Source organism: Glandiceps talaboti, chromosome 3 (genome assembly GCF_964340395.1).
Source record: "Glandiceps talaboti chromosome 3, keGlaTala1.1, whole genome shotgun sequence".
Classification (NCBI taxonomy): Eukaryota; Metazoa; Hemichordata; class Enteropneusta; family Spengelidae; genus Glandiceps; species Glandiceps talaboti.
The window spans coordinates 15027882-15092957 of NC_135551.1; the positions used below are offsets into that span (position 1 = coordinate 15027882).

General features: G+C 36.7%; 3 protein-coding genes and 1 pseudogene across 3 annotated transcripts; 2 read left to right on the forward strand and 2 right to left on the reverse strand.

The window, feature by feature from the left end:
* Positions 1–1834: 1834 nt before the first annotated feature.
* LOC144433099 (steroid 17-alpha-hydroxylase/17,20 lyase-like) lies at positions 1835–6980 on the forward strand. Its single transcript, XM_078121408.1, has 6 exons — positions 1835–2018; positions 3032–3307; positions 3939–4121; positions 4268–4528; positions 5908–5975; positions 6369–6980. Exons 1-6 carry the CDS (start codon positions 1835–1837, stop codon positions 6978–6980), a joined length of 1584 nt encoding a protein of 527 aa, XP_077977534.1.
* A 6716-nt stretch (positions 6981–13696) lies between these two features.
* LOC144433100 (cytochrome P450 2U1 pseudogene) lies at positions 13697–16950 on the forward strand (annotated as a pseudogene).
* A 10203-nt stretch (positions 16951–27153) lies between these two features.
* On the reverse strand, positions 27154–38289 carry LOC144433101 (steroid 17-alpha-hydroxylase/17,20 lyase-like). Its single transcript, XM_078121409.1, has 5 exons — positions 38106–38289; positions 34303–34581; positions 32900–33082; positions 29272–29529; positions 27154–28120 (listed from the first exon to the last, which is right to left on the reverse strand). The coding sequence occupies exons 1-5, from the start codon at positions 38287–38289 to the stop codon at positions 27522–27524; spliced, it is 1503 nt and encodes a 500-aa protein (XP_077977535.1). The 3' UTR covers positions 27154–27521.
* A 5250-nt stretch (positions 38290–43539) lies between these two features.
* Positions 43540–50194, reverse strand: LOC144433102 (cytochrome P450 2U1-like). Its single transcript, XM_078121410.1, has 4 exons — positions 50125–50194; positions 48469–48651; positions 45739–45996; positions 43540–44138 (listed from the first exon to the last, which is right to left on the reverse strand). The coding sequence occupies exons 1-4, from the start codon at positions 50192–50194 to the stop codon at positions 43540–43542; spliced, it is 1110 nt and encodes a 369-aa protein (XP_077977536.1).
* Positions 50195–65076: the final 14882 nt, after the last annotated feature.

Consider the following 65076-nt stretch of genomic DNA (forward strand, 5'->3'; position numbering starts at 1 on the left):
GTTAAGTAGTGCTATATGCATGGCATAGTGTTTGTCCGTCCGTCCGTCTGTGTGTGTGTGTGTGTGTGTGTGTGTAAACAACTTAAAGTCAAAAACCAATGGACTGATTGCCACTATATTTGGTGGGTGTATTACCTTGGGTGTCTAGATGGGAAATTGTGCAAAAATGATCTTCCACCGGTGTGTGATGTGGGTCAAAAAATGTGATTTTTGTTCCAAAAACTTAAACTCAAAAACTACTGGGCAGATCGATCTAAAATTTGGTGGGAACATGTTTAGATTGAGATTTGTACACAACATGATGATCCCATCAGTGATATGCAAATTAGGGATAATAACAGTGTGTTTTTGGTAAAAAATCTTTAACTCCAAAACTACTGAGTAGATTGGGCTGAAACGTAATCGGGGTACTTTTAAAAAAAATGTACAGTTGTGCTACAATGACCACCTAAAGTTCTGTGACATATCAGTGACTTTACTATACATGCAATATCAATGCCACTGTACCGATGTTATGGGTCCATTTTTATGTGACATGCGAAACTCATTTAAACCTTGCATTTACTTCAGCTTCGAAAACTTTCGAAGCTCAACCTCAAAGGCTATGAACAACCTAACCGGATCTGCTAGGGGAGACCCCTAGGACTCCCTCATCCACAAAGGTCACTCATGCATTCAACCAACAATCAGAGATGCACCAACCTTTTTAATGTCACAATGGTATTAAACTTTTCTTAAGAATGTTCACCCTATGCTAAATTTAGATGATATTGTCTTTTTAAAAATGTGAAATATTTGCCAAAATAGTAAAAACATTGCCTTAAAACGCCAAATCTCCCTTACAAATGATACTACCAGTAGATGTGCTGACCTTATACTATAATGATTAAGAACCCATTTCAACTATATGTAAGTATGTAAGTTATAAGTAATAGTTTTTGCCTGAAATTGCCTGAATATCCTAAACATGGGTTTCAAGAGTAAAAAAAACCCCAGAACTTCTAGGGGGAGACCCCCTAGCCCCCCACAAGAGGTAGACTTTATTTATCCCAGTCTTAAGCTCTTCCCCCTATACCTCTTACTGTCAAGATACTATTAAACTTTATTTCAACCCTATGTAGTTGCTTTTTACATGTTGGTGCTGTCTTGTGCCGCTTGGAAATTATTGCCTGAAAGTGTGAATAGTCTCAAAATTGCCTATTAAGAGTTCAAAAGCTCCAGGGCTTCTAGGGGACACCCCTTCGGCCCCCATGAGAGGTGTATATATTCCCTTCTCAACTCCATTATGCATATACATTTACCCTGTGTTGTCAATAATTATATGATAGTGCTATCCCAAGTATTTGTGAGACAGTCAAGCAGTCCACTCTGAGTCACACTAAAAAAATACATGTCATGTGATATGATATGGGAGGGGGTTAAAAACCCCCCCCCCCCCCAACACCGCCTGAAGAAACTGACTGGTCCTAACATTTGTTTCTGTGATCGCGCAAGTTCACTTACGGCGAAATAAATTATTCTTATTTGGCGGCTGTGCCTGTGGGCTAAGTACTAGTCTGTATTCAGACGCAGATTATATTTTGTCGTATTCCTCAAAATCCTTCTGAAATATGTTTTATTTAACTACTAATCTAGTTGTATGCAAGTACATAACCTATAACATACAATAGTATAAAGCATGTGTACAGAACGCTCGCTACTCACTCACTAAGGATTCGAACACCTAAAATATAATCTATCTTCTGTAAGTTATCGCCTCCAAAACGCCCTCTAGCCTCTCGCCATGATAACGAAACGCCTGTGAAACATAATATGAAACACTGACAAAGTAGCCATGTTGACCGAGGCCGTGTTAGCAGTTATCGCAATCATTTTCATCTTGATTGCCAGGATGTCAAACAGACCTAAATTACCTAAAACCTACCCTAAAGGTCCACCTGGTTGGCCAGTGATCGGTAACTTACTACAACTTGGATCACAACCACACTTGAAGCTGACTGAATGGAGTCGCCAGTACGGTAAGAGTAGCATTATTACTAAACTAACAAAGAACTTGTCTAAACGAATTTAAACATATTGAAAAGATCACCACATTCCTGTACAGTTTCCTCAAATGTGAAATATGTAACATTGTCTTTATTTCATAATCAATTTATGTGCAGTATTTAGATATATGTCAATATGAAGTTATAAATCTACAGCTCTCGTAAATTTAAATCTAGGGCACCTTTACTTACTCATATGCAAATACGTTATGCATTCATTACATGTTGTTTACCTGGGTCAGGGACGGGTGTTTCTAAGCATTGGCAGCCTGCAGGATATACAGACCAATTGAACGGAAAATAAAGCAACAGCGGACAAAAACAATATGCAGATTTCTTTAATTTTTATGCCATGTGACCCTGGTTGATTAAAGAAGTTATGCAACTTGAGTACTAATAATCTGTATAAGCTAAGCTTTTCCCCTGATCTTTCCATATACTCAATATATATTGTAATCAAACATTTGAAAAGTTTCTAGCAATATCGACCGCAAACGTGTGAAATATGATAGTCATTGGGTTAAATTAGTTTTATTTATACAAAATAATATGCTAATATGCAATTCATGACCATTATGTTTTGTAAAGAATTATGTAAATTAAACTGATTCATATGCAAACCGATGAAGGAAACATAATATATTAGGTGGTGTTATCGATGTTAACACCTAATCAAATGTCGGAGGTAAAACTCTAACGTCTGCATGCTGTATGATCAGTATATCACCTTGCGGACCATACTCTACTCAATAAAGTCGTGTGATTCCATTCTGAATAGTGGTAACTTACTGTAAGATCATTGGGGTGTATGAAAAACAAATTGCTGATGTGAAGACAGGTAAACGGATTGTATTGCTTACAATACCATATAAATGTCAACGTAAAATAATTTGTTGTTGGAAGGGAGGCGCTTGATTTTTATATAAGATGGAGAGAGTTAGTGAAAACAATACATAACCAATGCAAGTTATCATTTGTTGTTTCAGGCTCTGTGTACAGTTTGAACCTGTGCAAAACTCGTGTTGTGGTTTTGAATTCTTACAAGGCGTTGTCTGAAGCAATGGTTGACAGAAAGGCGGACTTTGCAGGTCGTCCCCGTGATTTCATATCCATGGAGATTACGACAGGGTATAAAGCGTTCTCCACCATGGATTACGATGAATTTTGTAAAGTGGTGAGGAAGAGTGCACATACTGCTTTACGTGTAAACGGAACAGAGAGATGGAGTGAGGTCATCACAATGCAGGTAGACAAGCTGATAGGTATGACTATATGCTTATCCTAATTTTGTAGTAATATGAAGTCATTTCTTATTCATTTGTAACGTATTTTTATGATTGTTAATTCGGCCTAAACAGTTTTCACAAGATTGTAATTATGCAATAACAACAATTCTGTGTGTGTGTGTGTGTGTGTGTGTGTGTGTCTGTCTGTCTGTCTGTCTGTCTGTCTGTCTGTCTGTCTGTCTGTCAGTCTCTCACTCTCTCCTGTATTCTGAGAATCGTTTTAATCCAATTTCATATAACTACAAATGAGAATGCATTTACAAAATGTTAGGACTAGAACCACTAACTTTGTGCAATTGCTGCCTCTATAGCTAAATAACGTAATAACAGATTACCAATCAATGTGGCATCGATGGGTAGTTGGTATCGTCCTCCAACTATGTTCAAGCTGGTTTCGTTTGAACGAATATTTGCTTGTACTCAAACGCCCCCCTCCTCAAACCATCCTCCTCTTTGTCCAAAATCTTAACCCCTTTCCAGTCGATACTATATTGTTTCTATCGTGATACATGTCCAAACACAGGGGAATTCACACTGCTAGGATGTCGATGTTGCACCAGTCTTGTGGTATTCTTTATTCAGTTCTGTTTTTCTATTTTGTTCCTAGATAAGCTCTCTGAAAGAGGAAGCTCACCTTGTGATCCCCATTTACCATTGAGTTTGGTTGCCTTCAATACCGTATCTGAAATCACTCAAAAGCGGTCCTATGAAGAAGACGACCAAGAATTTGTTGACTTTATTCAGTCGAATGAGGACCTTCTCAGAAATCTTGTTGGATGCTCTCCCGTTGGTAAGATATGTACATTCTTTCCTGTATTGGCTGCAATACATATTATTCCCATGAATGGAAAAATAAAGAAAAAGACTAATGTGCTAAAGGTGTGTCGTGTGTCTATCAATTCTTTCTAATAAATGATGATGATGTATTTTTTTCAGACTATGCCAGATGGTTAAAGCCCTTCTTCAAATCACAACTTGATAGGTTACAGAAAGCAGCAGCCTACCGAGTCGAGTATATGGAAGGCAGAATAAGGGCACGTAAAGAAAAGTTTAACAGTACGAACCCCCCACGTGATGCGATTGATATGATGTTAATAGCTAAGGAAACCTTCCAAAATAATCCCACATCTGGGATTTCAGCAGAGCTCTTTGATGATAAGGTTGTTGTACAAAGTGTGATGGACTTTTTTTCTGCAGGTAGGTTGATATTATTGGAAAATACATAAGAAAATATGTCAAAGTAAAATGTGATCCTCTCCTAATTTAAAAATAAAATCCGAAAATTTGGCCCTCCACAGGACAGATTTGTAAAAAATGCCCTCCCCATTCCTCCGACCCCCTTTTAATTACTGAAGGCTCCCCAATGTAAGTGCTATCTAAGTATTTGAATTATTTACCTTGTTTCTCGTCTATTCTAAACAAATTTAGTGTACACATAATGAGGCCTTCCGTGAGGACTGTTGTTCGTATATATTCTTTGCTAATGTACCACAATTATATGAAATTTGAAGAATGCATTGTCAAGAATTTATAGGGTATAGTCAGTATGTGTACCAAGTCATATGAACTTTGAAGCATATGTGCAGGTATTCCCTCATTATCAAAAACCATTGATATTTAAATAAATCATTACAGTTAAAGCTACTTCAATATGGGCTCTAAGTGTTGTTTTAGGAGTATACCAAATAAAGTGAAATTGGAAGCTTGAATACATATGATATAGCTTAATTACCGAAATCAGTCAATATGTAAATGATTCAATAAAGCGAGAAGCTACATCATAACAATGTTAATAATGTTATACAGTGCTTTCCCACTATGGGCTCAAAGTGCTTTACTATTATTACTCCTGGCATGGATCCTTGTCAGTACAAGAGCCATTTATACTTCCTCAAATAATCCCTGGTGAGCATACAATCCATTGCAACTTTTGTAAGCGCATGGGATTAAAGCATTCACATTTAAACCTCTATCCTACTTTGTCCCCAATTATTCAAGTGGGTGGACTTAGGCACAGTTGTAGTTCAAATCTTGCCTAATGACTTCAGCCACTCAGAAACAAATGGAAGCGATGGGGTCCGAACCTGCAACCTGCAATTTCCAAGCCGGCAACTCTAACCATTCGTCCATAATGACGGCACTCTTTAATCACCATAGGATACATGCGCCTAGTTATCATCGATGTGTATACCAAATTACTTTGAATTTGAAGCCTGTGTTCTTAAGATTAAGCGTAATTACAAGCACATTTGTTCTGAAAATGATACATTGATATTCGATCATTGAATGTTTTTGAGATATCATGTTGACAGTCGAGCTGAGAGACAGACTGAAAGATAGACATACATGCAGATAAAAGCATAATATAACCTTTTATCAACGAACTTCAAGGTAGAACTGCTTGTTTCTCGCATTCCACTGGCAATGCACACATAAAATCATCGTGTATCGTGTGTGTGTGTTAAGTAGCATTTGACAGTGGTAATCGACACTTGGGAATGTGGAAGCAAACATTCAATATTTCAATATCAGAATGACACAGATGTAACAACCAATGTAAAATCATTTGATTAAAGGTATTAAGTACGATGCAAATAATGCATTCGCTACTGCTCGAGCTCTATCATTATTTTGGGACATATGCGTAAGTTCTACCTGCAAGGCATCTTCTCACTGACACACCAATCTATCATATCCATAGATTCTCAAATCTCTATCTTAATTACATGCGAGCTGAGCATTACATTAGTCTTAATTACACACATACGCATGCTAACAAATGACTTGCGAACAAAAACAGTGTCTGGGCATAGCTAACATAACTTACAAAACGTGTTTTCCCCAAGTGAATCCAGGCATTATGCCAAGTTGAAAATAAAAGCGTTACATTTTGATCATATCTCGAGAAATTGTGTTTGTTAACAAACAAAAATATTTATTCCATACAATCATGTACCAAACAACTTTTGAACTTTAACATTTGATTCTTTCTTCATTTAATTTGTTTTGTTACGTAATTTTCCTTCTAATATTTCAGTTATTTTTCACAGGGTCTGAAACTATCGTATCATCCATGAAGTGGTTCTTGGTGGAAATGATGTTAAATCCTGAAATACAGAGGAAAATCCACCAAGAAATCGATGACGTCGTTGGTGTTGATCGTCGTCCAGTGTATGCTGATCACGACAATTTACCTTATCTAAAGGCTGCTATGTACGAATCTTTGCGTTTACACTCAATAGCGCCTCTAAGTGTACTCCATCGTACACTGTGCACCACATCTGTCATTGGATGTCAAATTCCTGATGACACACTCATCATTCCAAATCATTGGGCCATAGATCACGATCCAGATACTTTCGAGGATCCTTATGTTTTCAGACCAGGGCGATTTATTGATGGTAACACGGGTAGATGTGTCTCTTTTAATGAGATGAATTTTACACCATTTGGTATGGGTAGACGAGTATGCCTTGGAGAAATGTTGGCAAAAATTGAGTATTTCTTGATTGCTGCTAATTTACTGCATCAATTTGAGGTCACAGAGTCTGTGGTCCATGGTAAACCTTCAATAGAAGGTGTGCTTGGTTTAACATATAATCCAAAACCTTTCAAAATGACAGTAGAACGACGAAACAGACAGAAGTAGTGTACAGGAATTGAATTGTACCGAGTACTGACCTACATGGTGGTAATTGTTGTTATTCAATCAATTATGTGAAGCCAGTCAGTTTAGCGTTGTTTCCCTAGATACTTAGTAACTAGTTTCTAACCGAGTAATTTAACTAACATTAAAAGCGCTGCTTTCATATTTTTGAATATTTACCGATCATTCTAATGAAAGCAGTGCATTTTATCCAACAGTCTCTTTAATACCATTGTTAGAAATTTAAGGATTTTGTCAAACTGTATTGTATGAGTGGAAACTATAAAATTCGAAACAAAACATTGCTTTTGCTGTTTGTATTGCATAAATTTCTAATTCTTAGAGTTGAAATATCAGCTATTCTTGTTCGGTTTAGTTTTCTTTCAGCTGTGACTTATCTATCATTCGGTATATATGCTCCATAACATTTCAGATGATTTCATTATGATTTATGGAAATACAACTTAATGTACAGACATAATTGTATACACTGGCTGCTGCCAGTCGAGTGGATTTACCTTGGCGTTCGTTGATCTAGATATATTATCCGGTGTAGACATGAATCACTTGATAATTTATAGAGGAACATCAAGTTTTATAGCACATGTACATTTTTGTATTAAAATTTATTAAAACCAGTGGAGTGGATTGAACTTGGCTTAGCACCAGTTTTAAGTATTATTTTTACACGCCTGGAAAAAGCACGAAGTTTGGCATGAATGTTCCTAAGGACCTACTTATTGATTTTAGAGGGGGAGCACGCTTGAATATTTGCATACATTTGCATAAATCAGTAAAATTAGAAATAGCCACCAACACCCTAGAGGAATCCCATGTTTCTGGGAAATAAGGCACCAAATTTGACATTCACATTATTTTGGACCCTACTTTTTTTGTCTCGGACTCTTGTTGAATATTTCCATACATTTGCATATATAAGTGATTTTCAAAATGACAATCAACAATTGTATGACAGAGAAATAACTTACCTAAAGACACAAACTTTGGAATGAGTGTTCCATTCCTGACCTAATCACATATTTAACCCCAAGAGCCCGTTTGAAAACATGTAGACATTTGCATTCTAATTAATGACCAAGAAAAGAACTCTAGATATTTACATAAATCTGCATACATCAGAAAATTCAAAACGTTTTGTTTTGCTACACTTAAAAAAACAATGGTTCTGGTAAATAACGCACTTTCGTAGCTGCATCATAGGGCTCTTGTCATAATATAACTACAATGCCCATTACTGAAAATGGTATTTTCCCCTAATATTACAAGAATGATGTGATGGAAGAAGAATTCAGAATTCAGAGCTCGTTTGAAAAGCTCTGGAAGAATGTCACTCTCTTCGAAAGCAAGTGATTGTAAGAAAAACACCGTATAACTTTACGATGTTATAAGTAAATTCTCACCTGAATGTATCGAAAAAGTCTAGTGTTGATGCCAAGATGCCCTCTGACTTCATTAATGTATGCATGTGTTCTTTCTTCAGAAACTAACGATGACAGAAATCTCTGCTGTAGTGTCTGTGAAATATGAAGAACTTCCAAAATTACTTTTTTCTTGCCATTCTGGTAATATAAGCTCAGACAACAATTTTCAACATAGGAATCATAGTTGTATTATGAAAACCTCTATTTACTTCACTACTTCGGAATACAAAATGTCAAAGTACCCTATTTCCTAGGAATATGATATGTTTACAGTGTGACAGCATCTAGTTGACGTTTTGTTATTTAGGCAAATTTATACAAATATTTTAGGATTTTAAAATGTATTATCATTAAATAGCTCTTTATTAACACTCACGCCAGATGTCTTTTTTCTTTGAATTTTAAAATTTGCAGAAATATGATTTTTTAAGAATGATGGCAACCATTTTTAATTTGACTGGTATATGTAAATTTATTCAAATTTTCAGCAGAGTTTCTATATTAAAATCAATTAGGTTCGGAGGAACAAGTATGCCAAATTTGGCACCTTTATGTAAATTATTTTCCTGAATTATAGGTGTTTTCAATAGTAATAATGGCCATTGTGAATTGTTTTTTATAAATATATGCAAATATTCTAAAAAATCTTCCAGGATAAAATCAATAAATTGACTTTAAGCATGATTAACGTCAAAATTGGTGCCTTTTAGTAAGTTTTTTGTTGTTGAAATATATGATTTTCCTTGGTCGATGACGACTTCTTTGAATTCTACTGATTTATGCAAATACATGCAGATATTGAAATGGGCTCCCATTCTAAAATCAATATTTCAGGGTTTATGTTGAATGCAATATTATTGCAACATAGTCATAAGGGATCGGTCAGTTTCTTCGGCCGGGGGGAGGGGGGTTTTGGGAGGTGGGTTACCCTGTTTTTAGCACAACTGAACTGATAAGGTTCAGTAGTGCTATATGCATGGCATAGTGTCTGTCTGTCCGTCTGTGTGTGTGTGTGTGTGTGTGTGTGTGTGTGTCTGTCTGTCTGTCTGTCTGTCTGTCTGTCTGTCTATGTGTGTGTGTAAACAACTTAAAGTCAAAAACCACTGGACTGATTGCCACTATATTTGGTGGGTGTATTGCCGTGGGTGTCTAGTTGGGAAATTGTGCAAATCAAAATGATCTTACCACCGGTGTGTGACGTGGGTCAAAAATGTGATTTTTGTTCAAAAAACTTCAACTCAAAAACTACTGGGCAGATTGGTCTAAAATTTGGTGGGAACATGTTTAGATTGGGATTTGTACACGACATGATGATCCCATCAGTGATATGCAAATTAGGGCTAATAATGTCTTTTTGGTAAAAAATCTTTAACTCCAAAACTACTGAGTAGATTGGGCTGAAATGTATTGGGGGTGCTTTTAAAAAACTGTACAGTTGTGCTACAATGACTACCTGTTCTGTGACATGTCAGTGACTTTACTATACATGCAATATTAATGCCACTGTACCGATGTTATGGGTCCATTTTTATGTGACATGCGAAATCATTTAAAACCTGCATTTACTTTAGCTTCGAAAACTTTCGAAGCTCAACCTCAAAGGCTATGAACAACCTAACCGGATCTGCTAGGGGAGACCCCGAGGACTCCCTCATCCACTGAGGTCACTCATGCATTCAACCAACAATCAGATGCACCAACCTTTTTAATGTCATAATGGTATTAAACTTTTCTTAACAATTTTCACCCTATGCAAAATTGAGATGATATTGTCTTTTAAAGATGTGAAATGTTTGTCAAGATAGTAAAAACATTGCCTCAAAACGCCAAATCTCCCTTACAAATGATACTACCAGTAGATGTGCTGACCTTATACTATAATGATTAAGAACTTATTTCAACTCTATGTAAGTATGCAAGTTATAAATAATAGTTACTGATACTTGATGGTGCTGTCTTGTAAAGCTTGGAAGTTATTGCCTGAAATTGTCTAAATATTCTAAAAATGGGCTTCAAGAGTAAAAAAACCCCAGAACTTCTAGGGTGAGACCCCCTAGGCCCCCCCCCACACACACAAGAGGTGGACTTAATTTATCCCAGTCTTAAGCTCTTCCCCCTATACCTCTTACTGTCAAGATACTAATAAATTTTATTTCAACCCTATGTAGTTGCTTTTTTCATGTTAGTGCTGTCTTGCAAGCTTGGAAATTATTGCCTGAAAGTGTCTGAATAGTCTCAAAATTGCCTATTAAGAGTAAAAAAGCTCCAGGGCTTCTAGGAGAGACCCTTAGGACCCCCATGAGAGGTGTGCACATTCCATTCTCAACTCCATTTTGCATATACATTTACTCTGTGTTGTCAATAATTATATGATAGAGCTATCCCAAGTATTTGTGAGACAGTCAAGCAGTCCACTCTGAGTCACGCTAAAAAATACATCTCATCATATGATATGATATTGGGGGGGGGGGGGATAATCCTGTTTTAGCATAAAGTGTTGGGGATGGTCAGCCTGTTTTTTGTTTTACAGCTAGGGGAAGGGGCGGGGTCATTAACTTTTTGTCGGCCTGATGGCAAACTCCACCGGTCCCCCCCCCTCATTCCGGCTGAAGAAACTGACTAGTCCCTAACATTTGTTTCTCTGATCGCGCAAGTTCACTCACCGCGAAATAAGAGTTTATTTTCGCGACTGTGCCTGTGGGTTAAGTACTAGTCTGTATTCAGACGCAGATTATATTTTGTCGTATTCCTCAAAATCCTTCTGAAATATGTTTTATTTAACTACTAAGCTAGCTGTATGCAAATACATAACCTATAACATACAATAGTATAAAGCATGTACAGTACTATACAGAACGCTCGCTACTCACTCACTAAGGATTCGAACACCTAAAATATAATCTAGCTTAGCTATCGCCTCCAAAACGCCCTCTAGCCTCTCGCCATGATAACGAAACGCCTCTGAAGCATAACATAAAACACTGACAAAGTAGCCATGTTGACTGAGGCGGTGTTGGTAGTTATCTCAATCATTGTCATCTTGATTGCCAGGATGTCAAACAGACCTAAATTACCTAAAACCTATCCTAAAGGTCCACCTGGTTGGCCAGTGATCGGTAACTTACTACAACTTGGATCACAACCACACTTGAAGCTGACTGAATGGAGTCGCCAGTACGGTAAGAGTAGCATTATTACTAAAATAACAAAGAACTTGTCTAAACGAATTGAAATATATTGAAAAGATCACCACATTCCTGTACAGTCTCCTCAAATGTGAAATATGTAACACTGTCTTTATTTCATAATCAATCTATGTGCAGTATTTAGCTATATGTCAATATGAAGTTATAAATCTACAGCTCTCGTAAATTTAAATCTAGGGCACCTTTACATATGCAAATACGTTATGCATTCATGACATGTCATTTACCTGGGTCAGGGACGGGTGTTTCTAAGCATTGGCAGCCTGCAGGATATACAGACCAATTGAACGGAAAATAAAGCAACAGCTGAGAAAAACAATATGTAGATTTCTTTAATTTTTATGCCATTTGACCCTGGTTGATTAAAAAAGTTATGCAACTTGAGTATTACTTTCTAATAATCTGTATAAGCTTATCTTTCCCCCGATCTTTCCATATACTCAATATACATTGTATTCCAACATGTTAAAAGTAATACAATATGCTGATATGCAATTAATACCCATTATATTGTGTAAAGAATTATGTAAGTTAAACTGATTCATATGCAAGGCAAACCGATTAAGCAAAAATAATATATTAGGTAGTGTTAACGATGTTAACACCTAATCAAATGTCAGAGGTAAAACTCTAGCATCTGCATGCTGTATGATCAGTATATCAACCTTGCGGACCATACTCTACTTAATAAAGTCGTGTGATTCGAGTCTGAAAAGTGGCAGCTTTACTGTAAGATCATTGAGGTGTAAGATAAACACATTGTTGCTGTGAAGACTGGTAAATGGACTGTATTGCGTGCAATACCATATAAATGCCAACGTAAAATAATTTGTTGTTGGAAAGGAGGCGCTTGATTTTTATATAAGATGGAGATAGTTACTGAAAACAATACATAACGTTAGTTTGGATTTATTGTCAATGCAAATTATCATTTGTTGTTCCAGGCTCTGTGTACAGTTTGAACTTTTGTAAAACTCGTGTCGTGGTTTTGAATTCTTACAAGGCTTTGTCTGAAGCAATGGTTGACAGAAAGACAGACTTTGCAGGTCGTCCTCGTGATTTCATAACTTGGGAGATTGCGACAGGGTATAAAACGTTCTCCTCCATGGATTACGATGAATTTGGGAAAGTGGTGAGGAAGAGTGCACATACTGCTTTACGTGTAAACGGAACAGAGAGATGGAGTGAGGTCATCACAGTGCAGGTAGACAAGTTGATAGGTAAGTCCATATGCTTATCCCAATTTTGTAGTGAAGTCATTTCTTATTCATTTGTAAAGTATTGTTATGATTGTTAATTCGGCCTAATTAAATTTCATAAGTTTGTAATTATGCAATAACAACAATTCTCTGTGTGTCTCTGTCTATCTATCTATCTGTCTGTCTGTCTGTCTGTCTGTCTGTCTGTCTGTCTGTCTGTCTGTCTGTTTGTCTGTCTGTCTGTCTGTCTGTCTGTCTGTCTGTCTGTCTGTCTGTCTCTTGCTGTCCGTCTGTCTGTCTGTCTGTCTGTCTGTCTGTCTGTCTGTCTGTCTGTCTGTCTGTCTGTCTGTCTGTCTTCTGGTATTCTTTATTCAGTTCTGTTGTTCTATTTTGTTCCTAGATAAGCTCTCTGTAAGAGGAAGCTCACCTTGTGATCCACATCTACCTTTGAGCTTGGTTGCCTTCAATACCGTATCTGAAATCGCTCAAAAACGGTCCTATGAAGAAGACGACGAAGAATTTGTTGACTTTATTCAGGCGAATATCGACTTGTTCAGAAATCTTCTTGGATGCTCTCCCGTCGGTAAGATATATACATTCTTTCCTGTATTGGCTGCAATATGTATCATTCCCATGAATGGATAAATAAAGATAAAGACTAATGTGCTAAAGGTGTGTAGTGTTTTTATTCTTTCTAATAAATGATGATGAATTTTTTTTCAGACTATGCCAGATGGTTAAAACCCTTCTTCAAATCACAACTTGATAGGTTGCAGAATGTAGCAGCCTACCGAGTCAAGTATATGGAAGGCAGAATAAGGGCACGAAAAGAGAAACTTAACAGTGCGAACCCCCCACGTGTTGCGATTGATATGATGTTAATCGCTCAGGAAACCTTCCAGAATAATCCCACATCTGGTATTTCAGCAGAGCTCTTTGATGATAAAGTTGTTCTACAAAGTGTAGTGGACTTGTTTGCTGCAGGTAAGTTGGTATTATGGAAATGACATGAGAGGGGAGTATATATTCAGTCATTGATGTTTCCAAATGCTTTACTCTCTCTTGGTAGTGTTCAACTAGTCAATGCAGAATTTAAATTCTACAATATAATCGGTGGACTTTGTCATGACTCGTTTTATTACTTTCAAGCCTACCAAGGAAGCCTTAAGCAATTGCATAGGGGGAAGGCCAGGGGAGGGGGGAATCAAGCTCGGTCTGTAGCATAAAATGGGATAATTGAATTCCTTTCGTCCGTTGTGCTTAAAAGTTAGCACCCCCCTTAATTTTCTTTCTGTAAACTGTACCCCTCAAATGTTCAAATATTTAAATGGGATTTTTTTCCGTAGTAAAATAAAACAACAGTGATAGTTTTTGAAGGCATTCCTTGTTTCCCACAGTGAGTTTGTGTTTGTATTAAATCAATGCCTGTGGGTGGATCTAATTGGCTGAGCTGAAGTCCAGAACTCTCAAAGACTAGATGAGTGCAAAACTGACAACCTCAGAACCGAGGAGGTGAACATCTCCACTCCACCACGGTATCTCCAATATCTTGCCATGCTGTTCTCCCTTTAGACCCGCGCAACTCCTCAAACCATAACTAACAGTTAATTCACTACATTTCACTAATATGTTATGATATTACACTACAATGGTGGCAGTTGTGGGATATGATTCCAGTAGGATTTTGAACAGATGGAAGCAGTGTGATCGTGCTAAAATCACAAAATAATGAAGTTAGATAGAAAATGCGTCAAAGTAAAATGTGACCCTCTCCTAATTTCTCCATTTCCGGAAATATGGCCCTCCACAGGACAGATTTGTAAAAAGTGACCCCACCATTCCTCCGACCCCCTTTTAATTACTGAAGGCTCCCCAATGTAAGTGCTATCCAAGTATTTGAATTATTTACCTTGTATCTCGTCTATTCTAAACAAATTTAGTGTACACATGTTGAGGCCTTCCGTAAGGACTGTTGTTCGTATATATCCTTTGCTAATGTACCAAAATTATATGAAATTTGAAGGATGCATTGTCAAGAATTTATAGGGTATAGTCAGTATGTGTACCAATTCATATGAACTTTGAAGCATACATGCAGGTATTCCCTCATTATCAAAAACCATTGATATTAAAATAATTCATTACAGTTATAAAGCTACTTCAATATGGGTTCTAAGTGTTGTTTTAGGAGTATACCAAATAAAGTGAAATGGGAAGCTTGAATACATATGATATAGCTTAATTACCGATATCAGTCATTATGCAAATGATTCAATACAACGAGAAGCTACATCATCAATAATGTTAGTTTTTATACAGTGCTTCCCCACTGTGGGCTCAAAGTGCTTTACAATTATTACTCCTGGCATAGCTCTTTGTCAGTACAAGAGCCCTTTATTTCTCAAATAATCCCTGGTGAGCATACAATCCATTACAACCTTTGTAAGCACATAAGATTAAAGCATTCACATTGCAACCTCTATCCTACTTTGTCCCCAATTATTCAAGTGGGTGGAGTTAGGCACAGTTGTGGTTCAAATCTTGCCCAAGGTTTTTAGCCTCAAACAAATGGAAGTGATTGGATTCGAACCTGCTATTCGTCCATGATGACGTCACTCTTCAATCACCATAGGATACATGAGCCTAGTTATCATCGATGTGTATACCAAATTACTTTGAATTTGAAGCTTTTTTTTAAAGATTAACCGTAATTACAAAAACAACGTTTGTTCTGAAAATGATACATTCATATTCACTGAATTTTTTTAGATATCGTGTTGACAGTCGGGTAGAGAGACAGACTGAAAAATAGACATACATGCAGATAAAAGCATAATATAACCTTTTCTCAACGAAGGCAGAACTGCTTGTTTCTCGCATTCCACTAACAATGCACACATAAAATCGTTGTGTATCATGTGTGTGCTAAGTAGAATTTGATGTTAGTAGCATAGCATAGACAGTGGTAATCGACACTTGGGAATGTGGAAGCAAATATTCAATATTTCCATATCAGAATGATACAGATGTAACAACCAATGTAAAATCAGGTATTAAGTACGATACAAATAATACCTTCCCTACTGCTACTGCTCGTGCTCTATCATTATTTTGGGACATGTGCATAAATTCTACCTACAAGGCATCTTCTCACTGGCACGCCCATGTATCCTATCCAAAGTTTCTGAAATCTCTATCTTAATTACATGATTGTAAGCTGAACATTACATTAGTCTTAATTACACACTCACGCTAACAAATGATGTGCGAACAAAAACAGTGTCTGGGTATAGCTAGCATAACTTATAAAACGTGTTTTCCCCAAGTGAATCCAGGTATTATGCCAAGTTGAAAATAAAAGCGTTACATTTTGATCATATCTCCGGAAATTGTGTTTGTTAACAAACAAAAACATTTATTCCAGGCATGTATCAAACGATTCTTTATTTTTGACATTTGATTCTTTCTTCATTTAATTGGTTTTGTTACGTAAATTTTCTCCTAATATTTCAGTTATTTTTTTACAGGGTCTGAAACTATCGTAGCTTCCATTGAGTGGTTCTTGGTAGAAATGATGTTAAATCCTGATATACAGAAGAAAATCCACCAAGAAATCGATGACGTCGTTGGTGTTGATCGTCGTCCAGTGTATGCTGATCAGGACAATTTACCTTATCTAAAGGCTGCCATGTATGAAACCATGCGTTTACACACAATAGGTCCTCTTAGTTTATACCATCGCACAATTTGCACAACATCTGTCAATGGATGTCAAATTCCTGATGACACCATTATCATCCCAAATCATTGGGCCATAGATCACGACCCAGATGTTTTCAAAGATCCGTATGTTTACAGACCAGAGCGATTTATTGATCCTAACTCAGGTAGATGTGTCTCTTTTAATGAGATGAATTTTACACCGTTTGGAATGGGTAAACGCGTGTGTCTGGGTGAAATGTTGGCAAAAATGGAGTATTTCTTGATTGCTGCTAATTTACTGCATCAATTTGAAGTCACAGAGTCTGTGATCCATGGTAAACCTTCCACAGAAGGTGTGCTTGGTTTATCATATAATCCAAAACCTTTCAAAATGTTAGTAGGAAAACGAAACAGCCAGAAGTAGTGTATAGAAATTGAATTGTACCGATTACTGACCTACTTGATGGTAATTGTTGTCAGTCAATCAATTATGTGAAGTCAGTCAGTTTAGCATGGTTTGCCTCGATAACTAGTTTCTAACCGAGTAATTTAACTAACATTAACAGCGCTACTTTCATATTTTATGAATATTTACCGATCAGTCTAATGAAAGCAGTGCATATTATCTAACATTTTATTTAATACCATTGTTAGAAATTTAAGGATTTTGTCAAACTGTATTGTATGAGTGGAAACTATAAAATTCGAAACAAAACATTGCTTTTATTGTTTGTATTGCATAAATTTCTAATTCTTAGAGTTGAAATATCAGCTATTCTTGTTCGGTTTAGTTTTCTTTCAGCTGTGACTTATCTATCATTCGGTATATATACTCCATAACATTTCAGATGATTTCATTATGATTTATGGAAATACAACTTAATGTACAGACATAATTGTATACACTGGCTGCTGCCAGTCGAGTGGATTTACCTTGGCGTTCGTTGATCTAGATATGTTATCTGGTGTAGACAGGAATCACTTGATAATTTATAGAGGAACATCAAGTTTTATAGCACATGTACATTTTTGTATTAAAATTTATTAAAACCAGTGGAGTGGATTGAACTTGGCTTAGCACCAAATAAGCACCAAATTTGGCATGAATGTTCCTAAAGACCCGTTTATTGATTTTAGAGGGGGGGGGGGAACGCTTGAATATTTGCATACATTTGCATAATTCAGTAAAATTAGAAATAGCCACCGACGCCCTTGAGGAATCCCATGATTCTGGGAAATAAGGCACTGAATTTGACATTCACATTCTTTTGGGACCTACTTTTTTGTCTCGGACTTTTATTGAATATTTCCATTCATTTGCATAAATTCGTGATTTTCAAAATGGCACAATCAACCTGGAACAATTGTATGACAGAGAAATAACTTACTTAAAGACACAGAATTTGGAATGAGTGTTCCATTCCTGACCTAATCACATATTTAGCCCCAGGAGCCCGTTTGAAAACATGCCTACATTTGCATAAATCACAAACAATAAGGTGGTCACTCTAAAACACATTTCTGTGAAACAGCTTAATATGCATGAATTAATACTGAATTAAGAGCATAAAATGTTTCGTTTGCTCTATTTCTAATTAATTACCAAGAAAAGAACGCTAAATATTTACATAAATGTGCATAGATCAGAAAATTCAAAACGTTGTCTTTTGCTACACTTTAAAAGAAGCCAATTGTTCTGGTAAATAACGCACTTTCCGCAGCTGCATCATGATATATAGGTCTCCTGTCATATATAACTGCAATGCCCATTTCTGAAAATGGTAATTTCCCCTAATATCACAAGAATGATGTGATGGAAGAAGAATTCAGAATTCAGAGCTCTTTTGAAAAGCTTTAGAAGAATGTCACTGTCTTGGAAAGCTAGTTTGTGTTAGAAAAAGCACTGTATATCTTCACAATTTCACAGGTAAATTCTCACCTGAATGTATCGAAAAAGTCTAGTGTTGATGCCAAGATGTCCTCTGATTTCACTAATAATGTATGCATGTGTTCTTTCTTCAGAAACTAACTATGAGAGCAATCTCTGCTGTAGTGTCTGTGAAGAACTTCCGAAATGACTTTTTTTCTTGCCATTCTGGTAATATAAACTCAGACAACAATTTTCGACACAGGAATCATAGTTGTATTATGAAAACCTCTATTTACTTCGGTCTTCGCTACTGTGGAATACAAAATATCAAAGTACCTTATTTCCTAGGAATATATTTTTAATATCTAGTTGACGTTTAGTGATTTAGGCAAATTTACGAAACTATTTAAGGACTTTAAAATTTACTAATGTATTATCATTAAATAGATCTTTATGAAAACTCATGCCAGATGTCTTTTTTCTTTGAATTTTAAATTTTGCAGAAATATGATTTAAAAAAAAAATGATGGCAGCCATTTTTAATTTGACTGGGATATGTAAATTTATTCAAATTTTCAGGAGGGTTTCTAGATTAAAATCAATAAGTGGGATTGGAGGAACAAGTGTGCAAAATTTGGCATCTTTATGTAGATTATTTTCCTGAATTATAGGTGTTTTGAATGGTAATAATGGCCATTGTGATTTGTTTTTATATACATAAATAAATGCAAATATTCTATAAAAAATCTTCCAGGATAAAATCAATAAATAGATCTTAAGCATGATTAATGCCTTTCAGTAAGTTATTTTGTTGAAACGTATGATTTTTCTTGGTTGATGGCGACCTCTACTGATTTATGCAAATATATGCAAATATTGAAATGAGCCCTCATTCTAAAATCAATATATACGTCCTTAGGAACACTCGTGCCTAATTTTTGGAGCTTTTATTTGGCATGTCACAATGAAGTTGCTAAGCCACCTGACTATATCTGGTGTAGACACGAATCTCTTGATAATCTATAAAGCAACATCAAGCTTTATAGCACACGTGCATATTTGTATTATAATTTAATAACTAGATTATATGAAACCGTAAGCTTATGTCCTTAAGAAATTGCCCCATTGGGAATCATTTTTGCCAAGCGACGTTTTTTGGACAGTATTTACTACTTGTGTTTTTACACAATATGGTAGGCGATTTTTGCATACAAAAAATACATGATATATAAAAATAAGAGTCGACAAATTATTTTTGATATTATTACTCTCATTCGTTTTGTCCAAATGGTTTCTAGTATAGATAAGCTCTCCAAATATGGCATCAATGGTGCTGTAGCAACACTAACAGTTTCTAAAAAATATTTATCAACACGCTGAATCAGTATCCTGGTTTCCTCTCCAGCCCTGTTGTTATATGTGTAATATACACTATTCTGTTATACCAGTAAATTGATGGTGCAAATCGAGTGATCTGAATGGTCTAGCCATCGACCTAGCACGTCTAAAACGAGCGATAATGCATGGTTGGCACGCGTTCAAATTGTGTTCGTCTACATAGTCCGCCGCTCGTGATATTGATAGTGAACCCTGAGCATTGTCAGATGACGATTTTCGCAATGAGACAATATTTCATTGGAAAGTGTGAAGGAAACTTAGAAAGCAGCCAAGTTATCGCGTATTTGTACAAATAATCGCCTACTAAGGGCAAGGCATACACGTGATCGGTTCTAGTACCGTCTAGCCTCGGCTGGAGTGGAAACAAGTGAGCTACCCTGTCACTAAAATGAGGCAAGTATAACAGCTTACACTGGCCAACTTACCATTAATCTAAATAGAAATGTATCCCGAATATCTACTGACATAACTTCCAATAATATAAATACATTGTAAATATCAACCTGCCGCCATGGCTATTGTCTCACTTCACACAGTCGCGAAGCCGGCCAGGCATGAAGGATGCTGTATAGTATTCAGTAAACAACTTCAAATTTATACCTCGAGTCAAACAGATTTTATTGTTTATTTATTACTGTACACTTTTAATGAGCCGATCAATGTACAGATTATCCCTAGAAACGACGAGAAGATAAAATAAATCCAGTCACTTCACGACGTTCATGTCATGATTGAGACCCAGATCAGCTGTCTTGAAAGCAGCATTATTGTAAACAAATTAGTCACAGGGGCGCATATGAAACGAGAAAATGTTAGTTCTTATCTTGTTTCCGATGTTTTCAATATATTGGTAGAACATAATGGCGATAAAACAACACCTGGGGAAGGTACAACGCTCGGTTTTGACCACTGAACTAAATATATGCACTCGCTGTCACTCGTGCATATATTTCGTTCACTGGTCGAAACCTCTTGTTATACCATCCCCGGGTGGTTTATTGCTCATTATTTGACTGTTGTTATAGGCGTGGCCATAATGCTAGACACATCTGCATACATTCTTGGAATGTTCGTTCACTTGCCTGTGAATCCCTTATCCCTGTGATATACATTATCATATGACTGTTGTTATGGGCATAGTCTTATTCCTAGGTATATTTTTTAATGTTCATTCATTTGTCTATTAATCCCTGTTGTCATCTTTGCAATATACGTGATCATTTGGCTGTTGCTATGGGCGTGGTCTTGTTCCTAGGCACATTTACATCATTTTTTGAATTTATCTTCATTTTTCTATTAATCCCTGTTCTTATCTTTACAATATGCGATCATTTGAATGTTGCTAGGGGCGTGGTCTTGTTGCCAGGCATATTTGAATACTATATTTGAATGTTTATTTAATTGTCTAAGAATCCCTGTTGTTATATTTATAATTATAATATACCTAGTGATAATGCTATGCCATGATTCGCTAGAATCAGTCACGTGATAGGAATGACTTTCCCTAGGGAAATAGTCCCATCAACTGTTACATGGTCACGTGACCACCGCGCGTTCACAGCAGGTCAAAATGACAGCTTCTGACGATGTCGTCTGCCACCGCGAGTTCACAGCATGAGGTATATTATAAAACACATATTGCCTGGCCTATATTCGGGCTATAGCACCAGTCCATTACCCCCTCGTGACTGTGAGTTACCAGAATCACATGCTATTTCCCTTGGCCTTTGGCCTTTGGCCGAGGGAAATAGCATGTGACTCTGGTAACTCACAGTCCCTCGTGTGTAATAAACGGATGCTATAGCCCTCATGGCCAGGCAATATGTGTTCAAATGCACCATCACATGGTTGTTGGTATGGACGTAGTCATGGTTGCTAATGATATTTGCAAACATCTTTGAATGTTTACTCACTCGCAAACCAGCTGATGTAGCTTTAGCAAAATATACTCGCATTTTGTTATTTGCTAAGGGTGTCGTCATACACCAAATTTGTATATCGCTGCTGTGAGAGCATTATATGCTTGCTATTTCTTCATCTTTACATCCCAATTAAACTTCAGCCCAATCTGCTCAATGAATTTGGAATTAAAGATGTTTTTGACAAAAATACATTTTCATAGTTCTAATTTGCATATTATTGATGGATTCATCGTGTCAAGAACACATCTTTTAAAACCTACATATCCCGAAATGCTTTCCTCCAAATTTCAGATCAATCGATTTTGAGTTTAATTATTTTAACCAAGGTGCAGTACCTATCCTGAAGTTCACTTGTTCTCGGATTTGTTTTCAGGAGGAGGATATGGAAGGGCTTAAAAGTATTTGAGAGCACTTAAAGGCATATAAAATAAATCAAGTTTTGATGGCTTCTGTGGTAACGACCACTCTTGATACAAGGATAAGTTTGGAAATTAAGATGTTTTATTCTGATATAGCACTGTATGAAGTTTTCAGATTCAGATTACTCCACAAGCTTTTGAATTATGCTGTTATTGAACTTGACGTTGAATAATGTATACAACATATTATTTTACAATCATATTTCCATGGCAACGGGGTCACATGGGCAAATTTTACATGATGTTATTCAGTAGATCATATTTTAGACGTCATTCATTGAAAACTTGGGGCAAATGCTTTGAGAAATAGCAAAGATATAACATATTTCTATTGATGTCTCCACCAATTTCACTGTTCATTGATGTCAGCCTTTTCCTTCCTATTCACCCATGCTTTGTAATGTCAACCAATAATTACGACTTTGAAATACTGTATCGCATGAATGGAAACTCCAGTTTACAAACAATAACCTGTATTGCACTATTCTCGCCGAGATCTATCTAATGACACCATATTCACTGCTCAACTATAGACTATCAATTTCACCTGAAATTCCTGAATTTAAGGTAGTTCGTCATAAACGGTTAAAACACTGACAATTTAACTGGTAGTACGTCATGTATGACATTGTCATCAACTTGTTCAGAGAGTGACGAACAGCCTGAACAACAACATACGAAATGCTATGAATACACACAGATACGGTGATAGATTTTAACTCGCATCCTTCTACCGAAAATGTTTAAGTTTGGCACCATAAAGTAGGGTTGGTTCACCGAAATGCACACTTTTTAAAATTATAAAAGTGTCTTTCTATACTATTTGTGGTATTAAACGAGTCTTTAGTATTTAATCTTGTACATTTACTGGTTATATTTGACTAAGGCTATACTATGTAGAATCCAGAATCTACATTGTAGATTTCTAGCAATCATGTCATGTCATAGCAATAACCAGTCACTAGGAGTAGTAAATAAAGGGGCCCTGTCTGTAAGAGAAGGGGACAGAGTCTGTATGGTATACAACGACGGGTACAATAGTCAACATAACTACACAAGGGTTAAGCCTAAAATTATCAAACACTTGTCAATTATTCTTGTGACATTACTATGCCTCAGAGTGCGATTCAACCATTCTCAATCAATAATGACTGTCAATATATCATCAACGACTTGCTCATTGTCTTGTAGGTCAGACATGTTCTGATACTTGCCCCATTAACGTGTAACCTACCAACCTTAGGCTCATTGTCACCTGTCCCAGATAGTTTCATTCAGTTTTACACGTAGACCAGTATGTGCCTAGTAAATAAATGTATTAAGCGGAACGAAGGTGAGACTGCTTTATCTTCAGTGCATTTCTGTATGCTTAGTTGACAGAGAACGGTCATCTTCATGAACCCTGCCTTACTAAGCCCCTCTAACATATTCATAAGATTGGCAAATGTGGCAGACGATGGTCTGTTGTAAACTTGGGCAAGGCATTCTGTGACGCAAACAATGTTAGGAGTTTCACACCTCTGTAAACTGCAGCTGTTGCCCAAATAATTCTCACTCTATTATGACTTTAGTCATGTGTAATAGGCACCCCCTTCCAGATGTAAAGCTCCTCATTTGTTTTCCAGAACGTGAACAGCATTTCATTTGGCAAAGTTTGAAGAGATTTGACTTTGACTTTATAATTTGGGGGAATCTATACCTTAGGCACATTATATCTTAACGCTGTGCTGGGTGTAATGGAACACTATTTCTTCACAAATATATGTGGGTTTTGTGAAAAAGGTCTCACATTGGGCTGTACTTGGAGATACTTGGGACACATAGGAAGCATGGTTTTTATCTCTCGATCTTAACTTTGGGCAGAAACAGCACCGCCCATATAGTGGGGAGTCCCCCTCCCTCAGTAAGCACTTATAATAAACAAGGACATGTATGAGGTCATTTAATGGCAGACACACATTTGCTTGGCTATTGACTACTCATTGTGACATGTATGGCAGGTAGATGAAGTGTACAATTTTGCAAACTGCAACTTTGGTAAACGTCTGCTCCTAAGGTTTGAATGTTCAAACAAGTCAGCAAAGCCACGATGATCTAATTTATTTACTCGGTAAATGGCCGCTCCTGAGATTTAATTTGGTTCAAATGGTGAGCAAAATATCCCCGCCCCTTCAGACCATCAAATTTTTTATGGCCGCCTTTGAACCCTCAATTATTGTCATGCCCCCCCCCCCTCCAATTTCTCCTAAGGCTCCTCGTCATAAATTCTGACCCCGGCCTTTTTAGTAAGAGTAATGACTCTTGCAGCATACATCTAATGAAATTCTTTAGGAGCTCAAATTAAAGTGAAAACAGGTAATGAAGGATAGGTGTTATCAAATACTGATTTTCTGTGTCACTGATGGAACAATGCCATTTTAGCCCTCTGAAGGAGAACTATAATTGCAATGAGTTCCATTTAAGTGTCTGATTGTGTGTCGACGTCCACCACTCTGTTCATATTACATTAAGCCATTTCTTGCATACTCGTTCTCCCTGTCTGTCTCTGTCTGTCTGTCTGTCTGTCTGTCTGTCTGTCTGTCTGTATGTCTGTCTGTCTGTCTGTCTGTCTGTCTGTCTGTCTGTCTGTCTGTCTGTCTGTCTGTCTGTCTGGCTGTCTGTCTGTCTCTGTATCAAAAAGCATTTTGCTAATGCATACACTTTTACCCATACTAATTGGTGTAATATTTATCTTCTTACTACAGTTATAAATTACCAGTCATGAACTGACACTGGTAACTTATGCTATTCCAATGGACCACTCATTTATTCAAGCATTTACATAGTATAGTATAGTATAGTATAGTATAGTATAGTATAGTATAGTATAGTATAGTATAGTATACAGTATAGCATAGCATAACATAGCATAGTATGGTATAGTGTAGTATAGTATAGTATAGTATAGTATAGTATAGTATAGTATAGTATAGTATAGTATAGTATAGCGTGGTATTGCGTAACATAGCATAGCATAGTAAAGTACAGTACAGTTCTGTACAGTACACTGTAGTAAACTGCAGTATAGTAAAGCATATTTTATTTGACATGAAATAATGTAAAGATACATCATCTAGGGTCAAAAACATACAGAAACAAGAAAAAAAAGTATGTTATTAAAAAAACACTAAACTACAGTATTGAATACAACGATTACTGATAATGATTTAGAGAATTTTCCAAAGCTATTGGTGAAAATATCATTAGTCAAAAGAAACACTCTTTTTAGATAATTTAGAAAACTTTTGATCATAACTTTCAATAGTTCTTTGAAAATGGCTAATTTGAATTACAGACGTGTTGTTAAAATCCATTATAGCATGGATATGATCACCAATAGTTTTAGTATTACATAGTTAACATATTCTATCATCTTGGGGAATTCCTTGGTATCGTAGTCTTTCGATGGGTAAATTCTGTGGGAAACATTATTTACTTGTTCTCGATATAGTTCAAATTCATAATTTGTTTTAAACTTGTTATATGTACGTCATTTGTTGTTGTTAGTTTTTTTAATGGTAACCACATACTATCGATATAAATGTTTTCAATTGACTACTGAGATTTGCTACATCAGCATCACTATTAAGCTCAGTTAAGGACGTCCATGTGTTACCATGACTTTTCTTTTTAGAGTTGAAAGCATATTCTACAAGGTTACTGCATTCTCCATTTCTTAATCTGTTTTCATAATTTAACATTTGTTTACAGATTTCTATAATGACTGGATAACTCTCCAATTCATTCAGCTTTTGAGGCAATATTATTTGACTTTTTGTGTACACCCAACACTCGTTTGCAAAATGTAGAATGTATTTGTTCAGAAGGGTGTTTATCACTAAACAAATGTTTGATATAAAAACTCAATTATCAAGTTCTTCACAGTGTTTTGACTTGTATAGTTTAAGTATATCTCCCAAAACGTCTAAACCATACCTTAGAATAGACACGACTGTGCGCCTGAAGATTTGAAGAGCTGTTTTTGGAGATATTGTATGATTATATATAGATAGTACAGTGCACCTAATACACGCTGTGGTTTCATAACTAAATTTGCAATTGTAAGTTCAAATTCACCGCTAATTTGAAAGATACTTCCAAAGTAGGTAAAGGATGGTACGATTTGTACCTTTTCTCCACCTACGTAGAAATCACTGTCAATCATTCGGCCTAGCTTATTGAAAATAATAACTTTTGTCCTATTAGTTTTAACTTTAAGTCTCCATTTCTTACAATAGTTATGTAACTTATCTACACTATTTTCAGTTGCTACTTTGAAAGATATTTCCCACGTAGATATAGGATGGTACGATTTGTACCTTTTCTCCATCTAGGTAGAAATTAATATTTAATTCTTAAATTCTTAAATTCTTACGTCTCAGCGCATTGTACAATATAATGTCACAAACGAAAGGGCACAAATGACTTTAAAAATTGCTTGCTGGTTAAAAGTACTTTCAAACACGAAGGATAAAAATGTCAGAAGACAGCCAGTTGATTAAAACAAATCACTCATTAAATAGCAAATAGAAATCATTGTCAATCATTCGGCCTAGCTTATTGAAAGTAATAACTTTTGTCTTATTAGTATTAACTTTAATTACTAGAGTAAATTTTATGTGATAGATCATTTATAAAAATATTAAACAAGAGTGGCCTTACATTACACCCCTGTTTAACACCAAGTGAAGATGGAAAAGTGTTAGTACAACCGTGAGTAGCTTTGATGGCATAATGTGTTTCAGAATACATTGATCGAATCAGGCGATATAATATTCCTGTGGCACCTGATTTAAGTAATTTATGTAGCATTCCATCCCGCCATACACCGTCGAAAGCCTTGCACAGGTTAACAAAGAAAGCAAAAGGATATTGGCGTTTACCTGCTCTACATACATACATACATACATACATACATACATACATACATACATACATACATATTAATTAAAAAGATTTACATTTCTGACCCAGTTGTTTTTCTGCCAATCCCAAATGCACAATCACACGATATTTCACTTCTATTGTCAAGGTATTGTCTTCTCTTTGTACTATATCTTACACATGACTCTATCTTTAACCAGGGGTTGATATTGATGTTACTGATGCAAGTAAACAATGAGTAAAGGTATGGGTTAATTTCATGTATGATGATCAGTGATGTCATGTTACCTCATTTTGGAGCACTTCTTTTTATATTCATTACAATGCACTTATTGGTTGCAGTGATTGTCCAGCCACTGGGTAAACGTTTTAATAATCTAGGGATGATGCCTTTTTGACTCGATAGAGATTTCACAATCACAGGCAATAAAATAATCAACATTTTGCTCATTAACTGGTCATGCTATTTGCGTACATTTCTACTTTTAACTGTCATTTTGAAAGGGTGTGGACAATAAGTCAAACCAAGTTCACCTTCCGTGGAAGGCTTTCCATGGCTCGTAGACACTGCTACATTGAATTGATGCAGTAAATTAGCAGCAATCAAGAAATACTCCACTTTTGCCAACATTTCACCAATGCATACACGTTTACCCATACCAAACGGTGTAAAATTCATCTCATTAAAAGAGGCACATCTACCCGTGTTGGGATCAATAAATCGCTCTGGTCTGTAAACATACGGATCTTTGAAAACATCTGGGTCGTGATCTATCGCCCAATGATTTGGGATGATGAGTGTGTCATCAGGAATGTGACATCCATTGACAGATGTGGTGCACAGTGTACGATGGAATACACTTAGAGGTACTATTGAGTGTAAACGCAAAGATTCGTACATAGCAGCCTTTAGATAAGGTAAATTGTCGTGATCAGCATACACTGGACGACGATCAACACCAACGACTTCATCGATTTCTTGGTGGATTTTCTTCTGTTTTTCAGGATGCAGTATTAGGTCTATCAAAAACCACTTTGTGGCTGTCACCATCGTTTCAGACCCTATCAGAAATCATAAAAGAGATTAGTAACTATTAAATAGAAGTAACTTCAAATGAAACTTAATCTGTGTAGTAACTAAGGTAACTTTGAACATGAATATAAAATCATAGACATTGGAATCTTTCTCATTACTCTTGCGCACAACTGAACTGAGGTTCAGTAGTGCTACAGGCATTGTAAAATGTGTGTGTGTGTGTGGGGGGGGGGTGTGGGTGGGGGTGGATGTTTGCCTTTGTATGTGATTTAGATATTACCATGGGCGTGTAGATGGGAAGTTGATAAACCTACACAGATGTATGATTTGGGTCAAAATATGCGAGTTTTTGTAAAACAAATTTTAAACTCAAAAACTACAGGACTGATTGGGGTGAACTTTGGTGGGAATGTTCCTGGGAATGTGTGGGTGAAGGATTATTTTGCCACGATGGTTTCTTCACTGATAGGCAAATCAGATATAAAAATCTCCATTTTGTTCGAACAGTTATATCTGAGTTACTTGGTGGAATTGCAATAAATCGGTGGATATGTTTCTAGTGCTGTCAATCTGAAGAAACTTTTCAAAAATATCAACACATCTGTCCTGAGCTATTATGATAAGGCCCCTAGCAAAAGCAAATGTAAGTATATTTTGAAAAGATAACAACTTTGTTCAGTAGGCAAGTGGGTAAACCTTCATAACACGCGCAATTGATGATGTATATTGCAATGATGACAAGAGAGATCACTGGGAAAGTGGATTTACATCCAAAAAGTGAATATGTCTATGCCTGGTAATAAGATCACGACCATAGAAACTCCCAAACTCTATGTATGTATGTAAGTTACAAGTAATAGTTTTTGATACTTGATGGTGCTGCCTTGTAAAGCTTTGAAGTTATTGCATGGAATTGTCTGAATAGCCTAAAATGGGCTTCAAGAGTAAAAAAAATCCAGAACTTCTGGGGGGGGGGAGACGGTGCACGGGTTTAATTTACTGACACGACCCTCAACGGACAAATGTCAGAATCGAGTCCCGAATTACCCCGTATGCAAGCAGGACTAGGTATACAGGTAAACAATCTTAGACTATGCTTATTGAAAAAACCGCAAACGAACTAATAACATTTAAAGGAATCCTCGCGTTCCCGTGAATTCAAAAGTCACCAATTTACCTGCACTCAAAATGTCCAGCAACATTTGAGCAGTAACTGTATCATCAAAGACCTCTGTTGATGTGTCAGTTGTATGGGTTTTCTGGAAGTCTTCTTGGGCTATCAAAATCATGTCAATCACATCACGTGGGTTTTCTCTGTCAAGTCCTCCCTTACGTATTCTCAACCTGCTTTCCATATACTTATAACGCCAGATTGCTGCTTTCTTTAATCTATCAAGTCGTGATGCGGCAAATGGCCTTAACCATTTGGCAAAGTCTGAAAGTAAACAAAAGACAATATCTAATCAGAACGCTAAGCGTGTATGTGAGTCCCATTGTAAAAACACCACCAACGGCGAGAATGTGAATATGTAGACTACAGCTGCCGACATCAGACCATGGTCGAACAGAACATGTTACAAACAAAGAAAGTAATTGAATTGGATTACGGAAAATTGGCACAGCATGTCGGAAGTACAGAGATTTATATTACGCTTCAGCATTTGATAAGAACAGCTGTATGGTCTCTTCCACATAATAGCTCACGTTCACAAACAAATTAGAAGTCTCCCTGGCATTTTATCCTTAATAATGCACACATAAAGAGGCCATAAAACTGTTCTTATCAAACCATGAAATACAAGTCTCTGCTGTTCCAACATGCTGTGCCATGAGTTGTTGAGCCCATTCATTTGTTTACTTTCTTTGTTTGTAACAGGTTCCGTGCGTCCACAGTCTGTATTTCAATTTTACACTAGAATAAGGCTGGAGTCAGAATTTACGACAGGGAGACGGGCCTCGGGAGAAATTATTTTGGTCAAAAGATTTTTCGCAGCCCATCCTTCGCACTCTCAAAAAATGTCATGCCCCCCAAATGAACCCAGGCAACCCCACATATTTTAATGTGTAATTATACAGTACCCCCCCTCCCCTCTCCACTTCAGAGATGTACAGGTACACTACATTAAACTTACAATGGAAACCAATTTCAGCATCCATATATAACAATGAGAGATTTCTTGACAAATTTATGTGGATTTTATAAAAAAGGGTCTCGCATTGGGCTGTATTTTGAGATACTTAGTCAGCAGGGTTTTATCTTTCAATCTAATTCTTGATTCTGGGCTAAAACAGCATCCCCCATGATCGCTAATGGGGAAGGTGACAAAATGACAAGTAGGAGGCCATTAAATGGCATAAAATTTCAAACCATACACATTATCGAAAGCCATATAGTCCTTGCAAATTGTTTTCAGTACCCTAATTTTACTCGAGTCAATATATTATTATACAACTGGATGGCTATATTACCTACACTTTAATTTACATATTCAGAGATATTTTGGCAGACACACACATTTTCCTGGCTATTGACTGCCTCATAATTAAATGTATAATGGTAGGTAAATGAAGTGTACAATTTTGCAAACTACAAGGTTTAACCAATAGTTCGAACATTTCTTTCCTTCGAGGATAGAAAGAGATGGCACGATGAGTATATGGTAATCATGTTTCTAATGGTGTCATCAGTATTTACGGGGTGGTGATGGTGTCAAATCAAGTCTATTGTGTCCCAGATTTAAACTGAATGCCTTCCCGTAAGGGTAGTCTTGAAATTTCATGATTTATGCAAGAAGCTTGCAAGCTCTATATCTGTTATTTTTCAAGTCCCTGTGAACGTTAGTTGTCACAAATATTGCATGTTTCCTATTCTCAGCACAGGAAAGCTTGCCATCCTCGACTTCACTCGGCTTTCGTGATCCCTTCATACCCAGGATATGTACACCCGTTTCCCTGGCAAACGAAATTCAAACCCTCATAACATTGCTATTACGTATCAGAAAGTTTACATACTTCATGGTAAGCATCGTTACAGTTTAACAACTTTAATGCAGTGAAGAGATACGGTATTATTGCCTTACTTCATCCCTGGGTATACATTCCTGTTTCTACCGAGATTGAAAAACAATTCATTCTGTCCCTCTAATTTCACCACGAGTTTACAAGTCGGTATGTCTACTCATCGCATGTAGACTATTTCACATTCCTGCATAGCTCTATTATTGTCGCCGTCAATCAAAATAGAAATATATTTATATGAGCTTCGTTTCTGATATCATTAGCTACTAGTAAGTCATTCCTGATTCGTCAAGCAATTGTCCCGATTATCTCTGATGAGCATTTGTGAGTGTTATCATAGGTTGGATTTAATACCGATGCTATTTTTTTCTGAGCAGTAGCAATAACTCAGAAATAGTGAAAATGGAAGTTCTTGTTTGGTGATCAGATAGGCAACATTTATCTTTATTTTCGTTTGAATCTGCTATTTTGTTATCACCCTTTAAGCGGTTAGACGACTAAATTTGGCCCGGGCAGGCCAGATGTGTCCCGGGCAGTAATATATGAGGTAGCCATAAGGCCCAATATGCAATGTCTGTAACACGTTAGAAAATTTAAGACTGGAAAAGCAGCAATCCACTAAACTTTGGTCAATATATATTCGAAGTGGGCCAATGCACATAAATATCGACTTTTGAGTGCCATTTGGCCTCCAGTTTGCTCCCGGGCACTTCTTGTATCTCCCGGGCAGTCCCGGGCAGTAATTAGTAGGACCCCCTTTAAGTACTAGTTATACAAAGGACTTTCACCAAGGGACTGGCCACCGCTGGTTTCGCTAAATATTGAATTCGAACACTCGAACGTGTGTCACCGAATTGGAGTGTTCCATTAACGTTCGTTTGTTTTTCAACTAATTTTCCCGTTCCAAAGCGAAATCAGATTTCTCTTTCCAGAATTTACAATATCGACACCATGCTCTGTAAAAACTGCCATCTATATTAGGTACTTGCTGTCTTCAATGGTATGGATGTTCATCCACTCAAATTGTTTAAGCCATTGTGCCAATTTTCCATTCTTTAGATTTTCCAGACTGTGACGATTGAACTTTTCAAGTTACCACATTTGAAACGTCGCCCTTTGTCTTGTTGCGATAACGGGTTGTTCTCGTACCTGGCTTACGAGCTGGCGAAAAGAAACGAGTTACATGTCGTTTACTCATACTAGAACCGGTGGTTCTACGCTGTGTAGGTACTCGGTCAAACTGTCATGATTTGAGGAGAGACGATGAACTAAAATCTTTAAAATCACCAATGTCAGGGGCAAACGGGAGTAGCCAAAGAAAAACGAGTAAAGGGCAAACTGTGTCGAAATCGAAGGCTTGCCGATATAGTCATGTACAACAACAACAAACCTATCAAATTTGTGTGAAATTTCAAATTTACCGGCAATTTTGAAGGTCGCATTTGCAGGTAATTTACAAGTCGCAGTATAGACGAAACATCGTGACTCCAATTGATCAAAACTTAAAAAGTCAGACGACGTTGTTGATGTTAGTTTTGATTGACACTTCCATTTTATAACAATGGACGACCATTCAGTGACACATGAGCAGTGTTGTGTTTTTTAGAATTATCTTTGTAATGTCTTCTGCTGTGACCACACCAAATCGTTAAACGGCTAGTTGCATCGCTGGGCTACCAGTGTGTCACGTTGACCTAGTTAATACAAGTCATCCCGTCGTTGTATACTAGTATGAGCGCACACCTATATAAAAAGTTATCAATTTACATATATAATAATAAGCTTACCAACAGGACTTGCTTCAACAAGATGAATAAAGATCTCTCTATTCACATCCATAAAGTCAATAAATTCTTGGTCATCCTCTTCATAGGTCTGCCTTTGAGTTAGTTCAGATACAGTATTGAAGGCAACCAAACACAATGACATATCAGGGTCAAAGGCAGAGTCTCCTCTTCCCGAAAACCTATCTGTAGAAATGAACATGGGAGACAACAGAGATAATCAGAAAGCTACATACAGCTGACTGCTTAGTCAGATAAGAAAGGTTATATTGCACAATATCATATATGACTTTTAGTCCCTGGGCCAGAGGGGGTTACCGTACAGCCCCAAACCTCCAACACAGGTATGTTTTGTTTTTCAATGGCGTCTACTGAATGAGAAACAAAATGTTAATAGGGACTATTTTGGGACGCACTACCTGTTCGGCCTCGCTTTCGAAATACATACCCTGCAAAGAATGACCTCGAAAGGTTGAGGATAGGGGTAACATATTGTCTTCTATACTACAACAAGCAAGAACTTTAATTTATTATCCATTATATATTTGGAAAGAAGAGAAGGCTGTCTTTCTAACGATATAATGTTTGTCATACATATGCCCAGGTATAAAAAATGCCAAGGCTTGAAATCGACAATTTCTGAAAAATCGAAGGTAACCCCCTCTGGCCCATGGACTATTTGTATTATAAAATAACTATGATTATCATCATGGAATACTTGGATGTCATTTATAAAAGCAATTTAGCTTTAAATATAAAGTACTTCAAGCCATCTGTTTAGCTCTGTATGATTTTTCAATGTTTGTGTATTTTGTATCCCTTTGTATGTAGTGGCCCTGTGTGTGTGTGCGTGCGCGCGTGCGAATTTAAGTTAGTTTTATATTGTGGACTTCAGTCTCATAATATTGAAATCCAGTTTTACTTATCCATTACTGAGTTCACGGCATTCTGATCACAGCAGATCTAAAATTAGCATTGATGGCGATATATATATTACTATCACTAATGACAAATGCCAAGTGTTTTTTTTTCCAACAGGTCTTTGATTGTTATGCATAAAATTAACTAAATATAACGACAAAAGCCGTAAAACACAGCTACAAATGGTACAGTGAATATACATTTACGATTGCATTTATATTATAGGGAGGTTGGAATCCCATTTGTATATAACAAGGGACTGTTTCACCAATGATTGTCAGTAGGTATGATTGTTATGGCATTTATAAATGATAAAGTCTAAACAAGTTAATTACATAGTCTCGAATAAAATAAACTACAGATCAGAAAATTTTGTCTATTTTGTTTTGTATCGATTACTAGTTGAGAGTCTCTTGTGACACTTAACACAAAAATCTAGTAAAAAATCACATCACAAAAAATTACTGTAATAGGCCTGAACTTACCAATCAGTTTGTCTACTTGAATTGTTATGACCTCACTCCACCTCTCTGTACCGTGCATACGTAAGGCAGTTAGTACACTCTTCCGCAACACTTTCAATAATTCATTATAACCCATAAAGGTGATATTTTTACACCCCATTGTTGCAATCTCGAATGTTACAAAATCACGTGGACGACCTGCAAAGTCAGTCTTTCTGTCAACGAAAGCTTCTGATAATACTTTGTAGGAATTTAAGACCACGACACGTTTCCGAAACAGGCTCAAGCCGAATACAGCTCCTGAAAGACATTAACGACAAATGTTAGTAAAGTTACATGCATGCAGGTATAAGTGCCCTTAATCAGATTAAAATGCACCTCATGGCATTGTTTCCACAAAGTTTGGGTTGGACTCGAAGCAGAACGAATCATAGCCCGACATATTATAAAACTACATAAAACAACAAGTTTCGTAGGATAGATTAGAACTACTTAATGTTAGACAATACAGTCTTTTAAACATGAGAAATTATTGCCAAGATAGTCTAAACATTGCATTAAAAGACTACCAATGTAAAGAAACTCCCCAACTCTCCCTATGTGTAAGGAATAGTTATTGCCAGAAGTTAAAGGGCTCATTAGCCTAAAATTGGCTTTAAGAATGAAAACCTCCAGAGCTTCTACGGGGAGTTCCCTACACTCTAAACATGTTGAAGCTTAGGACGCGTCGCATGTGTTTACTTTGCTCTGGTTTCCAGAACACATGAATTCAGTGTACTTGCTCTTAACACATACTCTGTGTTCAAATAGTGGGCCGATGCGTCAAAAGCGTTCTATTTGAACATAAGTTATGTGTTCAAATAAAGACAATATATATGTTCTAACTCTGAAAACATCCGTTCTAGTTTTCTTTCTGAACACATACACTGTATTCAAAAAGTGTAGCAATTAAGTACTAGAACACATAATTGTTATATTATTGGAACATTTGACACTAGGCCGGAATCAAAGAGAGATCACTCGTCGGGCTTGAACAGGCACAAAAAATCGATAGCACATCAATAGAACACCACCCAGTTTGAGTACGAGGTAATCACATCTCAGGTATAATAAACGATGTCAGAATACTGGTTTTAATAATATTTAAACAAATAAGATTTCCATCTTCTAAAGTTTCTTGTGATGAAATAGTGTCCTTCTGCCACATGACCTGTCTGCTTTCAACCGTTACGCATTTTCCTTAACCAGTGGATATCGTGTCGAAAATGTTACCTGTCAACTGACACTGGTGTTTTCAATTCGAAAACCTCCCCGTCGATGCGAATTTGCATCGCCATCTTCGCTGCTCAGTCTTATGAAGTCTAACACCAGAAACAGGTGTGTGTGATTTACGATACAAACTGAATACTGATTAAATGTCGAATGACTCAGTTTCAACCAATGGGTGAACGTGAACGTAAATAGACTTTCCACTCAAAGTAGGCGTAACTAGTTAGACTGACACATAGATATCAGCCTTCCCCGCCAATAATTTGTAAATCACAGTCACTCCTCAAATTTTAGCGAAATGAACTTTACCTGTCAGTGTCAGTGGTATTTAAAAAAAGGAAAGCAGTGTGAGACGCGTGAATGGGGAAAAAATGTACATGTACAATGCTATTAAAGCTTATTAAATCTTATTAAATTTGATTTTTCGCTACATTGTCTCGAGTCTATTGCCACGTGTTCCAAGCTCGTGTATAGTAGCACGAATATGTCGATCGCACTGAAGTCCAGCGACACATAAACCTTGTGTTCGTTAAGAGTTACACGAACTTAATGTTTAATAGTTCGATTCAGCCAAAATGTGCTTTACAGGGGATGGTTTATTGTGCTCATTAGGCATGAGAAAACTTAACGGTATTCTTTTCTAGGCTGGAAGATGTTTGAAAGACCTTCCCAAGTTCACGGGTAGGCTTTACTTCAATTTTGCTCAGAATATTTGTTGCATTCTCAAAATTATGCTTACAGTTGTTATTATTTCATTTGTAAAATAATCAATTGTTTTGATCAGGTCTTAGCTATTATTTTATCATACGACCTGTCGTGTCACCTGATCTTCTTAATTGTCTATGATTTTACACAGAATGGCGCAGCCAGCGCCCCTCCCCACCCTCGTCTATGTCACAACACAAAAATATTTGAACGAAGAACATCATGACATCACAATGAATTCGAATACATTTGATTATTTGAAAAAAATAACGCTGACGATAACTGAATACCTAAAATAACCGCCACTGTATGGATAGAGGTTGGATCGGGGGGGGTAACTCCATGGGTGACATTACGGGGAGGCTCCTCACAAACATTGAAACCCAAAAGGTATGCCCTTTCTGATACCAAGCTGCAATTTAATTAGTAAAAGCCAGGGCTCCCAGGGAAAGCTAAGCCATAGATCGAGTGTGGCATGAGAGACGAGAGTACCGAAGTTCTGAAGGTAGATACACCAGGTTCAAACGCTTCTGTTACTTTTTGATCTTCGCACACAGCTGGCAGACCAAGTAACTGCACTCGAATCACTCTCACATCTTCTGTACCGACTCAACTTCTGTACCGGGATCACTACTTGAACCACAGGGGGCAGCGAGCATGTAGCTGATTGATTGATCGGTCGGTTGATTTATTGATTGATTGATTGATTTATTATTTGGTTGAATCATTGATCGATTATATTGAATGATCAATTTTTGTGGTGCAATATAACTTATTTTGTGTGTGATATTGATCAATTCACTGAGTTTTAAAACTGCTTCTTTATCTTTCCCTAGTTACTTTGCTCTCAGCTATATATATCTCTCAGACCACTAGCTGTCTGAGGCTGTATGTAATTCTCTCTTTTCGCTATTGGCTAAGTAAAGACGCCTTGTCCATTCTTTTCTTCTTATCTAAATTAAAACATTCATAATCTTATAATTGGCGAGAGATCACTTACATTAACAGTTTGCTTTATCTCTCATCTGCTGGGAGATTATCACACTGGACAAACATTCGATCATGCATAAACTAGTAAGGAAGTGTCCGGCCGACTGACGGTGATTCTCAAGCCACAGTGCATCGGAGTAACATCCCTTTTGTCTTCCTTACATCCAGACATGGATTACACAGTAACATTCGGACGGTATAACTACTTCCTTTGTTCTTCCTTGATATTATTTTAAATGAATGCAGCGGCGCCAAACTGCAAACTTCAAACTTCAAAGAAACTTCAGATAGTACGAGTAAAGCGTGTCCTTAACTTCCCAGTAAAACGTTGAAACGTGTTTTTGGTTTCATTTTGATTGAATTTAAAAAAAACGAATGTTCGAATTTCGATATCAACACCCAAAACACTAAGTTCCAAAGTAACATGTAATTCTAAATGTTGATTTCTTAAACCACGTATTCATGGTTTGAAATTGCATCAAAACACGAAATCAGATCATCTCTGGATAGATTAGGATTTCACTTGGACGTCGTTAGTCACGCACCTTGTGTGAATCAGCCATTTTGATTTGCATTTGACATGTTTACACATTTCCTATGCTGTCATAGACCTCATACTTGGCAGGTTACCAAGAGAAATCGAAGGCCCAGAACATTAACGTCATCGAACTTTGCACCCGTTATTACATTTACATACAGTTTTAAAATGGTGCAGTTACAGTACACTCGTTTGTGTACTCATCTGGCTGCACTGAATCCATGAACGTACCACAGTAAAATGGAAAGTAATAAGTACGCCATAAAATATCATTTTCAAATACTGTTAGCTACTATTATAAAGTTGGTAATGTGGTCCTTACCGTACTGTCGACTCCATTCAGTCAGCTTCAAGTGTGGTTGTGATCCAAGTTGTAGTAAGTTACCGATAACTGGCCAACCAGGTGGACCTTTAGGGTAGGTTTTGGGTAATTTAGGTCTGTTTGTCAGCCAAGTGACTAGAACGAGTACCAGCGAGATAGCAACCAACGCGACCTCCGTTAACATGTTTAACTTCAGATGGTTGTGTTTTAGGCGAGGTTGTTGGGAGACTCAAGATTAGATCTAGTATACCACAAAATTGAAGGTTACTCGCAATGGATAGTTACCCCAGTCACTCCAACAGACGCTGAGAAGAGGAGTGAAGTGAAATGTCTATACCCTGGATATATGTAAAGTGATAAGGCCAAAGGCTGCGGTCAGAATTAACAGAGGGGGGGGGGGAGAAAATAATTTTGTTTAAGTTGTTTCGCAGCCAGTGTAATTATACAGTACCCCCTCTTCCCACATTCTAGAAATGTACAGTTGTATAATACACTACATTAAAATGACAGTGGCAATTAAATTCAGCGTCCATGCATAATAATAGGAGATTTTTTACAAATGTGGGAGGGGTGTCTCCCCCCACCAGCTGTGAACAATTTTCTTTTGAAAATAAGGACATGTGGGAGGCATATTTAGTAGCATAAAATTTCAAACCATATACATTACTGAAAGCGATATATATAGTGCTTAAACTTTCTTTTTCAATACCCCAATCTTATTCTCAATACATTATTATACAACTGTAGTGCACAATCATTTACTTATAAAGAAATATCCAAATGTACATGGTAAACGACAGCTTCTGAGGTTTAATTTTGTTCACCAAAAAGTTTATGTCCCCCTCTCCGCCTTCGCACCCCTAATTTTTTTTCATGGTTCCAAATTTCCCCAAGCCCCCCCCCCCCCCCCACACCGCAAATTCTAATCTCAGCCAAATGCTAGTTGGTAATTGTCTTATCGTGCGCAAAATATGGACAAAGTACGCGATAAACTGATGAAGCACCCACGCCCACATTCATCTAATCTAACCTACAGGAGCTGGTGCTGCGGCTAAGTTCACGACTAGAGGGCGATCCGAAGGGTTTCCTAGCGAGTGCGAAGCACTAGTGAAAGGACATAATTTATGAGATTTAATTTGAAAGCTTGGAAATATACAAAAAATAAATAAAGGTCAAATAAATAACGTCTAGTGTATATCATGTTGTAACTGCAATCAACAGGTCTGGGTCGCTAGATTTTGTATGCATGACCATTATTACTTGCGAACAATACTTTATTTAAGGTCATGTCATTCGACCCTAAACAGTGACTGCCTTTAGTAAGATTGTTAAAGTGCTGTGGAGACAGATAAAGGGACTGTAATCCTGCAAATACCATATACATAGCATAAAATGCAAATTGGTGTTGAACGGGCCGCTTAATTTGACATATATTATAAAGATAGTCATTTGTTTTCCAGAGGAGGGTGTGGATGGGCTTGAAAGAATTTGAGAGCACTTAAAGGCATATAAAATAAATCAATATTTTGATGGCTTCTGTGTTAACGATCACTTTTGATACAAGGATAAGTTTGGAAATTAAGATGTTTCATTCTGATATAGCACTGTATGAAGTTTTCAGATTCAGATTATTCCACAAGCTTTTGAACTATGCTGTTATTGAACTTGACGTTGAATAATGTATTCAACATATTGACTATGGCTATACTATGTAGAATCCAGAATCCAGATTTCTAGCAATCATGTCGTCATGTGATAGCAATTACTAGTCACTAGGAGTAGTAAATAAAGGGGCCCTGTCTGTAAGAGAAGGGGACAAAGGCTAGTTTGTATGGTATACAACGACGGGTACAATAGTCAACATAAATACAAAAGATATCAACACTTGTCAATTATTCTTGTGATATCCCTATGCCTCAGAGTGAGATTCAACCATTCTCAATCAATAATGACTGTCAATATATCATCCACGACTTGCTCATTGTCTTGTAGGTCAGACATGTTCTGATACTTGCCCCATTAACGTGTAACCTACCAACCTTAGGCTCGTTGTCATCTGTCCCAGATAGTTTCATTCAGTGTTACACGTAGACCAGTATGTGCCTCGTAAATAAATGTATTAAGGATAGGTGTTATCAAATACTGAATTTCTGTGTCACTGATGGAACAATGCTATTTTAGCCCCCTGAAGGAGAACTATGATTGTAATGATTTCCAATTAAGTGTCTGATTGTGTGTCGACGTCCATCACTCTGTCCATATTAAATCACTGCTCTGACATGCAATATCTAGTTAATATTAATATCTTACTTCATAGTTGAAAAACTAAATATGTAGAGACTAAATATTAGTGTCTACCCACATATTGTCTGTCTTTCCAGACTTTGGCCTTTGACCTTAACCTTTAGGATCATTTATCGAAATTAAACCATTTCTTGCATACTCGCTCTCCCTGTCTGTCTGTCTGTCTGTCTGTCTGTCTGTCTGTCTGTCTGTCTGTCTGTCTGTCTGTGTCTCTCTCATACGTATGCACGTTGCATACAAGTTTACCCATACTAATTGGTGTAATATTTATCTTGTTACTACAGTTATAAATTACCAGTCATGAACTGACACTGGTAACTATGCTATTCCAATGGACCACTCATTTATTCAAGTATTTATATAGTATAATATAGTATAGTATAGTATAGTGTAGTGAAGTATTGTAGAGCATAGTATAGTATAGTATAGTATAGTATAGTATAGTATAGTATAGTATAGTATAGTATAGTATAGTATATAGTATATAGTATAGCATAGCATAGCATAGCGTAGCATAGTATAGTAAAGTATAGTATAGTATAGAATACCATAGTATAGTATAGCATGGTATTGCATAACATAGCATAGCATAGTAAAGTAAAGTACAGTTCTGTACAGTACACTATAGTAAACTGCAGTATAGTAAAGTATATTTTATTTGACATGAAATAATGTAAAAATACATTATCTAGGGTCAAAAACATACAGAAACAAGAAAAGCAAAGTAGGTAATTAAAAAACACTAAACTACAGTATTGAATACAACAATTACTGATAATGATTTAGAGAATTTTCCAAAGCTATTGGTGATAGTATCATTAGTCGAAAGAAACATTCTTTTTAGATAATTTAGTTCTTTGAAAATGGCTAATTTGAATTACAGACGTGTTGTTACAATCCATTATAGCATGGATATGATCACCAATAGTTTTAATATTACATAGATAACATATTCTATCATCTTGGGGAATTCCTTGGTATCGTAGTCTTTCGATGGGTAAATTATGTGCCGAGATCCTGAGCTTAAATATGCTGATTCTGTGGGAAACATTATCTACTTGTTCTAGATATAATTCAAATTCATAATTTGTTTTAATCTTGTTATATGTACGTAATTTGTTGTTGTTAGTTTTTGTAATCAAAAAAGATAAGCACATACCATCGATACATCTGTTTTCAATTGACTACTAAGATTTGCTACATCAGCATCACTATTAAGCTCAGTTATCTCATGCAACTTATAGACAAAGGACGTCCATGTGTTACCATGACTTTTCTTTTTAGAGTTGAAAGCATATTGTACAAGGTTACTGCATTCTCCGTTTCTTAATCTGTTTTCATAATTTAACATTTGTTTACAGATTTCTATAATGACTGGATAACTTTCCAATTCAGTTTTTGAAGAAATATTATTTGACTTTTTGTCTACATCCAACACTCGTTTGCAGAATGTAGAATGTATTTTTCAGAAGGGTGTTTATCACTAAACAAATGTTTGATATAAAAACTTAATTATCAAGTTCTTCACAGTGTTTTGACTTGTATAGTTTAAGTATATCTCCCAAAACGTCTAAACCATACCTTAGAATAGACACGACTGTGCTCCTGAAGATTTGAAGAGATGTTTTGGAGATATTGTATGATTATATACAGTTAGTACAGTGCACCTAATACACGCTGTGGTTTTATAACTAAATTTGCAATTGTTAGTTCAAATTCAACGCTACTTTGAAAGATAATTCCCCAAGTAAGTATAGAATGGTACTATTTGTATCTTTTCTCCACCTACATTGAAATCACTATCAATTATTCGGCCTACCTTATTGAAAATAGCATCTTTTGTCTATTATTAGTATTAACTTTAAGTTTCCATTTCTTACAATAGTTATGTAACTTATCTATACTATTTTCAATTGCTAGTTTAAAATTACAGCTTCTTTGAAACATAATTCCTAAGGTTGGTACGACTTGTACCCTTTCTCCATCTAGGTAGAAATTATTATTTAATTCTTAAGGAAACACGATACATTATGTCTAAGCGCATTGTACAATAAAATGTCACAGAAGAAAGGGCACAAATGACTTAAAAAATTGCTTGCAAGTTAAAAGTTCTATCAAATACGAAGGATAAAAATATCAGAAGACAACCAAAGGATTAAAACAAACCACTAATTAAATAGCAAATAGAAATCACTGTCAATCATTCGGCCTAGCTTATTGAAAATAATAACTTTTGTCTTATTAGTATTAACTTTAATTACTAGAGTAAATATTATCTGATAGATCATTTATAAAAATATTAAACAAGAGTGGGCTTAAATTATACCCCTGTTTAACATCACGTGCAGATGGAAAAGTGATAGTGAGTAGTTTTGATGGCATAATTTGTTTCAGAATACATTGATCGAATCAGGCGATATAAGTTTCCTGTGATACCTTATTTAAGTAATTTATATAGCATTCCATCCCGTCATACGCTGTCGAAAGCCTTGCGCAGGTCAACAAAGAAAGCAAAAGGATATTGGCGTTTACCTGCTCTACATACATACATGCATACATACATACATACATACATACATACATACATACAAACAAACATACACATGCATACATACATACATACATACATACATACATACATACATACATACATACATACATACACACACACACACATACATACATACATACATACATACATACATACATACATACATACATACATATTAATTAAAAAGATTTACATTTCTGACCCAGTTGTTTTTCTGCCAATCCCAAATGTACAATCACACGATATTTCACTTCTATTGTCAAGGTATTGTCTTCTCTTTGTACTATATCTTACACATGACTCTATCTTTAACCAGGGGTTGATATTGATGTTACTGATGCAAGTAAACAATGAGTAAAGGTATGGGTTAATTTCATGTATGATGATCAGTGATGTCATGTTACCTCATTTTGGAGCACTTCTTTTTATATTCATTACAATGCACTTATTGGTTGCAGTGATTGTCCAGCCACTGGGTAAACGTTTTAATAATCTAGGGATGATGCCTTTTTGACTCGATAGAGATTTCACAATCACAGGCAATAAAATAATCAACATTTTGCTCATTAACTGGTCATGCTATTTGCGTACATTTCTACTTTTAACTGTCATTTTGAAAGGGTGTGGACAATAAGTCAAACCAAGTTCACCTTCCGTGGAAGGCTTTCCATGGCTCGTAGACACTGCTACATTGAATTGATGAAGTAAATTAGCAGCAATCAAGAAATACTCCACTTTTGCCAACATTTCACCAATGCATACACGTTTACCCATACCAAATGGTGTAAAATTCATCTCATTAAAAGAGACACATCTACCTGAGTTAGGATCAATAAATCGCTCTGGTCTGTAAACATTCGGATCTTTGAAAACATCTGGGTCGTGATCTATCGCCCAATGATTTGGGATGATAATGGTGTCATCAGGGATTTTACATCCATTGACAGATGTGGTGCACAGTGTACGATGGAATACACTAAGAGGTACTATTGAGTGTAAACGCATCGCTTCATACATGGCAGCCTTTAGATAAGGTAAATTGTTGTGATCAGCATACACTGGACGACGATCAACACCAACGACTTCATCGATTTCTTGGTGGATTTTCTTCTGTATTTCAGGGTGCAGCATCATTTCTATCAAAAACCACTTTGTGGCTGTCACCACCGTTTCAGACCCTATAATTAATCATACACAGATTAGTAACTATTAACCATAGAAGTAACTTCAAATGAAATTAATATGTGTAGTAACGAAGGTAACTTTAAACATGATAAAATAAAAAAAAAAAGATCGACATTTGAATCTTTCTTTCATTGCAAAATCGTGTGAAAATGTATATATAAATGTGTGTGTGTGTGGGGGGGGGGGTGCCTTTGTGAATGGTACATTACTTTGGGTGTGTAGATAGGAAGTTGATAAAGGCATCACAGATATATGATTTGGGTCAAATATGTGATTTTTGGTAAAATAAACCTTATCAACTCAAAAACTACTGGATAGATTTCGATGAACTATGGCCGGAATGTTTGTGGTAATGTGTGGGAGAATGATTATTTTGCCACCGATAGGCAAATCAGATCTCAAAATCTCAACTTTGTTCGAAACATGTTTGAAAGCTACTTGGTGGAATTGGAATAAATTGGTGGGTATGTTTCTTGTGTTCTCAACCTGCAGATATTGTTCAAAACATATTAACACATCTGGCCCGAGCGACTATGATAAGACCCCTAGTAACAGCAAATGTAACTATATTTTGACAACATTGTTTGGTAGCAAGTGGATAACATTCAAAACATGCACAAACGATGGTGTATATTGCAATGATAACAACAGAGATCACTGAGAAAGTTGATTTACATCCAAAAAGTGAATATGTATATGCGTTGTAATAAGATCACAACCATAGAAACTCCCGAATGAAGACGTGTAGTACACAGATTTGTAGACAAGTAGATATATATTAATGAAAACATGCCGAGCAAAAGAACTTTGCCTTGGTCATAACCACAGCCAAATGTTGGTGTATTTTGCAAATATAACCACAGGGATTCGAGAAAAGCCTTTGTATTTATTTCCTTTTTTCAGAATGTGTCATTTAATAAAGTAAGGATATGAAAAGCTGGTTTTGAATTTTTTTTAACTGTTCTGTCATTGGGTTTAATAGACATTCAAGTTTTACAATAAGTGTAAACAAATAAAAACTCAAGGCATTTTTTTCGAGTCCATGTGATATAACAACAGGGATAGCTGGATTAGTGGATAACATTTCAGAATTTTGACCTGCAGCGCAAGCAACAGTGAAATGATATTGCATATTGCCTAAAGGTACGGACAGGCATGTTGATAGACATAAGACTACAGCAACCGCACAATACCAGTACCCTTTGCTAAGATACAAGAATGAATCAAACATGATTAAAGTGCATACACATGCATGCATGGCATCAATAAAGAGTATCGTGTGCATATATAACAACGGGGATGAGTATGACTCAACTTTCCAAGGCAGAATAATGTCCTATCAATCAAACTCTCTGTAAAATACACCATCAATAATTGCTAAAACTCTAAAATTGTGCTACAATGCCATTTACGCAATTTTTCTATAGATTATAACGACAGGAAACATTTAATCATGGACCACTAAACTGACAGGTTCGGTATACAGATAAGTAAACAATATTAAGCTATGCTTATTGAAAAAAAACCCCGAATGAATGAATAGTATTGAAAGGAATCATCATGTTCCTATGAATTCAAAAGTTGCCAATTTACCTGCTCTAAAAACGTCAAGCAATGTTTGAGCAGCAACTGTATCATCAAAGACCTCTGTCGACGTGTCAGTTGTATGGGTTTTCTGGAAGTCTTCTTGGGCTATCAAAATCATGTCAATCATATCACGTGGGTTTTCTCTGTCAAGTCCTCTCTTACGTATTCTCAACCTGCTTTCCATATACTTATTGTGACAGGATACTGCTTTCTTTAACCTATCAAGTCGTGATGAAACAAATAGCCTTAACCATTTGGCAAAGTCTGAAAGTAGAAAAAGACAAGATCTGATCAGAATTCCCTGCTTATATGTCGGTCCCATTGTAAAAATTGGATTAATAACACATGACACAGGACGTTGGAAGTATGTTAAGCGACTTATATTACACTTCATCATTACGTAATTGTTCTAGCTCACAAACAAATTAGAAGTCTCTCGGGCATTTCAAGCACACATAAAGAGAGGCCATAATACATCTTATCAAACCATCAACTATAATATAAGTCTCTGTACTTCCAACATGCTGTGCCAAGAGTTATTGATCCCATTCATTTGTTTACTATCCTTGTTTGTAACAGGTTCCGTTCGTAGCGGTTGTATTTAAATTTTACATTGGAATAACTACCACTGGATCAGCTGAACAAGAAATGTTTATGCCAAATGTGGTAATGGCCCAACACTAATCTTGCCGAAAAAGGTCTTCCATTACCACAAAGAATTCATGTACCAAATTTCACCTGAATCGAGCAAACCATTTAAGAACTAATATCATACCGATGAACTCACAGGCACTCCCACCCTTATGGAAGTTAAAATAGTATAAAATGAATGAAGTTCAATAAACCCCGCTCAAAGTATTCAAACATTTCGTTCCTTCGACAATAGAAAGAGATGGCAAGATGAGCATATGGTACTCATGTCATTAATTGTGTCTTCAGTATTTACTGTTATGGTAATGAGTTTGCTCCTTTTGCTGCCTCTCTGAACCTCTCAAGTTCACCTCAGTTTTCCCCCTCCTTATACTTCATTCGGGCTGTGACAACTACACTAAAGAATTATTAAGATTCCAAGTACAGAACTGTTCACTTCATAGTACACATTCTTCATTTTGAGAATTAGAAGTTGTTTCAGGGATTTTGAGTTTCATCTCTGACTCTACAGCAATATCACCAGGTGTTCAAAATGTCGCCATTCTTCTATTCAAGTCTTGCTCTAATTTCCATGAGAATGAAAGTTGCAGGTGATCCTCTGTTTAGGAGAGTCAATGCTTCCACCAGGCAGCGACTGAAAGCACTGGATTTATGCAGAACCACCATTAGGAGGGGATGCTCTGCAGGTAAATACAAACATCGTCAAATTCCTATTGTAGAAAGTTGACGTCAATCATACCTTTCACCTGTTCAGTAAGCAAGAAGTATTTGTCACAACAACCTCATACATTTCAACTGCCTTCTGTAGTGAAAGCTGTTTGCCGTCCTGTTATCCCAAGATACTGTATGCAAGTTCTACAGAACACAATGACTAAATCTGTGTTCATTCGCAATAATCTTATCCCTATTTTAACTATGGAGACTGTTTCTCTTTCACCCTAGAAGATAAATACTGCGCTCTTCAACGCCCATTCAGTCAACAGTACTTCGTCTTCTACAGTATCAAGCGCTCTATATCATCCAACCATTTTTGTATCATACCCAGATGAACATAAAGTACCTAGGTGGGTTGCGTGCTTGGTCATGTGTTGTTTGCTTTGTGCATTACTCCATTTAAGGCCATCATCACCCGCCACAGCTTAAATCCAGTTATTTATGCTGACAATTCCCAACTGTACATCACTTGTGACACCTATGCCGACCCCACCGTTATTCCTTGTAAACAGAAACCTGCATGGATGAGATCTTGGACGGTAACCACGTTGGCTCTCAATGATGGGAAGACATAAGTTATTTGGTTATTGTCTCACAACACTGTCGAAAGTGGGGCTGGTTCTCGGTCTGTCGCATCAGATGTGTTGGTGGGAGATGCCAAGATTTCTCCATCAGCTGTGGTGTGTAACTCAGGTGTGATGATGAACTCTTTCGGACTGATGGACCAGCATATTCGTCAAGTTTGTAGGGAGGCGTCTCATTCACTTTTGGCGGTTAGGTAAAATTCGGACACATTTAGACCAGACTAGCTCTGAAAAATTAGTTCATGCGTTGCTGACATCAAAGTTGAATTATTGTAGTAGTTTATTATTCGACTTACCCAAGCCTGCATATAGAAATAGTAGTAGTGGTATTACAACTATATTCCTTTTGTGTTTTCTAGAAATCTCTCCGCCACGTTCTTTTTAATTTCTTCCGCCGTGACCACAGCAAATCGACGTTTCTGTACTTTGTTCATGTTTATGCTTATACGGCTAGTTGCATCGCTGGGCTACTAGTGTGTCACGTTGACCGTGTTAATACAAGTCATCCCGTCTTTATAGATTTGACACAGTGTAGAAAATGATTAATACACTTTGTGTCTTGCTTCCTGTCTATTCTTTCCCATACCGGTATCTTTTTTTCTTTCCGTATCGCTTAGCGGTATAACTTACTTATCTTACTTATCTTCAGAAAGTTTTATTTATTTACTGACTTATGATTCGCTGATGCGCTCATTTCTACGTCAGTGTTACGCCTACCGTGTATGGGTATAATAGTATGAGTACGTACCTATATGTTATCAATTTACATATACAATAATAAGCTTACCAAGAGGACCTGCTTCAACAAATATTTTAGCGATCTCTCTATTCACATCCATAAAGTCAATAAATTCTTGGTCGTCTTCTTCATAGGTCTTCCTTTGAGTTAGCTCAGATACAGTATTGAAGGCAACCAAACACAATGACATATCAGGGTCAAAGGCAGAGTCTCCTCTTCCTGAAAACCTATCTGTAGAAATGAACAGGGGAGACAACAGAGATAATACAGCTGACTGCTTAGCTAGATTATAATAATTTTATTTAATATTCAACTATTGCACAATATCAGATGTCTTTTATTCCATAGGTCGAAGGTGGTTACCGTGCACCCACCCCCTACCCATAAGCCTACAACATAGGTATTTTTTTGTTCATTGGAGTCTAATGACTGAGAAACAAAATCTTAACAGTGGAAATTCTGGGATGCACCACCTGTTTCTCCTAGGTTTCGCTATACACACTCTGCATAGAATGGTCTCGAAAGGTTGAGGATTAGGGTAACACATTGTCTTCGATACGACAGAAACAAAAACTTAATTATCCATTATACATTTTGAAAGATGAGAAGATTGTCTTTCTAACTATATAATGTTTGTCATACATATGCAAAGAATTAAAAAAATGTTGAGGCTTGAAATCGCCAATTTCTGAAAAATCGAAGGTAACCCTTCTGGCCCATGGACTGTTTGTATTATAAAGTAACTATGATTATTACCATGAATATTTATAAAAGTAATTTAGCTTTAAATATAAAGTACTCCTAGCCATCTGTTTAGTTCTGTATCATTTTTCAATATTTGCGTATGTTGTATCCCATTGTATGCAGCGGCCCTGTGTGATTTTATAAGTTATCAGTTCTTTGATTGAAATTGATAGTTTTGTGAGGTTATTTGTTGAAAATTTTAAAAGGTCTTTGTTCACAAAATGGCAAAGTGAAGTTTGTTCAATGGACAAGTTAGTGACATATAGAGAGTTTAAGACCTCACTAGAGCCAGATAAATATTTGTTCATTGTTAAAGTACCTATACACCTCAAGATGTTAGCCCGCTTTCGTTGTTCTACACACTATCTCTAGAATAGAGACTGACAGAAAACACAATATTGAAAGATGGCAGTGCCTTTGTCAGTTATGTCAATCTAATGAGGTTGAAAACGAATACCACTTTCTCCTAATTTGTCCATTTTATGACAGTTACACAACAAAGTATATTCCGAGAAGATATTTCGAGTTTCCAAGTGAGGCAAACTTTCTTAATTTACTTTTATCCGATAACACTGATACCATTCAAAGGTTAGCAGCTTATGTTTTCAATGCTATGACATTGCGCAAAGAAGTTTATGAGAGAGAATAATCCTGTAATTATTGTCCTTATGACTGCATGTATGTTTTCCTGTTTTTGTTGTGTATAAATTGAATGTTTCGTTATTTGGGCCGATGGCCTTGAACTACGAAATAAATTTACATACAGTTCGAAACAATGAAAAAAGATATGCAGGCATTGCAAAAAATGCAATGACACCTTGCAGCAAGAAATTTAGACTGTTACGCAATCGAGTGTCCGTGCTTGAAACAGAACTACACACAATGGATCGATCAATACAATCGTAGAATAAATCTCGAAATTACAGGCATTCCTGAACCTAATGAAGGCAAAGAGGATACAGATACCACTGGCCTCAATGTCTTGTGTAAAAATAGATCCGTCAATCCAAGTGACATCGACGTAACCCATCGTATAGGAGTTAAATAAAATTAATACCAGATTTAAACTGAATGCCTTCCGTAAGGGTAGTCTTGCAATTTCATGATTTATACAAGAAATTTAGCTCTACATTTGTGATTTTTTTCAGGTCCCAGTGAAATTTATTTGTCAAAAATGTTATGTAAATGCCCGCTTCCTATTCTCAATTTTTTTACTCAGCAGTAGCAGTAACTCGGAAATTGTGATAATGGCAGTTCTTGTTTGGCTATCAGCTAGTTATATTTAGATGACTATGTCGGCAAGCCTTCGATTTCACGGAATTTGCCCTTTTCTGATTTTTCATTGGCTACTCCCGTTTGCCCCTAGGCATTGTTGATTTTAAAGTTACCAGTTTAAAGTTCAACGTCATTGGTACGATGGCACGAACAATTTGAGTGGATGAACATCCATACCAGTGAAGACAGCAAGTACCTAGATGGTAGTATTTACAGAGTATGGTGTCAATATTGTAAATTCTCGAAAGAGAAGTCGGATTTCGCTTTGGAATGGGGAAAATGGGTTGAAAAACAAACGATCTTTAATGGAACACTCCATTTCGGTGACATACGTTCGAACGAATTCAATATTTAGCGAAACCAGCAGTGGCCAGTCCCTTGGTGAAAGCCCTTGGTATAACTAGTACTTAAAGGGTGATAACAAATAGCAGAAATGAAAATAAAGATAGAATTTACCTATCTGATCGCAAAACAAGAACTGCCAATTTCACTATTTCTGAGTTATTGCTACTGCTTAGAAAAAATAGCATCGGTATTAAATCCACTTATGATAACACTCACAAATGCTTAGAGATGGTTGGAACAATTTCTGGACGAATCAGGAATGACTTCGCTATTGATATCAGAAACGAAGCTAAATATATTTCAATTTTGATTGACGGTGACACTGATGAAGCTAAACTGGAGCGTGAAATAGTCTACATGCGACGAGTAGACAAACAGCCTTGTAAACTCGCGGTGAATTTAGTGGGACAGAAGTAAGTTCAACATGCGCATGCCGATGGTGGTACTGTGTTAGTATGACAAAAACTGCATGTGACAAGTTTGAGGAAAGTTGGAAGCAGAAACATAAGATTTGGAGCAGATGGTGCCTCTGTCAATCTCGGTCGAAACAGGAATTTATACACTTTACCCTGGGACGAAATAGGGCAATAATACCATATCACTTCTCTGCATTATAGTTGTTAAAATGTTACGATGCTTACTATGAAGTATGTAAACTTTCTGATGCCTAATATAGCAATAAAAGTGCTGCTCTCATTGAAATCCAGGGTAAGTGTGAAATGGCAGAATATTCCACAAGAGTTGATGTCATCTTTGAGGAAATTAAATATCAACAAAATTCCGCAAACTAAGAGAGGAAGTAAAGCAGGTGCCAGGTGTCAGAGACCAATCAGTACAGTCAATGGGCATCGCCCCATAGTCCAGCCAGCCAACAAAACTGCATCTCCATCTGTTAATGTCAACAACCTTGTCACTGTTCCAACTAACAGATGGGAACTACCAAACCTGCTAAATGCAAATGTGAGGTGCATTACTAATAAACTAGAGGAGCTACAAGTAATTATGAGGATGCATTCAGTGGACTTTGCCTGTTTGACTGAAACATGGTGTTCAGACTCCATACCTGACGAAGCCCTTGGCATGACTGGTTACACTATGATTCGACGTGATCGGCAACAGCGTAGGGGAGGTGGAATAATAAATTATGTTAGATCTGATATACCTTTTAAAACCTGGCCCCAATTAGGAAGTAATAAGTTTGAATCACTTTGGATTACAATAAGACCAAAGCGATTACCACGGCAATTCTCCAACATCACCATTGGATCAATATATCACCCACCAGGTGACAATCACAACGACATGAACAGGCATATCATTAACTCGCTGGACCACATCCTTTCAAAACACCCATCCAGCGGCATCGTTGTTCTTGGTGATTTCAACAAGCTCCCAGAAGGTAAAATTAAACGAAGCCACCAACTGAAACAAATTGTCATGCACCCAACTAGAGACTCTGCTATCTTAGATAAAACCTTCACTAACATGGAAATGTTATACAAAACACCATTAGTTCTCCCACCCATTGGCAAGTCTGATCATAACACAATTGTGTGCTTCCCAGAACCACAAACCGAGTTTAAAGCTGGTAAAATTGTCAATGTCACAGTTAGATCCAATAAACACCAAGACAAAGCAACTTTTGCCAATAAGTTGCAGAAAGTGAACTGGTTGCCCCTATACCGACTTCAGACTTGTCAGGAACAGTTTGACTATTTCTACAACACCATCAACTCTCTCATCGATGAATCCTTGCCAACAAGGATTGCTCGTCGATGCACAACTGATAAACCATGGATTTCAGACAATTACAGAGACATGATAAGGAAGAGACAAACCGCATGGCACCGTAATGATTTACCTACATTCAAACTGTTCAGAAACAAAATTAATCGTCTAACTAGGAAATTGAAATCTAAATATTATCATAGCCAAGTTGAGGATTTACATAGAACAGATCCTAGAAAGTGGTGGAAGAAAACAAAGGAAATTATTGGTAAAAGTAAACAGGGAAAAAACAGCTTCCAAGGGTTAGCAAATGATATTTGCAATGGTAATATCAAAGAATTAGCCACACAAATTAATTCCTTCTTTCAAAGTGTCAGTGAGCAACTCAAACCACTAGATCTATCAAGGGTGACAAAACATGAAGGTCAATTTCCCATTAGATTTACAATTACAGTACATGACGTTGAGGTAAAATTAGCCAATATCAAAGTGAACAAATCCGTTGGTCCTGATTCCATCCCAAATTGGATTTTGCATGATTTTATTGATTCCCTTGCCAAACCAATTTGTGCAATTTTCAACAGCTCAATTCGGGAAGGATATGTTCCCCCAATGTGGAAATCAGCCAATGTCTGTCCTATTCCTAAAATTGACCCACCCCGTAATTTGGCCAAAGATCTGCGACCAATAGCTCTCACATCTGTCCTATGTAAACTCCTGGAATCCTTTGTCGGTAATTGGCTTCTAGAAGCAGTTAAAAATCAACTTGATCCAAATCAGTATGGCGCAGTCAAAGGCACTTCAACTACACACTGTTTGATTGATATGTTTCACCATTGGTATTCAGCTGCTGAAGAAGGCAAAAAGATCCACATTGTTATGTTAGACTACTCTAAGGCCTTCGACTTAATTGATCACAACATCCTGATTGACAAAATAGCAAATATGAATGTATCACCCATTTTGACCCAATGGATTGCCGCTTTTCTCAGTGATAGGCAACAACGTGTTATTCTCGGCAAAGAAGTCTCTGACTGGGCCAAACTGAATGGATCAGTCCCACAAGGTTCATGGTTGGGTCCTTTGCTATTCCTCATTATGATTAACGACCTGAAACCACAAACTCGGTCACATAAGTTCATGGATGATACCACTTTGTCCGAAACTTTATCAACTAGGAGTAATATGCAACAGGCAATTAACTACACAACTGACTGGTCTAAGGCAAACAATATGAAATTAAATCCAGACAAAACAAAAGACATGATAATCTCATTTAAGAAAGACCAACGTGAAATTCCCCTCACCAAAATAAATGACACAGTCGTCGAGAGAATCACTGTTCAGAAACTTCTCGGGGTAATGATAAATAATACTCTTTCATGGTCAGATCATGTTGATTATATATACAGTAAAGCATCTAAACGGCTGTATTTTCTTACTCTACTCAAGAGATCAGGATTGAGTACTAAGCACTTATTGCTGTACTATACCTCAATTATACGACCAGTGGTAGAATACGCATGTCCACTGTGGCATAATGCACTTACAAGTGATCAAGCACAACAAATTGAGATGGTACAAAAAAGAGCATTCCGGATCATTTTTCCTCAGACATATCCGGAATGTGTCCCTACCAATATCAAAACTCTAACACAGAGGAGAGATACAATATGCCAATCATTTTTTGGGAAAATATGTATTAGTAATGACAAATTAAATTACTTGATCAATCCAACCTCAACAAGGAAGACCCGTCACTCAAAAAAATATAGTATTCCTAGATGTAGAACCGAACGATTCAAAAACAGTTTCATACCATACGCTTTGTACAATTACCAATGATGGCTTGACAGAATGTTTTGAGCTTGTATAGACCTTTTTAAGAGTAATCAGTATTTTTTTATGTCTTACCTTTCTTTAGCTTTTTAACATTTCATTAGGAATCATTCTTAAACATTTTAGCCTTGCTGTCTGTACTCTTTTAGTCTGTGTTTTCCTGTGTATTTGCGATTTTAAATTGTATGATTTCAACCACCACTTTGTGTTTGGTTGCAAAATAAAGATGATAATAATGAAAAATTAAAATATTATGAGGGTTTGAATTTCATTTATTATTTGCCGTGGAAACGGGTGTACATATCCTGGGTATGTAGGGGATCACAAAAGCCACCGAGGGAAATCGAGGATGGCGGGCTTTCCGGTGCTGCAAATAGTAAGCGCACACATGAACAACATTTTTGACAGCTAAAGTTTACTGGGACTTCACAGATTTAGAGCTACATTTCTTGCATAAATCATGACATTGCAAGACTACCCTTACGGAAGGCATTCACTTTAAATATGGTGTTCATTTCAGTGACGTTATTTAGTGTCATCTATAAAGTAGTGTCGGTGGACAACACTAGACAGTATGTGTTTACATATAAACACTTTTTGATCTGTCAGCTACACCCTTCGAGAAACGGTGAATTTTGCCAGAATGACCTAGATAAAATTCAGCTTCAGCTATACTAGGATGCAACCCTGTATGACACCTCCGTTTTTTTAAACTGAAAAATTCTTTATTGCATTCTATCAACTGCATGCATATCATCTCTTACAATACATTACATGGTTGTTTAACAATCAGGCACTCTCCTTTTTCAACATCTTTGATAAAAGAGCTTATAAAAGTTCAGATTTAATCAAACATTTACACCATTTTTCTAATGTGATCTTTTTCATCACTAAACCATATATAACTGATTGTTTTGTTTCACTGCAAGTGCTCGTATCATTACTCGTCATTGCACACACATAAACACAATATTTTAGACCCACTCCAAACCAAAAAAACAAACAAAAAATCATTTTATAAAATCTTGTTACCATAGTGCCCCATCAATTTACCTGTGTTCCCTGGCCATACACAAATATATTGCCACTGACACTATTGTGATAGGATGTGGAAACTGACATCAACTCGAAAACAATATACAAAACTGTTCTTCCAATCTGTAATGGATGTTCATCTGATGGGAAGAAATCAATAACACAGAGACCATATGGAAAAAACAGACAACATAACTACCTGAACTAGAGACACTCACACATGAAAAAAAAAAAAATAAAATGAAAAATCTACCTACCCCACCTATTCTAAAATTGAGCGTAATCGGAACCATACAATGTTGTAGGCCTTAACACAAACGGATGTATTAAAATCTAGTAAATATCACATCACAAAAAAGTACTGTAATAGGCCTAGACTTACCAATCAGTTTGTCTACTTGGATTGTTATGACCTCACTCCACCTCTCTGTGCCGTGCATACGTAAGGCAGTTAGTACACTCTTCCGCAACACTTTCAATAATTCATTATAACCCATAAAGGTGATATTTTTACACTCCATTGTTGCAGTTGTAAAATCAAGTGGACGACATGCAAAGTCTGCCTTCCTGTCAACGAAAGCTTCTGACAATACTTTGTTGGAATTTAAGACCACGAAACGTTTCCGGAACAGGCTAAAGTTGTATACAGCTCCTGAAAGACAGTAATGACAAATCTTAGTAGAGTTACACGTATTATAACCGATGATGAAGCACAATTTCCTAATATTCTCAAAGTTTTAACGTGACGCGAGGTCATAGTGAACTCTCAGCTGTCATGAAATAATACTTAGAACAAATGTTTGCATTTCGCGAATAGTTTTCTTCAGAGATGACAACACTAAAAGTTATTAGAAGATTATCAAGTGTCAAATAATAACCAATTACAGGCAGCTGGAAGAACAATGACGTGATCACATTGTTTAGCTAGTTTTCATAGTTGTCAATATTATTTGCATTGAATTAAGGCAGCAACAACACTTCCGTTTATTCATTTATGGTGCTGATTACTTTATCATCCAATCATTTGAGTATTGTATAATTTATATTTTATAAGATTTTAAAGTTGGAATGAAAGTATGGATTCACTTTAGAAGGGAGCGAGCTTTAGGCAACAGCTGTGTCTAGACTAGGAGCTTCGATCTGCTCTGTTGCTACTTTTAAAATGGTTCCAAGTTAACTATTAACATTGTATGAAGTCTGAGTTAATTCCCTGAAGTCCGGGTGATTCAGGTACACAAGTTGAGATGTGAGAGTGATTCGAGTATGGTTACATGATATGTCAGTTAAGTGCGAAGATCAATTCAACGGGTAACTCATGCATGCTGGGAAATGCTCTGAATAATTTAAAATACACCACATGGCATCGTTTCCACAAAGTTTTGGTTGGCCTCGTAGCTGAACGAATTATAACCCGTCATATTATAAAACCAAATAAAACAACAAGTCCATTAGGATAGATTATCATATTAACTACTTCATACCTGAATGGCTGAAAACACACTCCATGCTATGATGTAAACAACTAGCGTTGAAAACTTTACATGCTCGGACGGGACGGCAAATTATATATAATTATATGAAAACGAAAATACTCGTGTTGTTTGTTTCCTTATAAATTCAGCATCTTACGCAAGCAAAGCTATCTTTTATACATCGTTTTTAGCTTGCAAGCATAGTCTTCGACCGGTGCATGAAATGATACATCTACATAAATAAAAGCTGGCTATTTTTGTAGTGTTACGGCCTGACCAAACCTCTATGTACACATTGTACTTTCATTTTTTTAGTAACGAAATAAGAAACAATCGTTCCCGAAAAGGTCCTTCGAGAAAGATGTCCCGACGTTTTTTAACGATCGAATTAATGTCTATTTCTGATACAAGATTCATTTTCCCATTAAAATCATTACGCCGACTTTCGTTTAATCTTACAGACAATACCCTCATTCTTTATTTCGATACAGGTTCTCGTTTGGGGAGGCATTTCAACACGAGGGACTACGCCACTCTATATATTCAATGGAACGATGAATAGTGAGATTTATCAAGGTATACTCCAGGAAAACCTTCTTCCATTCCTCCAAAACAGACTCCCCGATGGTCATCGCTTTCAACAAGATAATGACCCAAAATACGTTAGCAATTCAACCAAAGAGTGGATGAGAGCCAATGGTGTAAATCATTGGCCGACACCCCCTGAGTCGCCGGTAAGTATTTTGTTTCTTGTCAATACCTTTGTTCGTAGCGAAACGCCGATGGAAAAGTGTTTCTGCTGCCAACTTATCAATGATTAAAATGTGATTAAACGCATATAATTTGTCCGAACGGTTTTTGTGTATGTTGGGTGAACGAATATCCCGATCCATTATGTGATCAACAATTAATATTGATAGATGCAATACCTGACTTTGAAATCATTTCGGGTACAGTCTATAAGTCTAGAGTCCGCCACGGTCTGAACGGGAACGGACACAGTGTTTTCGATTGGAGTCATTAGATTGCAACAATATTACAAGATAATTTTGAATTGTAACCGTCAATAAGTGGGCTGGGTCAACGATGGGGAATATCATTGCCGAAGTATAATTACGTTGCATGGTACTACCTCGTCATGAATGTTTTTTGCTCTCTACGTTTATTTTTTTTTAAACGACAGGATATCAACCCAAACGAGTTAGTGTGAGCGAATATGAAGAGGCATCTACGTAGGTACGTCAAGCCTAGGTGTAAAGAAGAATTGATCACCGGGATTAAAGGCTTTTGAGAAAACCTGACTCCTAAAGATTGTCAGAAATACATCAGTCATCTATGGAAAGTAATACCAACAGTCATTGTTTGAAAGGGAGCAGCATCAGGCTACTAATAGGGATATATTCACAACCTTTAACTTGTGCAGTTTCCATTCAAATTAATTGAGTAGGTAAATTTGCCTATTTATGTGTGAAATGCGAGTTTGCTGAAATGAACTGCCATAGTGCAAACGTGCACGTTGATTTCATTACTTCATTGAGTACTGAAGGCAATTTGTTCTATCTCGATCTCTGCAGTGATTGTGCAATTTCAAGTAGTCTTTTGAAATTCTGTAAATATTTCTTTTTAATATGTTTGACTTTAAAGTAAACAATACATTTCAATAAGATTTGATAATTTTGTATTTTAAGTTTTATGTTAACATGCCATGTTTTACTCATTTCAAAGAAGATCTTTTGGATTCTGTAAATATTTTTAATGTTTAATTGTGAACGGAACAATGGATTTCAAGAAGATTTTGACATAATTCTGTATGTTTAGTCTAAAGGTTGACATTATGTTTGACTAGAAATAAACAATTTCAAAACTTGATACTAGTAATGTAATTCTGTATTTGTAATCTTATGTTGACATACACGTAGGAATGACAGAAACCAAGAGGACATATGCCTTTACAAAGTTCATATTTATTGCAAATGAGATTCAAACAGATAAGAACGTACATAACTTGAGGTACTCAGTATTTCAGAATCGAGTCAAATATCCTCCTTTGATCAATTAAATGAAAATTTTACGTTGACTCAGTACTGTTACAAATATATCAGAAAACAAAACACAAATAATCATTTTCACAATATCAACCGAAAGCGAAGTTCAGCAATAAGGTTGAACTTGACAAAAACCTATCCATCTTTCAAGGGAAAGAACAGTTCTAACAATGTATATTACCTAACTGTTCTTAAAAAGCCTTTGTTGAACACACCGTACGCGTCTTAGTTCTTGGCGGAGGGCTTTGTTTGTCTCTTCGACACATTTCATCCACTCGCGCTATTTCTCTTGCGAATATGTCGGATAGTACTGGAAGACGGTATGTTTCACCAGTTCCACGCGGCGTGGACTGAACGGTTGTTTTTGAATAGCGTTTTGCTTTGTTCTGCCGTAGACGTTGCGGCCCATTCTCTCGTCTTTGGGAAAAACTTTGAAGAAAGAAGCTTTGCAAAGTTATAAATGCCGGTTGCAGTTCTTCTGAGGTCAATCTCTGTGCGCCGTGAAAGGAGTTGCGTAGATTGACGATCTTGTGTTGGTGGTGTCCGAAGCTGATATCGCTGTACTGGGTACTGTAGTAGTTGTTGCTGCGGCCTTGGTTGCTGTTGATGGAGTGTTGGCTGCTGTTGAATTGGCGGAGAAGGCGTTCTGGTGTTTTGATCTGTGTATAACACCTGCAGCATATTCTGAAATTCTTCTGTGTCAACTGTTGATAGGTCGGTCTTCAGTTCGTTTCGTAAATGTTCGAATTTCAAATCTATATATTTCATCATATCGCTTTTAAGTCGCTCGTACAGAGTATCTGTTTGCTCTACAGGCAAGGTAGGCTGGGGAGACAGCATCGGAGGTGGTGGTGGCGGAAAAGGAGGAGGCGATGGTAACAGAGTCTCCGGAGATAACGACACGGTGGGAGTTGGTGACAGCATTGAGGGTGGTGACGGAAGCGGAGGTGGTGATGGTAACGGGGAGAACCATGCCATTGAAGGCGGTGACGGTATCGGAGGTGGTGACAGAAATGGAGGTGGTGAATTGTAACTGAAATGACGATGGCATTGGGGGCGGGGGCGGCACATTAGGTTGCGATGGTGCTGGCGTAGACGATGGCGATATAGATGGTGCTGGACGTGGTGTTGATGACGACATTACCAGTTGAGTTGGTGCGGGGGATGGTGTTGGTACAGGAGATGAAGTTGATGGCGTTGATGGTTGACGCAAGGACGTCTCTTGACGAGGGCTTGTTTCATTAAATTCATCAAGTTGCTCGAACAGTTGTGCCTGAATATCGTCTGAGAAAAGGGAAATACCGTCTTCAAACCCAGGAAATGTGTACTCAGTTGCGCTTACTGTGGACTGTTTGGTCTTGGCAATAAAATTATGTTGTTTCTGTATGTATGTATGTATGTATGTATGTATGTATGTATGTATGTATGTATGTATGTATGTATGTATGTACGTACGTACGTAATACGAATACACAGACATAAGGATGGGATTTCACACAAAGGAAAATATGTAATGGGAAAACGTTTGCAGATATACTCTACACTCTCCATCAAATGTTATTTAACTGTAAATCTAAAATTTCAAGAGTCTTCTCAGGGATTGTGTTCGGCAAATGAAGGATTTCTAACAAAGAGGACAAACTATACAGTCATATCAAATGCAGATTTGCTGTCATACAAGTTATTTAATTGTAGTTCGTCTGAGTGAATTTCTAATCGTATTTGCCAAGTGTCCAAATAAAATGTGAGCCTATAAAGTACATCTGAATCAGCCATTGTGATTTTATATGACATCGAGAAATCGAGGGCCAGAACGAGGATGTATGCCCTGTGTTATATAGGTCATCAAACTTTGCAACCACTTTACACTACATACATATTAAAAGAATGTAGTGATAGTACACCTGTTTGTGTACTCGTTTGTAGCTGCACGGAATCCCTGAACATACCACAGTAACATGGAAAGCACGACGTACACCATAAAGCATCATTTTGAAATGAATAAACTTCCCCAGATAAGTGACGTTCGTTTAACAAATTCTTGGATGTGGTTCAATGATCTTGAATGATATGATATTTTACATTATTTCAGAATTCTAACCTTCGAGAACATCGTGCCCCTATCTACTGACCGTATAGACCAGTGATTGAAATGTTATGTTACGATACAAGCTACGAATAATGATCTATGAGAATGTCATTTCATGTCATTGACACCACATTTTGGATCACTTTTAGATAATTGCTGTCCTTTAAAGCAAGTTCGTATATTTTTACTAACCATTGTCAAATGTTTTTATAGCCCTCCCTATCTATTTTCCCAAGGCAAAAACAACATAATTATATATCTATACAACAGAATTAGACCACCCGTGTCCTACCTCTTGAAAATTTTTTGAGATACTCTTAGCTACTATTAAATTGTTGGTAATGTGGTCCTCACCGTACTGTCGACTCCATTCAAATAGCTTCAAGTGTGGTTGTGATCCAAGTTGTAGTAAGTTACCAATCACTGGCCAACCAGGTGGACCTTTAGGATAGGTTTCAGGTAATTTAGGTCTGTTTGACATCCAAGTAAATAGCATGAGAAAGATCGAGATTGCTACCAATACGGCCTCGGGTAACATAACTACGTGGTCAGAGTTTGCAAATTAAGGTCATAAAATCCACGTAGGGTAATTTATTTAGCAGCTCAGTATGTTAAATGAATTGCTACCCAGTTACTAATATGGCACTGTGAACGAATGGACGCACAACTGTCTACAAACTGGATTTTCACAGCGCTGAAAGCTGGTGGTGGCAAGCATTCACCACAGTCCAAATCGGGACAAAGGGTATTTCACTATGAACAAATGCGCGCACAGTGAACTGTCTACAAACTTGATTATCACAGCGCTAGTGATGAAAAGAATTCACCATAGACCAAATCAGGAGAAATGGTCTTTCAAACTACCTAGATAACAATGAACCTTTTAAGAGTAGTATTTTCCTCTAAGAGTTGAAAGGGTCTTTCACTATGAACAAATGCGCACACATTGAACTGCCTACAAACTGGATTTTCACAGCGCTATTGATGACCAGCATTCACCATAGTTCAAATCAGGGCAAAGGGTGTTTCAAACTACCTAGATGATATTAAACCTTTTTAAGAGTAGTCCTTTTCTCTAAGAGTTGAAAGGGTCTTTCACTATGAACAAATGCGCACACAGTGAACTGTCTACAAACTGGATTTTCACAGCGCTAGTGATGGCCAGCATTCACCATAGTCCAAATCAGGGCAAAGGGTCTTTCAAACTACCTAGATGATATTTAACGTTTTAAGAGTAGTATTTTTCTCGAAGAGTTGGCACCTGATCAAAAAGTGTTTATAAGGTCACGATAAACTAACTTTGGTATGGAGTCAACAAATGGTTTGATATATTAGATAGGAAAAGTAAAGTTCTTGTGATGTCATAGTGACATCAGATATTATGATACAAAAGCCTACATTAAACCAGGTGTAAACTGAATGCCTTCTGCATGGACAGAACGCAAGCTCTGCAATACATGGCGTATCCATTAGTTTGTAAAAGTCATTAATTATACAAGTAACTGATTTAAATATACTACATCAACAAACATTTGTAGGACATGATGTTGGTTATCATCTATTTCTGTAGACTTGTAAAATACAGTTACCATTAATTGAACGGTAATTTAGAAATGAACGTGAATTTTTGATTGCATGGTCAAGATCTGTAGTAAACGGATTGAGACGTCTTATTCGATTTAAATTTGCCATTCCAAAGTAACTAGGGTTTGCTGTACTATTGATTCTTGGAACCATGAACAATATCTTCTCTATTTCAGGTTTGTTTTGTTAAGAAATTACAAAAACAAAGCCACTGTGCAAAATACCTCATGGAAGATAAAAGCTAATAAGCTAAATTTGAAAAGTGCATTTTGTTACCAGTGGATGCACAAAAGTATTTGTATTATTTAGATAATAGATAATGTCAATAACCAAAGCTCATCAACTCTGCAAATGAGTCATTTACAATATAATTTACATGAACAAACTTTGAAGGACATTTACGATTTGTTTTCATACACATATAAACAAACTTTTGGTACCATCTTTTTTTCCCCAGCTACTAATTTTTAGATATGTCCTTCATACCGAAAATCATCAATTATGCAAATTATTCACTAACCTTCATCAATGAGTTTTATAGAACACATGGGTTTTGCTATCATCAATCGATATTATATGAAATTTGCAGCTTGCATTCAAAATTTGTGGTTGGCATGGGCATGGTCATAATTACTAGGGTTATTTGCATACATCTTTGAATGATTACTCAGTTGCTAGTATAGTATAGTATAGTATAATAACTTTACGGGACATATGCGATTGTTATGGTTAACGTGTGTACTGAATTACATTGAAATTGAAGTATGTATTGTTAAGACATAGCTTAATTACCGAAAATCGTTAGTTATGCAAATTATTCATTAACAGTTGTAATGTACATCAACAAATTTGATAGGACATATGTGCTTTGTTTATGGTTAACGTATGTACTAAATTATATTGAATTTGAAGTATGCAATCTTAAGATATAGCGTAATTACCAAAAATAATTAATTATGCAAATTATTCATTAACACTGTAAGATACATCAACAAATTTTATAGGTCAAAAGTATGTTGTTGTGTTTAACGAATGCACTAAATTATATTGAAATTGAAGTATGCAGTCTTAAGATATTGCTTAATTAGTTGATTTCATTGATATGCAAATTTCCCCAATTAAACATTAACAGGTCTAGCTCAAAACCGAATCAGTCTAACCATTACCCTAAAGATCATACATTCCAAATTTCATCACAATTGAGCCAGCCGATTTTTAGAAAATGATGACATAGAGTATAGTAGCACGAATAGGTCGATCGCACTGAAGTCCAGCGACACATTATAAACCTTGTGTTCTTTAAGAGATACACAAACTTAATGTTAGGTCGATTCAGCCAAAATGTACTTTACAGGGGGATAGTTTATTGTGTTCATAACGCATGTGAAAACTTAACGGTATTCTTTTCTAGGCTGGAAGATGTTTGAAAGACCTTACCAAGTTCACGGGTAGGTTTTACTTCAGTTTTGTCAGAATGTTGGTTGCATTGTCAAAATTATGCTTACAATTGTTAGCATTTCATTTGTAAAATAATCAATTGTTTTGAGCAGGTCTTAGCTATCATTTTATCATACGACCTGCCGTGTCAAGTACGTACATAGTTCGAGGGTCTCCTTTTTGGGTTTGTGGAATGCCAAGAGTTTGGGTTTGGATTTGGAAGTGTCACCAGAGTCACCTGATTTCATTTTACACAGAGTTGCGCAGCCAGCCCCCCTCCCCACCCTTGTCTAGGACACAACACAAACACATTTGATAGAAGAACATTATGACATCACAATATATACCTTTGATTATTTTAAAAAATAACGCTGACGATAACTCAATACCTAAAATAACCGCCACCTTATGGGTAGAAGGATAGATGGTTGGATCGGGGGGGGGGGGGTTAACTCCATGGGTGATATTACGGGGAGGCTCCTCACAAACATTGAAACGCAAAAAGTATGCTCTTTCCGATACCAAGCTACAATTTAATTAGTAAAAGCAGGGTTTCCAGGGGAAGCTAGCCATATATCTAGTGTGGCCTGGGCGACGAGAGTACGGAAGTTTTGAAGGTAGATACACCAGGTTGAAACGCATAGAGCTGTTACTTTTTGATCTTCGCACACAGCTGACAGACCAAGTAACTACACTCGAATCACTCTCACATCTTATGTACCGACTAAACTTCTGTACCGACTCAACTTCTGTACCGGGATCACTACTTGAACTTTAGGGAATTAGTTCGGACTACACACAGTTTATGTTCAAGCCGAAAGTCTACACTAGAACCATAGCATATGCCTCGTTCATTGACTTCCTCCGAAGGTGAAGTGCCTGCCTGCTAGTTCCAAGTGTCTATCTTTATTGTCCTTAAAGTCTAACCTTACATATTATGTAAAGTTAGACTTTAAGGACAATAAAGATAGACACTTGCAAATGATATTACATCCCGAAATACAGAAGACAATCCAACAAGAAATCGATGAAGTCGTTGGTGCTGATCGTCGCCCAGTGTATG

Excerpts from the sequence above, each read along its gene's own strand:
- LOC144433099 (XM_078121408.1), top strand. The coding sequence starts at position 1,835 with ATGTTGACCGAGGCCGTGTTAGCAGTTATCGCAATCATTTTCATCTTG. Across the intron at positions 4,122-4,267 it reads TGTTGGATGCTCTCCCGTTG|ACTATGCCAGATGGTTAAAG; the intron begins GTAAGATATGTA and ends TATTTTTTTCAG. Across the intron at positions 5,976-6,368 it reads CATTATTTTGGGACATATGC|TTATTTTTCACAGGGTCTGA; the intron begins GTAAGTTCTACC and ends CTAATATTTCAG.
- LOC144433101 (XM_078121409.1), bottom strand. The coding sequence starts at position 38,289 with ATGTTAACGGAGGTCGCGTTGGTTGCTATCTCGCTGGTACTCGTTCTA. Across the intron at positions 34,582-38,105 it reads TGAATGGAGTCGACAGTACG|GAGCTGTATTCGGCTTGAGC; the intron begins GTAAGGACCACA and ends AATGTCTTTCAG. Across the intron at positions 28,121-29,271 it reads GCTGGACATTTTGAGTGCAG|GGTCTGAAACGATGGTGACA; the intron begins GTAAATTGGTGA and ends GATTTCTGATAG.
- LOC144433102 (XM_078121410.1), bottom strand. The coding sequence starts at position 50,194 with ATGGGTTACGTCGATGTCACTTGGATTGACGGATCTATTTTTACACAA. Across the intron at positions 48,652-50,124 it reads CATTGAGGCCAGTGGTATCT|ATAGGTTTTCAGGAAGAGGA; the intron begins GTATCCTCTTTG and ends TCATTTCTACAG. Across the intron at positions 45,997-48,468 it reads TGTTGAAGCAGGTCCTCTTG|ACTTTGCCAAATGGTTAAGG; the intron begins GTAAGCTTATTA and ends TTCTACTTTCAG.